General features: G+C 45.9%; 1 protein-coding gene across 1 annotated transcript; it reads left to right on the top strand.

Moving 5' to 3' along the window:
- The first annotated feature begins 31,358 nt into the window (after positions 1–31,358).
- On the top strand, positions 31,359–64,589 carry LOC123396947. The gene is made up of 2 exons (XM_045091702.1): positions 31,359–31,505; positions 61,817–64,589. Exons 1-2 carry the CDS (start codon positions 31,359–31,361, stop codon positions 62,390–62,392), a joined length of 723 nt encoding a protein of 240 aa, XP_044947637.1. The 3' UTR covers positions 62,393–64,589.
- The last annotated feature ends 7,500 nt before the right edge of the window (positions 64,590–72,089 follow it).

The raw sequence follows: 72,089 nt of genomic DNA, 5'->3' as shown, positions 1-72,089 counted from the left end.
CTGTGCTGCTTGCTGATGCTGCTGCTGATGCTTGCCATGCCAGCTGCTGTAGCTGTTGCATTGCTTGCTGCTGATGCTTGTTGCTATCGCCGTTGCTAGTTGCTAGGCTTGTTGTTAGATGCTTGCTTGCCATGCTGCTAAGCGAGTTGTTGTAGTCGTTGTCGGCCGCTGCCCGCTAGATGTTGTTGTGTCTCCTGCGTCGCCGCATAGACCATCCCTGCCTACCGTGGTTCGTCGAGAAGTTCGCCGAGAACCACGACATCCTCGACGAACCCCGAACATCTTCGGAAACGTGTTCGACTACCGACGAGAAGACCCGTCTACCGACGCCGTAGACCGTGAACCACGACACCGAGCGAACGACTACCGTCGACGAGACCCGAGTACCACTACTTCCACGACGACCACGACTTCCACGACGTCCGCTACGAACCGATCCGCTCCGTTATGCACGCTTCAAAGGTATACCGATGGAACGTTGTTGTGAACCGAACGAATGCGATGTATGAGTTGAATGTATGTTTGTGTCGTATGTTGCCCGTTGCACGTGTACCTCTTTTGTTGTGCCTCGACACATGGGAACCCAGTAACTGGGATCCCCCCATCTTTATTTATCGTTCCCGCACGCGCTGCCTATTCGTTGCACGATATCTCGACGAGTATCGTGGTAGGAACGTTGCCGTGGCATTGTTTCCGTTTTTCCGCCATGGTTCCCTCTCGCTCGCCGTGGCGACACATGTTTCTTTCTCTTCTTGCCGTGGTGTTGATGAACTCGCATGCATGTCGCATTCAAGGCATAAGATCGTGTGGTGCATGCCTCTGGTAACGTAGCTCGTTCTAAGTTCCGCGTGTTAACGACTAGGATGTCATGTAGGATCATCGCTCACCCCTTGCCATGTTAACTACAATTTAATATTGCCGAGTAAATAATCGGGAGTGAATTAAATAATTAAACATGGAGTTTCGTCGATATGCAAACCGTTGCATATCGAGCTTCACTTAATGTGTAGTGTTTGCATGAGGTGAATTGCCATGCCATCCCTTGCATTTTGAACTGATCATGCATCATAGTAGGTTGTGCATCATGTTGTGCATCGTGTGGTGAATATTTGTGTTGATGTTTGTTCCGGTTTGCCTGTCTCGATAGAGTTCCGCAAGCGTGTCGGAATGTGAGGACCCGTTCGACTACGTTGGTTCGCCGACTTCACGGAGTTGTTCTTCTTCCAAGCGAGATCTCAGGCAAGATGACCATTTCCCCAGATACCATTACTATCATCGCCATGCTAGTTTATCGCTTCTATCGTTTATGTCTCGTTGCCTACCACTTGTTAAATATCAGCCTCTCAACAATGCCATGATTACCTTCAACCTGTTCGACCTAGCAAACAACTGATTGGCTATGTTACTGCTTTCTTAACCATGTTGTAGCGTTGCAAGTTGCAGGTGTAGTTGCTTCCATGTGATAACATGGGTTCCTTGTTATATCACCCTATTAAATGCTATTTAATTTAATGCACCTATATACTTGGTAAAAGGTGGAAGGCTAGGCCTATCTAGTCTGGTGTTTTGTTCCACCTTTGCCCCCTTAGTTTTCGGCAACCGGTGTTAGGTTCCATAAATGAGCGCTCCTAACACGATCGGGGTTGTTATGGGGACCCCCTTGATAATTCGTTTTAGATTAAAGCTGGTCTGGCAAGGCCCAACTTTGGTACTACATTTGCCTAATAACTAATGAACTGCATAGGGAGTAATTAACCCGAGGAAATTTAATCAACCCCCGGGCCAGTGCTCCTCATGAGTGTTGGTCCAACCCAGAGCACTGTGCGGGGCCAACCTAGGGCAACTTGGGTGATTTCTATCAGGCCACCGTACGCGTCGCTTATCAGTCGTGTCCTGAGAACGAGGTACGCGACTCCTATCGGGATCGTCGACACGTCGGGTGGCCTTGCTGGATTAGTTTTACCTTTGACGAAATATCTTGTGCATCGGGATTCCGGTGATGCTTTGGGTAATCTCAGAGTTGAGGTTTTCAACTAGGGAATCCGACGAGATCGCGAGCTTCGTGATTGAGGATTTCTATGCGGCTTGTGGTAATTTGTGATGGACTAGTTGGAGCACCCCTGCAGGGTTAAATCTTTTCGGAAAGCCATGCCCGCGGTTATGTGGCAACGTGGAAACTTTGTTTAACACTAGTTCTAGATAACTTGAAGTTAACTTAACTAAAACATGCCAACTGTGTGCGTAACGTGACTGTCTCTTTCGTGAGTTCTTTCTCCGATCGAGGACACGGTGGGGTTATGTCTGATGTAGGTAGGTGTTCAGCATCATTCATTTAATCATCAGTAGTTCACGTCCGCTATGCGTAGATCTTCTCCCTCCATATTCATGTACTCGTAAGTTTAGCCACCAAATATATGCTTAGCCGCTGCTGCAGCCTCACCACTTACCATACCTCACCCATTAAGCTTTGGTAGTCTTGATATCTTTGGAAATGAGATTGCTGAGTCCCCTGTGGCTCACAGATTACTACAACACCAGTTGCAGGTACAGGTAAAGGTTATATGACGCGAGCGCGTTGATTGTTCATTTGGAGTTGCTTCTTCTTCTTCTTCTTCTTCATCGATCTAGGATGGGTTCTAGGCCGGCAGCATAGGATAGCAAGGATGGGCGTCGTTCTTCTTTTCTCGTTTGTTTTCGTCCGTAGTCAGACCCTGCTCTTCTTCATGATGATTATGTACTGTACTGATGTGACTCTGATGTAGCTTGTGGCGAGTGTAAGCCAATTCTATATATATATATATATATATATATATATATATATATATATATATATCTTCTTTTCAGTACATGTACTTTTAACGATATCCATTCTTGCGACATGACGAGATGCGCTTCTATCCCTGACGAGGCCTTCGTGCCAAATTGAGGATAGGGTCGCATCTTGGGCGTGACACGATCGTCCCGTACAAACCCCCGCAGGTTCAGTCTGACAATCTTTTTGTTGGGGCTGCCAGGGTTTTTTATGGGCCTCCTCTGCCGCGGGTACTATCCTGGTCCCGAACTTTTGATGCTTTCATGGGAGTTGCCACCTCCATGCATGTCCCTCACCAGCTGCAGATGCCAATGGTGACGCCCATTATGATCCCCAAGAGATCCTGGGCGGTGGCTTTTGATAGTGCTCCCAGAGAGCTGCCGCCACCAGAGCCAGCATGCACCCCACTCTCTTTGGACGAGGTAATCCCAGTCAGCCCCTCTTCGTCTGCAAAGGACTCCTTCTCCTTTCAATCTCCTACTCCAACGAAGAAAGGGACCCGTAAGAAGGCCACTCCTGTCGTGGACTCCTCTGTTCGTCGATGTACCCGCGGCTCCGTCAAGCGGGATGGCTTCAAACCGGTTTTGCAGGAGCTACCGGGCATGTCCCCAAGAAGAGGAAGCCCAATGCCAAGCCAATGCCTTCTCCAGCGCAGGAGTCTGCTGATGTGCAAATTCCTCCTGCCACTCCTATTCTGGTGATTCAGGCTGTCGGGCAGACGCTTGGCATCGCCCCTGAGAAGTTGACTGTGGATCGTCTTATGGAAGATCCAGCTGATCCCACGCCATCATCTGCAGATGTTTAGTCTTCTTATATTAATTTGTTGCTGTACTGGCTCCATGTACTGTCAGAATATTGTTTGCTCTGTCTTTTGGTTAACTGAACCTCGGTTGCAAGGGCTCTTACATACCCCTGCTTTTGCTCTATATATATCGTCCAATGGATAGTCGTTCTACGAGAAGTTGGCGTGTGCTATGTTGGAATGTGCGTGGCCTAAATTCGGACCATAGACAACGTGCGGTTCCTAACAAGATTGATGAGAGCCTAGCTGCCGTGGTGTGCTTGCAAGAAACCAAAATGCAGTCTATTGATTTTCAAACAGTCACGTGTTTCTGTCCTAAACGTTTTGACCAGTTTGGTTACTCCCCCTCCAGGGGAGCATCTGGGGGGCTTATCACACTCTGAAACTCATCCATTCTTACTGGTCTGTTAGTGGAATGCACACCTTATGGATTAATCATATCCTTCACCTCAAATCATACTGGAGAATCCTGGACTTTGGTGAATGTCTATGGTCCTTGTGAGGGTGAAGCTAGAGATCTCTTTGTTAGCTAGCTATATAATCTTCATATACCTACTGAGGCTAATTGGTTGCTTCTTGGAGACTTTAATTTCATTAGATCACCTGACAACAGAAACCTCTGTGGGGCTGATGTAAATGATATGTTCATCTTCAATGAAATTATTGGTCATCTGGGCTTACTGGAATTACCTATTAAGGGCAGATCTTTCACTTGGTCCAATATGCTAGATTCCCCTCTTCTTGAGCAACTTGACTAGTTCTTCACATCTGCCAGCTGGATCTCTTCATATCCTCTTACACAAGTGCTCCCCCTTGCAAAGACAGCTTCTGATCATGTTCCATGTGTGGTCACCGTCAACACTTCCATCCCTAAGTGTATCCTCTTTCGTTTTGAAAACTACTGGGTTGAAATGTAAGGTTTCATGGAGTGTGTTCCACAGTCCTAGGTCATTCCTTCTAAGAAGGCCCATATTACTGCTGTCATTATGGATAAGATGAAACATCTCAGGCAGGCTCTGAAAAGATGGCAGACAAACTTATCCCAGCTGAAAATTTTCATCTCCAGGTGCAATCAAGCTGTGTTATGTTTGGATGAGCTTGAGGAATTAAGGCCCCTTTTTAGACCTGAAGCTAACTTCAGGAGCATTATTAAGTTGCACCTGGAGCACCTATTGCATCTTCAGTGCTTATACTGGAAGAAGAGAGCCACTATCAGATTTGTTAAAGTTGGTGAGGAAAACACCAAATTCTGTCATGCTATGACAACTGAGAGATATAGGAGGAACTCCATTGCCTCTCTCAAGCTAAATGATGGATCCATCATATCTGACCATGATCAAATTGCTACATGCTTTTGGGCATCCTTTAAGGATAGAATGGGAACTTCCCTTGGAATTAACATGGCCTTTGATTTACAATCTCTGCTTCAGAAGGTGGAGGGTCTGGATGTTCTCAAGCAACCTTTTTCTAAGTCTGAAATGGACAAGACTGTTCAGGAAATGCCCATTGACAAAGCTCCTGGACCTGATGGTTCAATGGCCTTTTCTTTAAGAAATGTTGGTCCATTATTTCTCCTGATTTTTATCAACTTGCTGCTGCCTTTCATGCTGGTACTGCTCAACTTGAGAACATGAACTCATCTTATATCACTTTGATTCCCAAGAAGAGATCACCTGAGCAAGTGGGAGACTACAAACTAGTATCCCTCACTGGGATGTGCCTCAAGTTTCTGTCCAAAATGATAGCCAACAGTTTGCAGTTGCAGATCATGAAGTGTATTCACAAGAATCAGTATGGCTTTATCAAGTCTAGAATCATTCAGGATTGTGTTGGGTGGACTCTGGAATACCTGCACCAATGCCATCAATCCAAGAAACCAATAGTTATTCTCAATCTGGATTTTGAAAAGGCTTTTGATTCTGTGGAACATGAGTTCATCTTTCAGATTCTCAAACACAAAGGATTCAATGATAAATGGATACTTTGGGTACAACAGCTCCTAACTTCTGGCTCTTCTTCTGTCCTGGTCAATGGTGTGCCTGGAAAGAAATTTATGTGCAAGAAAGGGGTCAGGCAGGGAGATCCTATGTCCCCACTACTTTTTGCAATTGCTGCTGATTTTTTACAGACCTTGGTTAACCAACTGCCGATGGAGGGACTGATTCAGCTGCCCATCCCTTGTCATGATAAGGATTTTCCTATAATCCAATATGCTGATGATACCCTTATCATCCTCCCTATTGATGAAACTCAACTGTTACAGTTCAAGAAAATGCTCTTGCTTTTCTCCCAATCCACTGGACTACAAGTGAATTATCACAAATCTGCCCTTCTGCCTGTCAACACTTCTCCACAGCAACTCCAAGGCCTAGCAGACTCCATTGGCTGCAAAGTGGGATCTTTGCCCTTCACATACCTTGGCCTTCCAGTTGGGACAATTAAACCAAGAATCATTGATCTCATGCCACTGGCTGACAACATGGAAAGAAGGCTCGGTGCTAGTTCATCTTTCCTGACCCAGGGGGGAAGGTTACAATATTTAAACTCAGCACTGTCATCTGTTCCTATTTTTTCCTATGCAGTGTGGATATCCCACCAGGCATACTGAAGCAGCTTGAAAGAATTCAGAGGCAATGTCACTGGAGGAAAAATGGACAAGATCATGCACCCTCTCTTGCTGCCTGGAAGCTGGTGTGCAGACCCAAAAATAAAGGGAGATTAGGAATTATGAATCTGGCAATCCAGAATGAAGCCCTGCTGCTCAAGAATGTTGATAAATTTCTGAATCATGCTGATATCCCATGGGTTCACTTAATCTGAAACACTTACTATCATAACACAGTACCTCAGGGAACTGCTCATTGTGGTTCTTTTTGGTGGAAGGATATCTGCAAAAGGCTTGACAAGTTCAGATCAGTTACATATGTTCAGCCTAACAAGGGTGACACTTTCTTGTTTTGGTCTGACTGCTGGTTGGTAGGAAACTCTACTAGGCCTCTGGCTGCTAGATTTCAAAGGCTATTCTCCTTTGTTGCTGATCCTTTCTGCACAGATGAGGAAGTTTTTAAAGCTTTTTATGATGAAAGTATGCTCTCCATGTTCCACTTGCCCCTCTCTGATCAAGCTTACCAGGAGCTAGTTTCAGTCAACTCCCTACTTCAAGCCCTGGATATTGATCCCCGGGCCTCTGACAGATGGGTATGGCGAAAGGATGCTAAGCCCTACACAGCCAAGAGATACTATATTCATATTCATAGCACTATTACACCAAACCCCTTGCAAAACTGGATCTGGAGGAGCTGTTGTACAATGAAGATCAAGATGTTTGCCTGGATGCTCATCATGGATAGGCTTAACACCCAAGACATGCTTGAACGGCGTCACTGGAATGTTTTAGACTCCAATCTCTGTGTTCTATGCCATGCCAGTGTTAAAGAAGTCAGAGATCACTTATTTTTCATCTGTCTTTTCAGCACCAGGGTCTGGACCTACCTCCAGATCACATGGCAGGGTCCATCCATGTGGAGCGCTGCTGTAGCTGCTAAGAGAGACTTCCACAACCCCTTCTTTGCTGAGGTGGACTTCACTGCATGTTGGAACATCTGGACTGTCAGAAATGCCAAGGTGTTTAACCAGGAGCAGCCAAGGTTCAGAAAATGGAGATCTGGCTTCATCCATGACATTTCCCTGTTAGCTCATAGGATTAAGGCTAGTTTCAGGGATGATCTCCTTAAATGGATTTCCTTTTTGCCTCCTTGAGGTTTGTACCCATAGCTACCCATCCCCTTTGTACATTCTAACTTCTTCTTGTACATACTACTCTTGTATATGGGAATAAAATAAAAAGGCCGTGGGGGGTTTTCCCTACAGTAGCAGGTCAAAAAAAACATCACCGGCATTACCCGCTCAATCCATATGTGCCAATCGTGACTCTTGAGACCAAATATTTTCAATTTCTAAAGACTCGCTCCCCTCTTTAGATTCACAGCATACCCATCGGGAAACAGCAACAACATTTTCACCCACAAGAGCATTTCCCTCATAGCTGGCCTTTCAAGATTGAACCATGCCTTTGGCTTCGCTATGCTTTGCTTTCCTTTCCGTTGTCGCAAGTTTTGCAATGGTCTATCACATAGAGCCTCCAGGTCGATTCTAGCCTTAGGATTATCTTTTGACTTCCCCTCTATGCCAAACAATGTACCAAAAATGTCCTCTGCAATATTCTTTTTAGTGTGCATCACGTCGATGTTGTGTGGGCAAAAGAGGTCTTTAAAGTAAGGCAGATCCCATAAGCATGACTTGTGAGTCCAGGCGTGTTTCGTATTATACCCTTTGAAGTATCCTGGACGGAAAGGACCAGGCTCGAGATCGTTTAACTGATCAAGGGTCTGTTGGCCTGTCAACGCAGCTGGTGCAGTGTTTTTGACAACTCTACCTTTGATGAAATTATTCTTATCTTTTCTGAACTTATGGTCAGGATCCAGGAATTGTCTATGCATGTCGAAGCAATAAAACTTGCGACCAGCCTACATCCGACGGAACTGAAGAGCTGCCTTGCATGTGGTGCACGGGAACCTTCCATGCACACACCAGCCAGCGAATAGCGCAAACGCCGCATAATCATGCGCCGAGTACATGTACCACACATGCATTTTGAAATTTGTTTTGGTAGCCGCATCGTAGGTCTTGATCCCATTATCCCAAGCTTCTTACAACTCATCCTTAAGCGGCTGCATGTACACATTCATATTCTTCCCCGGATAGTTGGGCCCTGGAATTATCAACGTCAGGAAAATGTTCTTTCTTTTCATAATCTCTCCGGGTGGCAAATTGAGTGGAATGACAAATACATGCCAACAACTGTATTGTGCTGCCGTCATACCATACACATTGAACCCATCCGTGCTGATGGCAACTCGAGGTTGCCTTGGATCTTCCGATTTATCCTTATGTAATGCATCGAAGTGCCTCCATGCAAAACCATCTGAAGTGTGTACCAGCATCTTGTTCCCATCCGCATCTAGTTCGGTTCTTTTTCCCAATTTGTGCCATGTCATTTGTCTGGCCTTCTCTTCGACCATGAAAAGACGTTGAAGTCTTGGTACGATTGGTAGATACCGAAGAACACTAATGGGGATTTTGGTCTGATTCTTCTCACCCATACCGTTGTCTACCACAATATACGTGGAAGAATTGCAAATGGGGCGATAGTTCAAGGCCGCATACTCAAGCCTAAATAAGGCACAGCCATTCTCACAGGCATGTATCTTCTCATAGGGCATCTTAAGTACACGGAGGATTTTCTCTGACTGGTACAGGTTTGCAGGCAGTACATGGCGTTTGGTTAGAAAGCGTCCAAATATCGTCATCATCGTGGCATAGCATTCTCTGCCTAGGTTGAATTGAGCCTTCAGAGCCATTACTTGCGCGACGACATCCAGCTGACAAAGCTCAGTCTGCTTGTGTTTACCCATTTCAAACTTTGTCTGCTTTTTCCAGTTGTCGTAGTTGGGACAGGGGCACCATGTTTTTTGCTGGCCATTTGCAAATGCGGCTCTCACAAACCCCCTGGTTTTTGTTAACCATTCATTGGTCATGTCTTTCTGACTAGGGTGACCAGTGTACATCCAAGGACGATCACTCATCTTGCCTAGCTACCTATGGGCGCACGAGAAATAAATATATAATTCATCATCTATATTCATCCGCTAATCAAGTTTGTCAGTTTTATTACGTCCATGCAACCTACACGCTAATAGGTAAAGATAGGTCCTAATCCCACCCGAGTATGTGTAGATTGGGTTTGTTTTCCCATGCTCTGCTCGAGATCCGATGCAGAATTTCGGCAGCACCTCCTCGCTATTCTCCTGATACATGTCTTGGCAATAAGTAAAGAGGATGTGTACCCGGAGAACAACAGGGAGGCACTGACAAAATTCCGCATCGGATCCGGACCACAGCATACGGGAAAACGAACCCAATCTACACATACTCAGGTTGTCCATGGATAACGTTGGACAATTCTAAAGGATGGCGGTTATAAATATGCAAAGACATGCATATTTATAGATGTCGCCCTTTAGAACGGGAGACGCATACTGGTCACGCATACTCGTGATTGAAGAAACCTGTAGCTAGCAAGTTTAATCGACACGAAGACCGGAATAGAGCAAATTAAGGGGGTAGGAGGAGAAGTCATTTGTGCTCACCAACAAACGCAGGGGCGGAGCTCGTCCAACACACGTGGAGGTCGTCGAACAACTGCACATTGAAATTCACCCGATCAACACAAATATGATGTTTTTATAATTAACATAATCAGAAAATATGTGAACTAACTTATCATTTACAAAACTATGACCCCGTTAGCCTCGGGGGTTAGTGGCATCGGTAGTCAGGTGTCGGTTACGTCGGGGGTCGAGGGTCACTGGCGTCGGGGGTCGGGGGTCTTTTAGGTCAACAAGAGGCCAAAGAGGTGTCGGGGGTCGGGGGTTGGGGTCAGTGGCGTCGGGGGTCGGGGGTAGGGGGTCTGGTGTCGAGGGTCGAGGGTCAGTGGCGTCGGGGGTCGGGGGTGGGGGGTCGAGGGTTAGTGGCGTCGGGGGTCGAGGGTCAGTGGCGTCGGGGGTCGGGGGTCAGTGGTGTCGGGGGTCGGGAGTCAGGGGTCGGGGGTCAGCGGCGTCGGTTGTAGGGGGTCGGGGGTCGGGGGTCGGGTGTCAGTGGCGTCGGGTGTCGGGGGTTGGGGGTCGGTGGCGTCGGACCTCGGGGGTCGGGGGTCGGGGGTTAGTGGCGTCGAGGGTCGGGGGTCGGCCACTACTTATTCTACTTTTTCTTCTTCTCCTTCATCTTCTTCTTCCTCCTTCTACTTATTCTTCCTAGCACTAAACCTAGCACAAAACTAATCTTGCACTAAATCTAACACTAACCTAATCTTATCTAACATTAAACCTAGCACTAAACTACATACATAATCTAATCTAACAATTAAACGGCAAAAAGGAAGAAAAAAACAAGAACGAAAACAAAAAAGAAGAAAAACGCTCACCGGAGGGCGCCGGGGTCGCCCGCACAGGGGAGGTGTGGCTGGGGCGGGGGCCGGGAGGGAGGTGGGAGGGGGGGTGACCGTGAGGGTGGTGGGAGGGGGGCAGCGGCTGGGAGGGAGGTGGGAGGGGGCGGCAACCGGGAGGGAGGTGGGAGGGGGGCGGCGGCCGGGAGGGAGGTGGGAGGGGGGCGGGGGCGGCCGGGAGGGAGGTGGGAGGGGGGCGGCGACCGGGAGGGAGGTGGGAGGGGGGAGGCGACCGGGAGGGAGGTGGGAGGGGGGCAGCGGCCGAGAGGGAGGTGGGTGGGGGGCGGCAGCCGGGAGGGAGGTGGAAGGGGGCTGCTGCTTGTGATACTTGCGTTTGTTTTTCCCTTGAAGAGGAAAGGGTGATGTAGCACAGGAGTAGTAAGTATTTCCCTCAATTTGAGAACCAAGGTATAAATCGAGTAGGAGAATCGCGCCAAGTCCAGAGTACCTGCACAAACACAAAAGTGCTTGCACCCAACGCTATAAAGGGGTTGTTAATCCCTTCAAGATTGATTGCCAAGTGAGATCTGAAAGTGGAAAGCAAAACATGGTAAAAGTGTAAGGCTGAAAAAAGGATGTGAAGTAGACCCGGGGGCCATAGTGTTCACTAGAGGCTTCTCTCAACATAGCAAATAATACGGTGGGTGAACAAATTACTGTCGAGCAATTGATAGAACCGCGCAAAGTCATGACGATATCTAAGGCAATGATCATACATATAGGCATCACATCCGAGACAAGTAGACCGATACTTTCTGCATCTACTACTATTACTCCACACATCGACCGCTATCCAGCATGCATCTAGTGTATTGAGTTCATGACGAACAGAGTAACGCCTTAAGCAAGATGACATGATGTAGAGGGACAAACTCAAGCCAATGATCAAGACCCCATCTTTTTACCCTTCATGGAAACAACACAATGCGTGCCTCGCTGCCCTTTCTGTCACTGGGAGAGGTCACCGCACGGTATGAACCCAAAACCAACCACTTCTCCCATTGCAAGAATCATAGATCTAGTTGGCCAAACAAAACCCACAACTCGAAGAGAATTACAAGGATATGAAATCATGCATATAAGAAATCAGAGAAGACTCAAATAATATTCATAGATAATCTGATCATGAATCCACAATTCATCGGATCTCGACAAACACACCGCAAAAGAAGGTTACATCGGATAGATCTCCAGGAAGATCATGAAGAACTTTGTATTGAAGATCCAAGAGAGAGAAGAAGCCATATAGCTACTAGCTATGGACCTGAAGGTCTGTGGTGAACTACTCACGCATCATCGGAGAGGCAATGTTGTTGATGAAGAAGCCCTCCGTCTCCGAAACCCCCTCCGGCAAGGCACCGGAAAGGTCCCGAGATGGGTCTCGCGGAAACGGAAGCTTGCGGCGGCGGAAAATTGTTTTCGTGGCTCCCTTTATTTTTTCTGGGATTTTAGGGAATATATAGGCGCAAGACCTCGGGCAGAGGAGGCTCAGGGGCCCCACAAGCCTGGGAGGCGCGCCCCCTGGCCGTGGCTAGGGGGCTTGTGGGGTCCCTCGTGATGTTGGAATTATGCCCTAGAGGCAATAATAAATATAGTTATTATTATAATTCCTGTATCAAGATAATCGTTTATTATCCATGCTATAATTGTATTGAATGAAGACTCATTTACATGTGTGGATACATAGACAAAACACTGTCCCTAGCAAGCCTCTAGTTGGCTAGCCAGTTGATCAAAGATAGTCAGTGTCTTCTGATTATGAACAAGGTACTGTTACTTGATAACTGGATCACGTCATTAGGAGAATCATGTGATGGACTAGACCCAAACTAATAGACGTAGCATGTTGATCGTGTCATTTTGTTGCTACTGTTTTCTGCGTGTCAAGTATTTGTTCCTATGACCATGAGATCATATAACTCACTAACACCGGAGGAATACTTTGTGTGTATCAAACATCGCAACGTAACTGGGTGACTATAAAGATGCTCTACAGGTATCTCCGAAGGTGTTCGTTGAGTTAGTATGGATCGAGACTGGGATTTGTCACTCCGTGTGACGGAGAGGTATCTCGGGGCCCACTCGGTAATACAACATCACACACAAGCCTTGCAAGCAATGTGACTTAGTGTAAGTTGCGGGATCTTGTATTACGGAACGAGTAAAGAGACTTGCCGGTAAACGAGATTGAAATAGGTATACGGATACTGACGATCGAATCTCGGGCAAGTAACATACTGAAGGACAAAGGGAATGACATACGGGATTATATGAATCCTTGGCACTGAGATTCAAATGATAAGATCTTCGTAGAGTATGTAGGATCCAATATGGGCATCCAGGTCCCGCTATTGGATATTGACCGAGGAGTCTCTCGGGCCATGTCTACATAGTTCTCGAACCCGCAGGGTCTGCACACTTAAGGTTCGACGTTGTTTTATGCGTATTTGAGTTATATGGTTGGTTACCGAATGTTGTTCGGAGTCCCGGATGAGATCACGGACGTCACGAGGGTTTCCGGAATGGTCCGGAAATGAAGATTGATATATAGGATGACCTCATTTAATTACTGGAAGGTTTTCGGAGTTACCGGGAATGTACCAGGAATGACGAATGGGTTCCGTGAGTTCACCGGGGGGGCAACCCACCCCGGGGAAGCCCATAGGCATTGGGGGTGGCGCACCAGCCCTTAGTGGGCTGGTGGGACAGCCCAAAAGAGCCCTATGCGCAATAGGAAGAAAAATCAAAGAGAAAAGAAAAAAAAGAGGAGGTGGGAAAAGGGGGAAGGACTCCTCCTTCCAAAACTAGTTGGACTCGGTTTGGAAGGGGAGGGCTGCCCCCCTTGGCTCGGCCGAAGCCCTTAGGGGTCCTTGGACCCCAAGGCAAGGCTCCCCCTCTCCCCCCTATATATACAGAGGTATTAGGGCTGATTTGACACAACTTTGCCATGGCAGCCCGACCACATATCTCCACGGTTTTACCTCTAGATCGCGTTTCTGCGGAGCTCGGGCGGAGCCCTGCTGAGACGAGATCATCACCAACCTCCGGAGCGCCGTCACGCTGCCGGAGGACTCTTCTACCTCTCCGTCTCTCTTGCTGGATCAAGAATGCCGAGATCATCGTCGAGCTGTACGTGTGCTGAACGCGGAGGTGCCGTCCGTTCGGCACTAGATCGTGGGACTGATCGCGGGACGGTTCGTGGGGCGGATCGAGGGACGTGAGGATGTTCCACTACATCAACCGCGTTCACTAACGCTTCTGCAGTACGGTCTACAAGGGTACGTAGATCACACATCCCCTCTCGTAGATGGACATCACCATGATAGGTCTTCGTGTGTGTAGGAAGTTTTTTGTTTCCCATGCGACGTTCCCCAACAGTGGCATCAGAGCTAGGTTCATGCGTAGATGTCTTCTCGAGTAGAACACAAAAGTTTTTGTGGGCAGTGATGTGCGTTTTGCTGCCCTCCTTAGTTTTTCTTGATTCCGCGATATTGTTGGATCGAAGCGGCTCGGACCGACATTACTCGTACGCTTACGAGAGACTGGTTTCATCGCTACGAGTAACTCCGTTGCTCAAAGATGACTGGCGGGTGTCAGTTTCTCTAACTTTAGTTGAATCGGATTTGACCGAGGAGGTCCTTGGATGAGGTTAAATAGCAACTCATATATCTCTGTTGTGGTGTTTGCGTAAGTAAGATGCGATCCTACTAGATACCCATGGTCACCACGTAAAACATGCAACAACAAAATTAGAGGACGTATAACTTGTTTTTGCAGGGTATGCTTGTGATGTGATATGGCCAACGATGTGATGTGATATATTGGATGTATGAGATGATCATGTTGTAATAGATAATATCTACTTGCACGTCGATGGTACGACAACCGGCAGGAGCCATAGGGTTGTCTTTATACTAATGTTTGTGCTTGCAGATGCGTTTACTATTTTGCTAGGATGTAGCTTTAGTAGTAATAGCATGAGTAACACGACAACCCCGATGGCGACACGTTGATGGAGATCATGGTGTGGCGCCGGTGACAAGAAGATCGTGCTGGTGCTTTGGTGATGGAGATCAAGGAGCACGTGATGATGGCCATATCATGTCACTTATGAATTGCATGTGATGTTAATCCTTTTATGCACCTTATTTTGCTTAGAATGACGGTAGCATTATGAGGTGATCTCTCACTAAAATTTCAAGACGAAATTGTGTTCTCCCCGACTGTGCACCGTTGCTACAGTTCGTCGTTTCGAGACACCACGTGATGATCGGGTGTGATAGACTCAACGTTCACATACAACGGGTGCAAAACAGTTGCGCACACGGAACACTCGGGTTAAGCTTGACGAGCCTAGCATGTGCAGACATGGCCTCGGAACACATGAGACCGAAAGGTCGATCATGAATCATATAAATGATATGATTAGCATGGGGATGCTTACCACTGAAACTATGCTCAACTCACGTGATGATCGGACTTGAGCTAATGTAAGTGGATCATGAACCACTCAAATGACTAGAGAGATGTACTTTTTGAGTGGGAGTTTAGCGAGTAATTTGATTAAGTTAAACTCTAATTATCTTGAACATAGTCTAAGTCCACTTTGAATATATTTGTGTTGTAGATCATGGCTCACGCGACAGTCACCCTGAATTTTAATACGTTCCTAGAGAAAGCTAAGTTGAAAGATGATGGAAGCAACTTTGTAGACTGGGCTCGTAATCTTAAGCTAATCTTACAAGCTGGGAAGAAGGATTATGTCCTTAATGCTGCGTTAGGAGATGAACCACCCGCTACGGCTGATCAGGATGTTAAGAACGCTTGGTTAGCACGTAAGGAGGACTACTCAGTAGTTCAATGTGCAGTCTTGTATGTCTTAGAACCGGGACTTCAACGTCGCGTTGAGCGTCATGGAGCATTTGAGATGTTCCAGGAGTTGAAGTTTATCTTTCAGAAGAACGCCCGGATTGAGAGGTATGAGACCTCCGATAAATTCTATGCTTGCAAGATGGAGGAGAACTCGTTTGTCAGTGAACATGTGCTCAAAATGTCTGGGTACTCAAACCGTCTAGCTGAGCTGGGGATTGAACTCCCGCAAGAGGCTATCACCGACAGAATCCTTCAATCACTGCCGCCAAGCTATAAAGGCTTTGTGTTGAACTACAACCTGCAAGGGATGAACAAGTCACCCGGCGAGTTGTTTGCGATGCTGAAAGTCGCAGAGTCTGAACTCCGTAAAGAGCATCAAGTGTTGATGGTGAATAAGACCACTAGTTTCAAGAGAAACGGCAAAGGCAAGAAGGGTAATTCAAAGAAGAGCGGCAAGCCTGTTGCCAATCCGACGAAGAAACCCAAAGCTGGACCTAAGTCTGAAACAGAGTGTTACTATTGCAAGGGTATGGATCACTAGAAGCGCAATTGCCCCAAGTATCTGGCTGATAAGAAGGCGGCGAAAGAAAAATCAGGTATATTTGATATACATGTTATTGATGTGTACTTAACCGGCTCTCATAGTAGTGCCTGTGTATTCGATACCGGTTCTGTTGCTCATATTTGCAACTCGAAACAGGAACTGCGGAATAGACGAAGGCTGGCGAAAGATGAAGTGACGATGTGCGTAGGAAATGGTTCCAAGGTTGATGCAATCGCCGTCGGCAGAGTTTCACTTCAGTTACCATCAGGATTAGTTATGAACTTGAATCATTGTTATTTAGTGCCTGCGTTGAGCATGAACATTATATCTGGATCTTGTTTATTGCGAGACGGTTACTCTTTTAAGTCAGAGAATAATGGTTGTTCTATTTCTATGAGTAACATCTTTTATGGTCATGCACCCAATGTGAGAGGATTGTTCATATTGAATCTTGATAGCGATACACACATACATAACATTGAGACCAAAAGAGTTAGAGTTAACAATGATAGCGCCATATTTTTGTGGCACTGCTGTTAGGTCATATTGGTGTAAAGCGCATGAAGAAACTCCATGCCGATGGACTTTTGGAGTCACTTGACTTTGATTCACTTGACACGTGCGAACCATGCCTCATGGGCAAGATGACTAAAACTCCGTTCTCCGGAACAATGGAGCATGCAAGTGACTTGTTGGAAATCATACATACCGATGTGTGTGGTCCGATGAGCGTAGAGGCACGCGGCGGATATCGTTATTTTCTCACCTTCACTGACGATTTGAGTAGATATGGTTATGTCTACTTAATGAAGCACAAGTCTGAAACATTTGAAAAGTTTAAGTAATTTCAGAGTGAAGTTGAAAATCATCATAACAAGAAGATCAAGTTCCTACGGTCTGATCGTGGGGGTGAATATCTGAGTTTCGAGTTTGGTGCTCACTTAAGACAATGTGGAATTGTTTCACAGTTGACACCGCCTGGAACACCACAGCGTAATGGTGTGTCCGAACGTCATAATCGTACTTTATTAGAGATGGTGCGATCTATGATGTCTCTTACCGATTTGCCCTTATCGTTTTGGGGTTATGCATTAGAAACAACTGCATTCACTTTAAATAGGGCACCATCGAAATCCGTTGAGACGACACCATACGAACTGTGGTATGGCAAAAGGCCAAAGTTGTCGTTTCTTAAAGTTTGGGGATGTGATGCTTATGTCAAAAAGCTTAAGCCTGAAAAGCTGGAACCCAAAGCGGAAAAGTGCATCTTCATAGGTTACCCAAAAGAGACAGTTGGCTACACCTTCTATCTCAAATCCGAGGGCAAAGTGTTTGTTGCTAAAAATGGAGCTTTTCTCGAGAAGGAGTTTTTCTCGAGAGAATTGAGTGGGAGGAAGATAGAACTTGACGAGGTTGTCAAACCTCTCATCCCTCTGGATGGTGGCGCAGGGCAAGGGGAAACCTCTGTCGTTGCGACACCAGTTGAGGAGGAAGTTAATGATGATGATCATGAAACTCCGGTTCAAGTTTCTGTCGAACCACGCAGGTCGACGAGACCACGTGCTGCTCCAGAGTGGTACGGTAATCCCGTCTTATCAATCATGTTGTTGGACAACAATGAACCTGCAAATTATGAAGAAGCAATGGTGGGCCCAGATTCCAACAAATGGCTAGAAGCCATGAAGTCCGAGATAGGATCCATGTATGAGAACAAAGTGTGGACTTTGGAAGTACTACCTGAGGGCCGCAAGGCTATTCAGAACAAATGGATCTTTAAGAGGAAGACGGACACTGACGGCAATGTGACCGTTTATAAAGCTCGACTTGTGGCAAAGGGTTTTTCACAAGTTCAAGGAGTTGACTGCGATGAGACATTCTCACCCGTAGCGATGCTTAAGTCCGTCAGAATCATGTTAGAAATAGCTGCATTTTTCGATTATGAAATCTGGCAGATGGATGTCAAAACGGCGTTCCTTAACGGTTTTCTTAAGGAAGAGTTGTATATGATGCAACCCGAAGGTTTTGTCGATCCTAAGAATGCTAACAAGGTGTGCAAGCTCCAACGATCCATTTATGGACTGGTGCAAGCATCTCGGAGTTGGAACAAACGTTTTGATGAGGTGATCAAAGCATTTGGGTTTATACAAGTGGTTGGAGAATCTTGTATTTACAAGAAAGTGAGTGGGAGCTCTGTGGCGTTTCTAATATTATATGTGGATGACATATTGCTGATTGGAAACTAGAGTTTTTGGAGAGCATAAAGGATTACTTGAATAAAAGTTTCTCTATGAAGGACCTAGGAGAAGCTGCTTACATTCTAGGCATTAAGATCTAGAGGGATAGATCAAAACGCCTGATAGGACTTTCACAAAGCACATACCTTGATAAAGTTTTGAAGAGGTTCAAAATGGAACAGTCCAAGAAAGGGTTCTTGCTAGTTTTACAAGGTACGAGATTGAGTAAGACTCGGTGCCCAGCAACTGATGAGGATAGAAAGCATATGCGCACCGTCCCCTATGCTTTAGCCATAGGTTCTATCATGTATTCAATGCTGTGCACTAGACCGGACGTTAGCCTGGCCATAAGTATGGCAGGTAGGTTCCAGAGTAATCCAGGAGTGGATCACTGGACGGCGGTCAAGAATATCCTGAAGTACCTGAAAAGGACTAAGGAGATGTTTCTCGTGTATGGAGGTGACGAAGAGCTCGCCGTAAAAGGTTACGTCGATGCAAGCTTTAACACAGATCCGGACGACTCTAAGTCGCAAACCGGATACGTATTTATTCTTAATGGGGGTGCGGTAAGCTGGTGCAGTTCCAAGCAAAGCGTCGTAGCAGATTCTACATGTGAAGTGGAGTACATGGCTACCTCGGAGGCGGCTAAGGAGGGTGTCTGGATGAAGCAGTTCATGACGGATCTTGGAGTGGTGCCAAGTGCACTGAATCCAATAACCTTGTTCTGTGACAACACGGGTGCCATTGCCTTAGCAAAGGAACCACGGTTTCACAAGAAGTCCAGACACATCAAACGATGCTTCAACCTCATCCGCGACTACGTCGAAGGGGAGGACGTAAATATATACAAAGTGCACACGGATCTGAATGTAGCAGACCCGCTGACTAAACCTCTTCCACGGGCAAAGCATGATCAACACCAGAACTGTATGGGTGTTAGATTTATTACAATGTAATTCGCATGATGATGTGAGGGCTAGATTATTGACTCTAGTGCAAGTGGGAGACTGTTGGAATTATGCCCTAGAGGAAATAATAAATATAGTTATTATTATAATTCCTGTATCAAGACAATCGTTTATTATCCATGCTATAATTGTATTGAATGAAGACTCATTTACATGTGTGGATACATAGACAAAACACTGTCCCTAGCAAGCCTCTAGTTGGCTAGCCAGTTGATCAAAGATAGTCAGTGTCTTCTGATTATGAACAAGGTGTTGTTACTTGATAACTGGATCACGTCATTAGGAGAATCACGTGATGGACTAGACCCAAACTAATAGACGTAGCATGTTGATCGTGTCATTTTGTTGCTACTGTTTTATGCGTGTCAAGTATTTGTTCCTATGACCATGAGATCATATAACTCACTAACACTGGAGGAATACTTTGTGTCTATCAAACGTCGCAACGTAACTGGGTGACTATAAAGATGCTCTACAGGTATCTCCGAAGGTGTTCGTTGAGTTAGTATGGATCGAGACTGGGATTTGTCACTCCGTGTGACGGAGAGGTATCTCGGGGCCCACTCGGTAATACAACATCACACACAAGCCTTGCAAGCAATGTGACTTAGTGTAAGTTGCGGGATCTTGTATTACGGAACGAGTAAAGAGACTTGCCGGTAAACGAGATTGAAATAGGTATACGGATACTGACGATCGAATCTCGGGCAAGTAACATACCGAAGGACAAAGGGAATGACATACGGGATTATATGAATCCTTGGCACTGAGGTTCAAACGATAAGATCTTTGTAGAATATGTAGGATCCAATATGGGCATCCAGGTCCCGCTATTGGATATTGACCGAGGAGTCTCTCGGGTCATGTCTACATAGTTCTCGAACCCGTAGGGTCTGCACACTTAAGGTTCGACGTTGTTTTATGCGTATTTGAGTTATATGGTTGGTTACCGAATGTTGTTCGGAGTCCCGGATGAGATCACGGACGCCACGAGGGTTTCCGAAATGGTCCGGAAACGAAGATTGATATATAGGATGACCTCATTTGATTACCGGAAGGTTTTCGGAGTTACCGGGAATGTACCGGGAATGACGAATGGGTTCCGGGAGTTCACCGGGGGGGCAACCCACCCCGGGGAAGCCCATAGGCATTGGGGGTGGCGCACCAGCCCTTACTGGGCTGGTGGGACAGCCCAAACGAGCCCTATGCGCAATAGGAAGAAAAATCAAAGAAAAAAAAAGAGGAGGTGGGAAAAGGGGGAAGGACTCCTCCTTCCAAACCTAGTTGGACTCGGTTTGGAAGGGGAGGGCTGCCCCCCTTGGCTCGGCCGAAGCCCTTAGGGGTCCTTGGACCCCAAGGCAGGGCTCCCCCTCTTCCCCCTATATATACGGAGGTATTAGGGCTGATTTGACACAACTTTGCCACGGCAGCCCGACCACATATCTCCACGGTTTTACCTCTAGATCGCGTTTCTGCGGAGCTCGGGCGGAGCCCTGCTGAGACGAGATCATCACCAACCTCTGGAGCGTCGTCACACTGCCGGAGAACTCTTCTACCTCTCCATCTCTCTTGCTGGATCAAGAAGGCCGAGATCATCGTCGAGCTGTACGTGTGCTGAATGCGGAGGTGCCGTCCGTTCGGCACTAGATCGTGGGACTGATCGCGGGACGGTTCGCGGGGCGGATCGAGGGACGTGAGGACGTTCCACTACATCAACCGCGTTCACTAACGCTTCTGCAGTACGGTCTACAAGGGTACGTAGATCACACATCCCCTCTCGTAGATGGACATCACCATGATAGGTCTTCGTGTGCGTAGGAAATTTTTTGTTTCCCATGCGACGTTCCCCAACAGGTGATCCCCTGCCTTGGTTCTCAAGTCTCCCGATCTTCTTTTGTTTCGGAAAAAAATCTTTTCGGAAGTTTTATTCCGTTTGGACTCCGTTTAAAATCCTCCTCTGAAAAGGGTCAAAAACACGGAAAAAACAGGAACTTGCACTCGGCACTGAGTTAATAAGTTAGTCCCTAAAAAGATATAAAAGGATGATCATCACACTTTTATTTACACTTTTATTTACTCAAAGCTCAATGATGAATTTATAGGAAATGCCTTCGTGCAATGATCTAGCGTAGCAATGACATCGAAAAACAGACAAGCCATGAAAACATCGTGCTAGCTATTTTACAATCATGCAAAGCAATATGACAATGATGGCACAAGTCATGAGACGGAACGGTGAAGTTGCATGGCAATATATCTCGGAATGGCTATGAAAATGCCATAGTAGGTAGTAATGGTGGCGGTTTTGAGGAAGGCATATGGTGGGTCTGTAAACCGGCGAAAATTGCGCGGTACTAGAGAGGCTAGCAATGTTGGAAGGTGAAAGTGCATCTATACCACTAGTAGAAACACTGCTTTGGTTCGGGCCTCGACAGCCCATTAGTCCCGGTTCTTCACGAACTAGGACCCATGGGGGGCATTAGACCCGGTTCATGAGCCCAAGGGCCGGACGAGGCCTCGTGGGCATTGGTCTCGGTTCATCTAGACCCATTTGTCCCGGTTCTAGGCACGAACCGGGACCAATGGGCCGCACTCCTGGCCCACATCCATTGGTTCCGGTTCGTGCCTTGAACCGGTATAGAAGGGGGGATTTAGTCCCGGTTTATGCCACGAACCAGGACAAATAATTTGGCTATATATACCCATGGTCGCGGCAGAGCACTCTGTTTTTTTGGCCGGCGAGGGGAGGGCATTTGGGTGCTCTAGCTCACCTCCTATGCACGTGAGGTGTTCGATGAAATGCCCGAGCCACACTAGTTAAGCTTTCTCCTCTCGAAGCTCGACCTCGGAGCTCCATTTTTCCCGAGATTTGTCTAGATTTAGCGGTCCATCACGCCCCGTCCCCATTTACACCGCCGTTGATCGCTCGCGCCGATCTCGTCGCCGGCACCACCGTGGCGAGCCTCTTGTTCTTATCTTCTTTCTGATTTTCTTACTTTAGATAGAGACTTGTCTGATTTTCTTACTTTAGATAGATACTTGTCTGATTTTCTTACTTTTGACACACATATTTATATATAATGCACGCAGATGAACCGGCAATGGATGTATGGTGACAGACACACCTCCGAGTACATTAAGGGCGTGCATAATTTTCTCGAAGTGGCTGTGGCAAACAAGCAGAATGGTTTTATGTGTTGTCCATGCCCTAAATGTGGGAATACGAAGTCTTACTTTGACCGGAAAATCCTTCACACCCACCTGCTTTACAAGGGTTTCATGCCACACTATAATGTTTGGACGAGGCATAGAGAAATAGGGGTTATGATGGAAGATGACGAAGAAGAAGAGGACGATGACAACTATGTGCCCCCTGAATACGGTGATGCTGCAACGGGGGGAGCTGCTGAAGATCAAGAGGAACCAGACGATGTGCCCGATGATGCTGCAACGGGGGAAGCTACTGAAGATCAAGAGGAACCAGACGATGTGCCCGATGATGATGATCTCCGCCGGGTCATTGTTGATGCAAAGACGCAATGCGAAAGTCAAAAGGAGAAGCTGAAGTTCGATCGCATGTTAGATGATCACAAAAAAGGGTTGTACCCCAATTGTGAAGATGGCAACACAAAGCTAGGTGCCGTACTGGAATTGCTACAGTGGAAGGCAGAGAATGCTGTGCCTGACAAAGGATTTGAGAAGCTACTGAAAATATTGAAGAAGAAGCTTCCAAAGGATAACGAATTGCCTGACAGTACGTACGCAGAAAAGAAGGTCGTATGCCCTCTAGGATTGGAGGTGCAGAAGATACATGCATGCCCTAATGACTGCATCCTCTACCGCGGTGCGTACAAGGATTCGAACGCATGCTCGGTATGTGGTGCATTGCGGTATAAGATCAGACGAGATGACCCTGGTGATGTTGATGGGAGCCCCGCAGGAACAGGGTTCCTGCGAAGGTGATGTGGTATGCTCCTATAATACCACGGTTGAAACGACTGTTCAGAAACAAAAAGCATGCCAAGTTGATGCGATGGCACAGTGAGGATCGTAAGAAAGACGGGAAGTTGAGAGCACCCGCTGACGGGTCACAGTGGAGAAAAATCTAGAGAGAGTACTGGGCTGAGTTTGCACGTGACCCAAGGAACATATGGTTTTGTTTAAGCGCGGATGGCATTAATCCTTTTGGGGAGCAGAGCAGCAATCACAGCACCTGGCCCGTGACTCTATGTATGTATAACATTCCTCCTTGGATGTGCATGAAGCGTAAGTTCATTATGATGCCAGTTCTCAGCCAAGGCCCTAAGCAACCCGGCAACGACATTGATGTGTACCTAAGGCCATTAGTTGAAGAACTTTTACAACTGTGGAATGGAAACGGTGTACGTGTGTGGGATGAGCACAGACAGGAGGAATTTGACCTGCACGTGTTGTTGTTTGTAACCATCAACGATTGGCCCGCTCTCAGTAACATTTCAGGACAGACAAACAAGGGATACCACACATGCACGCACTGTTTAGCTGACACCGAAAGTATATACCTGGACAAATGCAGGAAGAATGTGTACCTGGGCCATCGTTGATTTCTTCCGACCAATCATCAATGTCGAAAGAAAGGCAAGAATTTCAAAGGCGAGGCAGATCATCAGAAGAAGCCCGCCATGCGTAACGGTGATCACGTACTTGTTATGGCCAATGATTTAAAAGTAATCTTTGGTAAGGGTCCCGGCGGACTATCTGTTCCGAGTGACGTTGCGGGACACGCACCCATGTGGAAGAAGAAATCTATATTTTGAGACCTACCATACTAGAAAGACCTAGTGGTCCGCTCTTCGATCGACGTGATGCACGTCACGAAGAACCTTTGCGTGAACCTGCTAGGCTTCTTGGGCGTGTATGGGAAGACAAAAGATACAGCTGAGGCACGGGAGGACCTGCAACGTTTGCATGAAAAAGACGGCAGGCCTCCAAAGCAGTATGAAGGTCCTGCCAGCTACGCTCTTACCAAAGAAGAGAAGAAAATCTTCTTTGAATGCCTGCTTAGTATGAAGGTCCCGACTGGCTTCTCTTCGAATATAAAGGGAATAATAAATATGGCAGAGAAAAAGTTCCAGAACCTAAAGTCTCATGACTGCCACGTGATTATGACACAACTGCTTCCGGTTGCATTGAGGGGGCTCCTACCGGAAAACGTCCGATTAGCCATTGTGAAGCTATGTGCATTCCTCAATGCAATCTCCCAGAAGGTAATCGATCCAGAAATCATACCAAGGCTAAGGAGTGATGTGGTGCAATGTCTTGGCAGTTTCGAGCTGGTGTTCCCACCATCCTTCTTCAATATCATGACGCACGTCCTAGTTCATCTAGTTGACGAGATAGTCATTCTGGGCCCCATATTTCTACACAATGTGTACCCCTTTGAGAGGTTCATGGGAGTCCTAAAGAAATATGTCCGTAACCGCGATAGGCCAGAAGGAAGCATCTCCATGGGCCATCAAACAGAGGATGTCATTGGGTTTTGTGTTGACTTCATTCCTGGCCTTAAGAAGATAGGTCTTCCTGAATCGCGGTATGAGGGGAGACTGACTGGAAAAGGCACGCTTGGAGGGGACTCAATAATATGTAGGGACGGATATTCCTGGTCTCAAGCACACTACATAGTACTAATGAACTCTACCTTGGTGACCCCGTATGTCGATGAACACAAGAACAGTCTGCGCTACAAACACCCGAAGCGGTGCGACGACTGGAGTACAAGCGAACACATCTGGACTTTCAACAGTTGGTTGGAAACATGTCTCAGAGGTGAGACTACTGTTTGTGCTGAGATGTACTCGTTGTCCAGGGGACCATCTTCAACTGTATTGACTTACAAAGGATACTAGATAAATGGGCATACATTTTACATGATCGCCCAAGATCAAAAGAGCACCAACCAAAACAGCGGTGTTCGCTTTGATGCAGCAATCGAGAGGGGAATAGACACATATTATGGTTACATAGTGGACATATGGGAACTTGACTACGGACATGATTTTAAGGTCCCTTTGTTTAAGTGCAAATGGATCAATCTGTCAGGAGGCGGGGTACAGGTAGACCCATAGTACGGAATGACAATAGTGGATCGGAACAATCTTGGGTACACTGATGAACCGTTGGTCCTAGGCAATGATGTGGCACAGGTTATCTATGTGAAGGACATGTCTACCAAACCGAGAAAAAGAAAAGATAAGGAAGCGAATACATCATACGATGAGCCAAAGCGCCACATAGTTCTTTCAGGAAAAAGGGACATCTTGGGAGTGGAGGGCAAGACAGACATGTCCGAAGATTATGAAAAGTTTCATGAAATTCCTCCCTTCAAAGTCAAGGCTGACCCAAGCATCCTGATAACTGATGAAGATTATCCATGGTTACGGCGCAATAAGGAAAGGACACAAGCGAAGAAAAAGTGAAGACTTTCTCCACAACTATTATGACGATACCATGCCAACTTTCAACCTTTTCGTAGTTCATTTGAAATGCATGTTGTAACAGACAAGTTTCCATATGAAATCCTGATACTTCGACAGAGATTGTCCGTTTTGTACACGAAGGGCATCCAGTTTTGCCGTAACCCTCTCAACTTTCTTGCATATGCTATGTGGATGAAATGATGATACCATGCCAAATTCCAACCTTTTTAGAGTTCATTTGAAATTCTTTTCAATTTCAGGGTCTTATAGCTCAAAATAATCAGTAAATGCATGAAAAAAAACATATGAAGTCAGAAAGGGATGAAAATTAATGATGTAAGTAGAAACCAAATAAAATAAAATAAACTTTAATAAAACAAGAAGTCCGGACTAAAATAATTATCATGAAATAAAATAAATAAGCAATTAGAATTTTGTTACAAACTTTAATAGCAAAAACAATTATCATAAAAGAAAATAAATAAGTATTTAGAATTTTGTTACAAACATTAATAGCAAAAATAATTATCATAAAAGAAAATAAATAAGTAATTAGAAACAAAAAAGAAAGCAAAAAAACTAGAAAAAAACTAAACATAGCACCGCACTGAGCGAGCACAGGGCCTTTGGTCCCAGTTGGTGCCAAAAAACAAATAATTAGTTGTAAGTAGAAACAAAAGAAAAAAATAAAGCAAAAAAAAATAATGGAAAAAATTATAAAAATAGATGCAAATTTATAGAGAAGATTCAACCTAAATTTAAAGTACTAGTTATCTTAACTAGCTAACTAGCACTTTGAATTTAGGTTGAATTTTGTCTTTAAATTCGTATCTATTTTCACTTTTAGGCCCACATGCCTGCTTTAGCGAGGAGCTCGATGTTGCAGCCGCGGCGGAGCTTATAAACAGGTTCGGGAGCCCTTCGCTTGGCGAGGTGGGACTAAACATCCAACCGCACCGCGGCTCTGGCAGGCACATGCCTTTAGTCCTGGTTGGTGGCTCCAACCAGGACTAATGTCCCCTTTAGTCCCGGTTGGAGCCACCAACCGAGACCAAAGGCCTCTGCTTCCCGCCCTTCGGGCTGCTGAAAAGAGACCTTTGGTCCCGGTTGGTGGCTCCAACCGAGACTAATGCCCCCCTTTAGTCGCGGTTGGTGCCACTAACCGGGACCAAAGGTCTCTGTTTCCCGCCCTTTGGGCTGCTGAAAAGAGGCCTTTGGTCCCGGTTGGTGGCACCAACCGGGACCAAAGGCCTTTGCTATATAAGCGAGAACTTGAAATTTTCAGATTGGTATCGCCATTGCCCCCCGCCCGACGACACCGCGAGCTCATCCACGGTGCCGCCAGTCTGCCCCCGTCGCTGTCGCCCGTCGCCCGTCGTTGTCTCCCGTCGCCCTCCGCCCCCCGAGCCCACGCCGTCGCCCGTCGCCGTCGCCCTCCACCCCCCGAGCCCCCGAGCCGTCGCCCGTCACCGTTGCCCTCGCCCTCCGCCCCCACCGCTGTCGCCGTCGCCCTCGCTGCCCACGCCGTCACCCCGGCCGCCCCCGATGTGAGCATTGACCAATTCATATATCTTCCAACAATAACAACTAACCTGATCTCCAATGGAACATACCCATCTTATCCTCATAGTCCCAGCACAAAAATAAGTATGGTTTCTAAGTGAATCCATCCACGTAGTCGATGCTAAACCATACATAAATAAAATTATTTGTTGCACCTCATGATATAGTAAAAAAATTCTACACCGGATTCAGCATTTTAGTTTGCATAAAAGTTCTTATATGTAGGAAAGGAAATTATACCAATAAAACATACCATGAATTCTAGGATAGATCGCAAGGATTTATAGCTCGGTGTAGCACATAAAACAGGGGTTGTTAGCTTAAAGTATGACATCTAAACAAATGATGTAGTACAACATATATGATTACCCAGATGTAGGTTTCACTTTAAACATCATGATGCTCTGGTTACTCATTGTAATTTAAGATCAAGCTCAGCATTCTCTGTCTAGTATTGACTTCTTTTTAGTAAAAGTCTAAAATACAAATTTTGGTCAATGCATTTCCACAGCAAAACTGAATACAATTTAACAGAACAATTAGCCTTGTGGAATCTTAATCTTAAGTTAAAAGATGATACAAGTGTGACATTCAGATTCTCCCATGCTTGTTAAATTTTAACGTATAAGTTAAGAGTATGAAATACTTGTACTTTTTCGGAGAACACATATCAGGTAGTAACCATCACTTTTATCCTAGATATCAAAAGAACCCGAACATGTGCTCGGAAGTTAGTGATACGTCTCCGTCGTATCTACTTTTCCGAACTCTTTTGCCCTTGTTTTGGACTCTATATTGCATGATTTGAATGGAACTAACTCGGACTGACACTGTTTTCAGCAGAATTGTCATGGTGTTGTTTTTGTGCAGAAATAAAATTTCTCGGAACGTCCTGAAAATTTACGGAGATTTTTTCTGGAAGAAAAGAAAAATAGCTGCACAAATATCCACGTGAGGGGGCGTAACAGTGGGCCACAAGCCCACAGGACGCGGCCACCCCCTAGGGTCGCGCCATGCAGGCTTGTGGGGCCCACGTGGCACCACCGCCCCCAATCTCAGTTCTATATCTTTCGTTTCGCCTGGAAAAAAAATCAGAGAGAAGGTTTCATCGCGTTTTGCGATAGGGAGGCGCCGCCACATCCTGTTCTTCATCTGGAGGGCAGATCTGGAGTCCGTTTCGGGCTCCGGAGAGGGGAAATCGTCGCCATCGTCATCATCAACCTTTCTCCATCGACAATTCCATGACGCTCTTCATCGTTCGTGAGTAATCTCATCGTAGGCTTGCTGGACGGTGATGAGTTGGATGAGATCTATCATGTAATCGAGTTAGTTCTTCACGGGGATTGATCCCTAGTATCCACTATGTTCTAGATTGATGTTGCTACTACTTGGCTATGCTTAATGCTTGTCACTAGGGCCCGAGTGCCATGATTTCAGATCTGAACCTATTATGTTGTCGCCAATATATGTGTGTTTTAGATCCTATCTTGCAAGTTGTAGTCACCTACTATGTGTTATGATCCGGCAACCCCGGAGTGACAATAGCTGGAACCACTCTCGGAGATGACCATAGTACGAGGAGTTCATATATTCACCGCGTGTTAATGTGTTGGTCCGGTTCTTTATTAAAAGGAGAACCTTAATATCTCGTAGTTTCCATTAGGACCCCGCTGCCACGGGAGGGATGGACAATAGATGTCATGCAAGTTCTTTTCCCTAAGCACGTATGACTACATACAGAATACATGCCTACATTAGATTGATGAACGGGAGCTAGTCACATAGCTCTCCGTGTTATAGCTGTTACATGATGAATCACATCCGTCACACTCATCCACCACCGATCCACTGCCTACGTGTCTTTTACTACTGGTTCTCGCTACGTTACTTTGCCTAGGCTTGTCCCTTGCTACAAGAGGGATTGGGCTACTTTGCTGCTGCTGTTACTTGTTACTTTGCTGCTGCTACTACTACTGTTCCTTGCTACTCTGTTGTTATTTATTGCAAGACTTTATTGGCGCTAACATCCCGTCAACAGGGCCTTTCTGGCGCCATTGCTGGGAATTGGCAAAGCTTTTTCTGGTGTCGTTGCTATTATACTACCTTGCTACTGATACTTTGCTAGCAGATACTAATCTTTCAGGTGTGGTTGAATTGACAACTCAGCTGCTAATACTTGAGAATATTCTTTAGCTTTCCCTTGTGAGCGAATCAATAAATTTGGGTTGAATACTACCCTCGAAAACTGCTGGGATCCCATACGCTTGTGGGACATCAGTTAGCTCTTAAAAAAGACTTGTACTTACGACTAATATGACTACAACATGCATATGTGCATAGGTAGCCCCATGATCCATAACGTACATAAATAAAAAGGAAGGATGCAAACCTCTTATGAATTATTTACATCAGTGAAGCAAAACCTTAACTTCTGCTGGGACATTTACAAAGAAAAGATATTTTTTGAGGTTGACAGGATCAAATTATTTGCTTCAGGGAGAAAGTTAATAAGTAAAAGGAGAGAAGGCGCATGATAACTTACAGTAGAGCAAATAGAGCATGCCATCCCCACCAAGCCACTTCTTTGCTTGTTTCTGGAGGAAAACAATGTCCACTTGGATTACTATATTTATTGTGTCACACACGTGCCTATAGTATTGAACCGACTATCTCTCGAACCAATCTAGTATGTAATGCCTTGCATTTCATTGGCTAGCAAATCTGATGGTTCTTAGTAACTCTCTTCTAGAATTAATATGGAGGCTCTAATAGTGCCTCTCATACAGCAAGGCGGTGCAATCTGCAGATACACCAAAAAAATAGAGTTCTTTAACTAAAATCATTAACCGTTACTTAATTAGTTCAGACTTGACATCTAGAAAGCAGTAGTCATGCAAATACATGTGGATCTGATAACTCTGTGCCCGTGTCTATGTTAAATATTTCTACTATAAAATTCAATTATACCAACTATGACGGTAATGAAATATTTATATCCATGGATTAACCCCTAATATTCCTCGCTATTTTTGTTAATTCGGTCCTTACGGAAGGTCAAAACAAAAGAAAAATAACATAACATATGTGTCTACACCCAATTACTAATGAGATTATACGAATTTTGGTAGAGTAAATTTTACTATATATAGAAGTAGTTTATTTTTAGCAAGAAAATTAATAGAAGTAGTTTATTTTTTTAGTTTATTTTACGATGCCTATCCCGCATCCTCGTCGTCGACTCGGCGGAGGACACATGCTCGATTAGAGAGGCCATGTCCGGGATTGGGATCCGCCCGGCTGGTATTGGGAGGCGCTACCTTCCGGGGGCGTAGGTTGGTGAGGAGCCAGCCCGTTGTTGACCTGATCCTTGTTTGGTGGCGGTCGCGTGGGCCAGTGACGGTGCCGAGTCTTCCGGACACCACGGAGGTGGTACGTCACCATGTCAGCAAGGAGGACGAGCACGTCCATCGCTACATGGTTGTGTTGGAGGGCAGGTTCGACAATACCTGGCAGGTTCTTCAGGGATCTCACTGGAGCTATGATCCTGTGATGGTTCCTTCTCTTTGGGTGTCCACCGCCCGCGACGATCCCGTCGGGCGCTACGGTTCTAGCTGTATTAGTGATGCTATATGTATGATAGTATTCGAGGAGTATTAGTGCTAATGTTCGACGATGTACGAACACAAGAGATGATGTAGTTTTGCTTATAATTGAATGCATGCTAATTTGAATACTACTTTATTTTACGATTTGGTTTTATTTATTGAATGCTCAAATTGGAAAAGTACTCCTATTTTGAATGCTAAAATTGGAGAGCACTATGTAGAAATCTAGGAGCCCCCTCCATCATCCGCGTCGTCGACTCGTCGTCCCCGTCACCAACCCCCCTCCGACCTCGAGTCAGGGTCTATATTGTTTTATGCTATTTTACCTTAAAGAGGGTATTTAATTAGGTACTACCTAATATTGATGATCATGTTGCTGTAAATGTTGTATGACAATGTTGTAAAGGGTAGCAATTGGTCTCTTGTGCTGCTTTTCAGAAATGGAGTTCTTCACGGTTATACTTGAGGAATCCTCCAGCAGGCAGGTGCTGCCGGACAATTTTGTGAAGTTGCTGGACGGCCATCAGCCACAGAACATGAAGCTAAGGCAGGCCAGCAACGGGCTTCGTAAGCTGTGGGACGTGGAGGTGGTGTTTGACACCGATGGAAGCATGTACCTAGATCGCGGCTAGAAGCAGTTCGTCCGTGCCTACGACCTGCGGCACGGGTACTTCCTTGTCTTCAGGTACGATGGTAACGCCACGTTCGCCGTGAAGGTGTTCGACACGACTATGTGTTGGAGGCGCTACCAGGACGACGACGATGCCAGTACGCTCTGTCTCTTCTTCCTCTCCATTAGGCTATGTCTCACACCCATTTTGAAAAAAACTTTTTTGCATTTGGCAAGGCAATGGGAGCAGGAGCAGCAAGGACTGCGACATGTGCTATGTCTATGGCAGCAGTAGCTCTGGCTACAGCAAAAGTAGCAGCGACTCTGGCTACAGCAAAAGTAGCAGCGACAACGGCCTCGCGATGGTGATCCCACAGCTGGGCGAGAGGGCCATGCCAATTGTGGTAGAGGAGTACATCCCACAGCCTGGCATGGGGCTTTGCCGGTCTAAGCGCATCAGGATGAAGAAGGAGAATGTGAAGAAGCAGGAGTGAAGATCTTAAGAACCTGATGGAGCTTTAATCTTTATAGTGTAAACCTTTTAAGTACGATAGTGTTGAACTGCTACTGCACTTTTAAGTATGATGGTGGTGTGCCTGATGAAATTTTGTGCATGCTCATGGATGAAAGATAAAATTATTTATTTTTGTGCTTGCTCATGGATGCTCCTTGGTTGGTGTATATAACAACCTAAATTAACCCCTAAACCAGCCCCTTTCAAAAAAAACCTCAACTTCAGCCACGTGCTGACGCGTGGATGCCTTTTGGTCCCGGTTGGTGTCACCAACAGGGACTAAAGGCCCCCCTGCCTGGCCTGGCCGCATCGACCACGTGGAGGGCCATCTGTCCCAGTTGATGTAAGAACCGGGACTAAAGGCTGAGGGCATTAGTAACGACCTTTTAGTCCCGGTTCCAAAACCGGGACAGAAGGCCCTTACAAACCGGAACAAAAGGCCCTTTTTCTACTAGTGTACCATGGATTCACATTAGTCATAAAGAACTCACATACTTGTTGTGAATTTTTTTATTAGTAATCGAAACAAAGTGCTAAACGCATACTCCTAGGGGAAGGGTTGGTAGGTGTTGACCATCGTGCGATCCCGACCGCAACACAAAGGATGACAATCAAAAGATCAATTATGCTCCGACTTCCTAACATAACGGTTCACCATACGTGCATGTTACGGGAATCACAAATTTCAACACAAGTATTTCTAGATTCACAACACCCTACTAACATAACTCTTAATATTACCAAATCCACGTCTCAAAACTGATTGAGAGGAATCAAACTTCTCTTTCTACTCAATGCACATGAAGATGGAAGTTTTTGTATCCCCTTTGGGTGCCTATCACCTTTGGTACTACTTTCATAGCACAAACCAAGTACCAAGTCATGCACCGCCGTGCTCTAAAAGATCTAAGTGAAGCACATAGAGCAAAATCAACTAGCTCAAAAGATATAAGTGAAGCACATGTGAGATAAATTGCCTAACTCAAAAGGTATAAGTGAAGGTCAACGAGTATTCTAGTATATTCACGATGAGTGCATGTCTCTCTCAAAAGGTGTGCAGAAGGATGATTGTGACACAACAAAAAAAGACTCCTATCATACAAGACGCTCCAAGCAAAACACCTATCATGTGGTGAATAAAAATATAGCTACAAGTAATGTTACCGATGGATTGAATACTAAAGAGGGGATGCCTTCCCGGGGCATCCCCAAGCTTAGGATTTTTGGTGTCCTTGAATGGGCTTGGGATGCCTTGGGTATCCCCAAGCTTGAGATCTTTCCACTCTTTATCTCGTTGTCCATGAGAGCATCACCCAAAACTTGAAAACTTCACAACACAAAACTTAAACAGAAACTCGTGATATCATTAGCACAAGAAAACAAACTACCACCTTCTTACGTACTGTAGAAAACTTTAATTCTATTTATATTGGTGTTAGATTACTATATTCCAACTTTTCCATGGATTGTACCCCCCCCCCCCCCCGATACTATCCATAGTTTCATCAAAACAAGCAACCAACTCAACAAAAACAGAATCTGCCAAAAATAGACCAGTCTGTAGAAATCTGTATGCTTCGTATACTTCTGGTACCTCAAATTTTTTGAAAACTTACGACTGCTTGGGAAAAAGGCATATAAACCAGAAGCAAAAAGTATCAACTAAAAAGCTCTTTCTGAATCAAAATGAAAAATAATCTCGCGAGCGAAAAGTTTCTGTTTTTTTCCAGGAGGATCAAACAACCATCACTAAGACTAGTCATAAAGGTTTTACTTGGCACAAACACAAAAAGAAACACAAAAGAGACAATCATAACAGAATTATGATGGTGTGGACGCAACAAAACAGAAAGAAAAAAAATAAATTTATTGGGTTGCCTCCCAACAAGCGCAATTGTTTAACGCCCTTAGCTAGGCATAAGGCGATAGAATCACGTTTCCTCGTCTTTGGTGCTCAAGCCATAAGTAGCCCTCATCATGGATTCATAAGGCAATCTTATTTTCTTTCTAGGAAAATGCTCCATGCCCTTCTTTAAAGGAAATTGAAATCTAATATTTCCTTCCTTCATACCGATGATAGCACCAATAGTCCTTAGGAAAGGTCTACCAAGAATGATAGGGCATGTAGGATTGCAATCAATGTCAAGTACAATGAAATCCATGGGTACATAGTTCCTATTTGCAATAATAAGAACATCATTGATCCTTCCCATGGATTTCTTGATAGTAGAATCTGCAAGATGCAAATTAAGAGAACACTCCTCAATCTCATTAAAACCAAGAACATCACATAAAGACTTTGGAATCGCGGAAACACTAGCACCCAAATCACACAAAGAATTACATTCATAGTTTTTGATTTTGATTTTGATAGTAGGTTCCCCCTCATCATGAAGCTTTCTAGGGATAGAAACTTCCAATTCGAGTTTCTCTTCAAGAGATTTCATCATAGCATCGATGATATGATCGGTAAAGGCTTTGTTTTGGCTAAAAGCGTGTGGAGAGTTTACAATGGATTGCATCAAGGAAGTGCATTCAATCAAGGAGCAACAATCATAATTGAATCCCTTGAAATCCAAAGTAGTAGTTTCATTACTACTAAAGGTTTCAATATCTTCTACTCCACTTTCAATGCTTTTAGCATTAAGATAGATGGACTCCAAATCATTGGGGCATTTTTCAACCAAAGTGGATTCATATCCGGCCCCATCATAATTAGGTTTGACACAAGAAAACAAAGATTCAATGGGAGTCACACCAAGCACTTTAAGATCTTCGTGATTCTCATCACGAGAACACACCCTTTTAAGCCATTCATGTCTAGCGCGAATTTGGGCGGTTCTTTCTTTGCTCTAACTCATGGAAACACGCATAGCTTTTAAAGTTTCATCCATATTGATCTTGGGAGGAGCACATCTAACTTTCAAGGCATCAATATCACTAGACATTCTATCAACGTTCCTAGCCAAATCGTCAATTTTGAGTAGTTTTTCCTCTATGGACGCATTGAAAATATTTTGCGAGTTAATAAACTCTTTGATATTACTCTTTAAATCAGAGGGTAATCTATTGTAATTTCCATGAGTATTGTTGTAGGAGTTGCCAAGTTATTAGAGGGGTTACTAGGAAAAGGCCTAGGAACATAGTTTCCTCTATTAGCATTGTTGTTGCCAAAATTATTCCTACCAACAAAATTAATGTCCAAGCTAGCGTTGCTACTCTCAATCAAGGAAGACAAGGGCATGTCATTAGGATCTAAAGGATCACTTCTACTAGCAACCAAATTCATTAACTCATCCATCTTAGCACTCAACGAGTTAATTTCTTCTATAGCGTGTACTTTCTTACTAGTAGGTGACCTTTCAGTGTGCCACTGAGAGTAGTTCGTCATGATATTGTCTAGGAGTTTTTTGGCTTCTCCTAACGTGATTTCCATGAACGTTCCACCGGAGGTGGAGTCCAAGATATTTCTAGAAGCGAAATTCAAGCCAGCGTAGAAGATTTGTATAATCATCCAAAGACTCAAGCTGTCGTGGGTATAAGTCTGACAGTAGATGTGTAGGGTATGAAATGATGGGCAGAGCCTTAGCAATGGCGAGGTTGTATGAGTTCAGGCCCCTCTGCGGTGGAGGTAAAAGCCCTACGTCTCAGTGCTCTTGGGAGCTTAGTGTCGAGTGGAATATAGGATTACAGTAAATGCCAACCCCTGCACCAGTGGGGAAGGGCGGCTTATATAGGGTGCGCTGCCCTTTACAACGGCCCGGTGGACAGGGGTGGAGTAGTGGCGAATAAATGCCTACGTTACAGGTAACGTATGCCTTAAATGCTAATAATGGTGTATGAAAACGTATGACCGTTGTCCTCCTGGGAGGTTACGATGTACAGAGTGGAATTCAGTCGGTACGATAAATATGCTCCGAATGCTCGTCACCGACTGGATGATGGGGGGTCCTTAGTTCAGTCGGTACTGTCTAAGGGCCTTGCCCTCTATGAAGGGTAGTCCTTGGGTAGGACCTATAGGGCAGGCCTAGGACCCTACCCTGGGACTATAACCCCATCATTAGTCCCCGAATGGATCGGGGTTGGAACGACGAAGTGGTGCCTGGAGTACGGATCCGACTGGTATGGATGTGGCTTTGGCATTGTTTGCCTCGACCCATTTTATCCTTTCGACCAGTGATCCGAGTGAATATACGAGTGAAACGAACCGTCAGGGATCGAGTGCCTCCGCGGAATCTTTCGATGTGACCGGTCAAACTGACAGCGGCGGATTTTCTGGTATCTTCAAATTTCGGTTGCCGCGCGCTCAGCGGGGATATCGACATCGTCATCGAGTAGTTTATGCCGCCTCGATTACCGCACCTTTATCTTCTCCACTAACATCGCAGCAGCCGGTGGGGGGATAAGATTACGGGGCCACCTGTTAGTGACCTAGTCGGAACCTTATTTAAGCCTCTCCGGTGGGGGTTTCTTGTTGCGCTGCCCTTGTTACTCGCACTCGCCCCGCTTCTCCCGTAGCTCCCTGCGCGTTCCAAGCCTCCTCCTTCCTCTCCTCCTCTACGGATCTGATGCCTTCTACATGACGAAGGGGCAGACGAGCAAGCTCGAGTCACAGAAGAAGAAGAAGAAGAAGAAGGCGACTCCTGCTCAGCGGCGACAGCGAGCACTATCGGCGAGTTGGATCCAGGGGGATTTCCTCCCCTCCATGGTGACGACGGATGACCTGCTGGAGCTGGTGGAGCAAGGCATGATTGCAAACAAGCCGTGGAGGCTGCCGACGGAGGGCGAGACGGAGCCGGCACCGCAGGAGGGAGATCGCGTCTTCCTGCTCAGCCACGTGTACAGGGGCTTCTCCTTGCCTCCCCACCCCTTCTTTAGAGGTATTATGAATCACTTCGGGGCGCAGCTCCATCATTTTCCTCCCAACGCGATAGCCCATCTCGCCGCATTCGTCACTCTGTGCGAGTGCTTTATTGGATGTCCCCCCATTGGGGGCTCTTTAAGTACATCTTCTCCGCTAGGTCTCAGACTGTCAAAAAGCTTAGCCAGTCGGATGATAAAACCCATCTCCTCCAGCTCTGCGGGGGCTTAGGCTTCCAAAAGAAAACGAAGAGTAGCTACCCCCCTCTCCAGTTGTTTGAGTCAGTTAGGAACTGGCAGTCGACCTGGTTCTACTGTCAGGACATAGCTTGTCCGAATGCTGTGACTGGGTTGCCACCCTTTAGCCTAGACCGTCCGGCTCCTCCCAAGCAACTTGCGCTCTCCAAGTTGGAAAAGATCCAGATCCAGCCTCTGGTCGACGCGCTGATAGCCGTCGTCTGCAAGGGAGTCACCGGCATGGACTTTCTGGAGACCTTTCTGGGTCGGCGCATCCAGCCGCTGCAAGCCCGACACCACGCCATGTGGCACAATGTGGGGCCTAAGGGTTCCACTCGGACTCACCCAGAGTGCGTGACCGGGGAGACGGTGACAGCGTGGGTCCGCGGCATCACAGGCGCATGCGACAACCCCCAAGGAGCCCGACGAGTGAGGCCCTTCCGCGCCGACAACGCTCCTCCGAATGAGGTGAGCGCATCTTGTCGAGTGCTTTCAATCTTCTTAGATTTATTGCTTTTCTTGTGTCGGCGCTTGGTGTCTAACGTTGTCGACTGTATTTTGTGCAGGAGTGGACCAACTGGCATTCTCCCGTCTCGAACGGGAATCCCGCTGAGGAAGAGGAGGGCAGCCAAGAGGGCAGCATGGATAGCGTCGAGTACGTCTCTGACAGTGGGGAGACGGAGGAGGAGTCTGAAGAGGAGGAGAGGGAGGCTGGGGAGCAAAGCTCGCCACCTCCACCATCAGAGCCTCGAACTAAGCGCCGTCACGAACCCGCGGCTCCACCGGCTCCTCCAGCAGTTCCGAGTGCTCCGCCTGCTTCTCCCGTGGCTCCGAGTGCTCCGCCAGCTCCTCTCGTGGCTCCGAGTGCTCGGAGCGTGAAGAGGACCAGGGACGCTGCTGCCGAGCCTACGGACCAACCGTCCAAGGTGGCCAAACCGATTGGGCCCAAGCCTCGGAAAGCTTTGCCTCGGATGAGGATCATTGTTCCAGTTGCCTCAGCGTAAGTGTCTTGTTCTCCCATCTTCTTTCAATATTTGACTGAACTCATGCTTATCGGACGAGTGGATTTTACTCGACAGAGCTGCCACCTCTGCCACCTCTCTGTCGCGCCAGGACGATGATCCCATGGATACGGATAACGCTGCCACATCTCAGCAAGGTACGTTGTGACGACTCCGAGAGTTTGCATTATTGTTTCGTGAGTGTTGTCTTTAATCTTGCCCTTTTTCTGCAACCTCATGTTGTTCAGTCGGGCTTCCTTCGGAGGTGATTCATCTGGAGGAGGAGGACCAAAGGGGATCAGGGCCAACTTTGGCGCCTGTCCTTGAGGTCGTTCCATTTGCTGCTGCTCCTACCATGGACGCGCCGCCGACCGAGCTGATGCCGTCGACTGAGGCGGTGTCCCTCGCGGTGGAACCGACTGGAGCGGGACTTGGGATGCCCAAGGAGACTTCTGTCGTGCCAGGTCCATCGACCATCCAGTACGACGCCCGACACCTCCCGGAAGACCAAGTGGGAGCCGCCAAGGAGGCCATGGTGCAGGTGGAGTTGATGGTGGGTGATGTCAAGGGAGCGTACGACTCCATCGCGTGTTTGTACAAGAGAAGCTTGGAGCTCCGAGACGAGATCCGAGTAAGTGCGCTAGTAAGTGTTTACTTCCCTCTTGTAGCCCACCGGGTGTCCAAGTGATATACTCGGATACAGTAGGATTATTTCGCAGTGGGTTCACTCAGAGTGAATACAGTGGGTGTAGTCCCCGAGACTTCTGTCGAGTGCTTGCACCGGCAGTTGTCTTTATATGTATTTCCCGTTATCTGAGCAGATCCGAGCTGGTCTGCCCGAATATTACCAGTGGGGGCACTTGGAGTGCATCCACTGGATGTAGTTCCCGAGAGTAGTGTTACCCAAGTCGGGTAATAGCATTATCGTAGATTTGCCTGTTCGTCATGTAGCTCAATAGGGCCGGCCTGTTCGAGCTTCATGCCAGTGGGGTCACTCTTAGTGAACCCACTGGGTGTAGTCCCTGAGACCGCTGTCGAGTGCTTGCATCGGCAGGGGTCTGAAGAACTTTGTTTGTTTTCCTGGTTGAATGTGTCTGAGCTTCCCTTTGGGCTGATTTGGCAGAAGACTTGAGAAATGGGATCCGCGTACAATACTCTGAAGGCGGAAAAGGTTCAGCTTACTGCGGAATTGGAGGCAGCTGTGAATGACTTGGCTGGTGTGAAGGGGGCTCTTGCTGACCGAGAGAAGTCTTTGGAGGAGTCCCGAGAGACCAACAAGGCATTGGTGGCCGAAATTGAGAAAATGGGCAAGCAAAGAAGTGAACTGATGGGTCAAATGAAGTTGATGAACCGTCGATGCATTTGGCAGGAGAAGTATGTCAACGACTGGGCAAGGAAGATGATTGCACTGCTCGGTCGTAAGCTTCTTGCCGAGTGCTTCTTGACTTTGTAATTCATTCTGCGCTTACTTTCTGCTCTTATTTTCTTTGCAGATTTTTGTCAGTACGCTGAGGCTGAAGCAGCCGACATTAAACGGTCGGTTGTTCCAAACGTTCCACTCGGTGACGAAGCCAATCGGGACATGCTCCGAGCACATATTCGCCTTGGCAGAGTGGGGCCTTTCATCGGCCGTCTGAGAGAAGTCATCGACCGGATCGACAAGGAGCTGTGGCCCGAAGACGATTCTCGGCAGGAAATAGAAGGGTTGATGACTCGGCTGGAGGACGTCCCGAATAGAGTGCAGGCATGGAAGAAGTCTGCCGCTCGTTGTGGTGCGGACATGGCGCTATCGTTGGTCCGGGTGCACTACAAGGAAGCTCGCGAAGAAAAGCTGAAGGCGTTGCAGGCCGCCAACACCAAGAAGCTTCGATTCGAAGATTTCATGGAGACCTTCCTCGAGACAGCCACTCGTATCACGGACGGGATCGATCTTGAGACCTTTGTGGAGCCTGCCAGTCCTGGTGCCAGTCCTGATGACGCTTGAAAAACTTTACCTCGGTATGCCGAGTGGTATCTGTATCAAACTTGGGCCAGTGCTGTTGGCCGTCACATTCGTGGTTCGGTGTGGGTAAGCTTGATCCACACCGAGCCGACTACGTAGATCCAACGTTGAATTCGAATCGAATATTTTGCTGTTCTTTCACCAAGTTTATTTTCTGACACGATTTGGGCTCGTGGTTTTTGTTTGGTGTTTCTTGGTGAAGCCAATGGCAAACATGTGGAGCATGTAATTGTCAGTTGTCTTCACATCCACATGAACCTCAATGAGGGTCTGCTAAGCCTTCGAGTGGATCTCGAGGATACACTCGAAGGAAGCTTTTTTACTTAGGCAATTCTGGGTCGCAGCTAAGTCCCCGAGTGCGGCTGTTAGCGCACACTCGGAGAGAATTCTTTACTTAGGCGATTCTGGATCGCATTTAAGTCCCCGAGTGTGGCTGTTAGCGCACACTCGGAGAGAATTTTTTACTTAGGCGATTCTGGATCACAGCTAAGTCCCCGAGTGCGGCTGTTAGCGCACACTCGGAGAGAATTTTTTACTTAGGCGATTCTGGATCGTAGCTAAGTCCCCGAGTGCGGCTGTTAGCGCGCACTCGGAGAGATTTTTGGACTTAGGCGATTCTGGGTCGCAGCTAAGTCCCCGAGTGCGGCTTTTAGCACACACTCGGAGAGAATTTTTTACTTAGGCGATTCTGGATCGCAGCTAAGTCCCCGAGTGCGGCTGTTAGCGCGCACTCGGAGAGAAGTTTTGACTTAGGCGATTCTGGGTCGCAGCTAAGTCCCCGAGTGCGGCTGTTAGCGCACACTCGGAGAGAATTTTTTACTTAGGCGATTCTGGATCGCAGCTAAGTCCCCGAGTGCAGCTGTTAGCGCGCACTCGAAGAGAAGTTTTGACTTAGGCGATTCTGGGTCGCAGCTAAGTCCCCGAGTGCGGCTGTTAGCGCACACTCGGAGAGAATTTTTTTACTTAGGCGATTCTGGATCGCAGCTAAGTCCCCGAGTGTGGCTGTTAGCGCGCACTCGGAGAGAATTTTTTACTTAGGCGATTCTGGATCGTAGCTAAGTCCCCGAGTGCGGCTGTTAGCGCGCACTCGGAGAGAATTTTTGACTTAGGCGATTCTGGATCGCAGCTAAGTCCCCGAGTGCGGCTGTTAGCGCACACTCGGAGAGAATTTTTTTACTTAGGCGATTCTGGATCGCAGCTAAGTCCCCGAGTGCGGCTGTTAGCGTGCACTCGGAGAGAATTTTTGACTTAGGCGATTCTGGATCACAGCTAAGTCCCCGAGTGCGGCTGTTAGCGCACACTCGGAGAGAAGATTTTTTTTTAGACCGGAGTCTGCAAACGCGGAAGAATTTTGGACCTGCAAAAAATCAGTCTGCTTTGTATTACTTCAATGATACTTGTTCTTTACATTGCCTCCATCGGCGGCCACGTGTAGAAGCGCTTCAGGAGATCTCCGTTCCATGCTCGTGGCTCGTCCGTTTCCCTGTCGAGGTTGTAGAGTCGATATACTCCGTTGTTCAGCACCTTAGAGATGACGAAGGGTCCTTCCCAGGCAGGAGCCAACTTGTGAGGCCTCTGCTGGTCCACTCTGAGCACCAGGTCACCTGCTTGGAATGTGCGACTCCTGACGTGCCGCGCGTGAAAACGCCGCAGATCTTGTTGATAAATTGTTGAGCGAGTGAGTGCCATCTCGCGCTCTTCTTCTAGTAGATCCACTCCGTCTTGCCTGGCCTGCTCTGCTTCGGCTTCGGAGAAGAGTTCGACTCGTGGAGAGTTGTGAAGCCAGTCACTCGGAAGGACTGCCTCCGCTCCATAAACGAGGAAGAACGGGGATCGCCCTGTAGATCTATTCGGAGTTGTGCGGAGGCCCCACAACACCGAAGGCAGCTCGGTGACCCATGCGCCGGTGGCATGTCCAACTTCTCGCAGGAGTCGAGGCTTCAACCCTTGAAGAATAAGTCCGTTCGCCCGCTCTGCTTGCCCATTGGTTTGAGGGTGCGCCACAGATGCAAAATCCACTCGGATACCTTGGCATGTGCAAAAACCTTTGAATCTGTCCGAGTCAAAGTTTGTGCCATTGTCAGTGATTATGCTGTGCGGTACTCCGAATCTGGAGATGATGTCTCTGACAAATTTGATGGCCGTAAGGGCGTCGAGCTTCTTGATGGGCTTGGCTTCAATCCACTTGGTGAACTTGTTGACTGCCACCAACAGATGAGTGAATCCCCCTTGGCCTGTTCTGAACGGACCGACTGTATCTAATCCCCACACTGCGAACGGACAAACAAGAGGGATTTTCTTCAACGCAGATGTTGGCTTGTGGGACTTGTTCGAATAGAACTGACAGCCTTCGCATCGGTCGACCATATCCTTTGCCATTTCATTCGCCTGCAGCCCGAAGAAGCCAGCTCTGAATGCTTTGGCGACGATTGCTCTTGAGGAGGCATGATGACCGCAAGTTCCCGAGTGAATTTCTTCCAGGATTAACTGTCCCTCCTCAGGGGAGATGCATCGCTGAAGGACTCCAGAAACACTTTCCTTGTACAACTGGCCATCAATGACGGTGAAGGACTTCGACCTGCGGACTATCTGCCTCGCTTGGACTTCGTCCTCTGGTAATTCTTGCCTCAGGATGTATGCAATGAACGGCACAGTCCAATCGGGGATGATAGCAAGAATCTCCATGATCAAATCAACCACAGTGGGGACCTCGACCTCAGTCGGATCTGTTGAGTTCTTCGGTTGTACCGGTTCCTCTGTAAAGGGGTCTTCTTTCACCGAAGGGAGATGTAGGTGCTCGAGACAGACATCACTCGGGACTAGTCTCCGAGTGGATCCGAGTTTTGCCAACTCATCAGGTGCTTGGTTCTTCAGTCGCGGAACATGGTGAAGTTCCAGACCTTCAAAATTCTTCTCGAGCTTCCTTACTGCGTTGCAGTATGCAGTCATGGTGGGGTTCCTGACATCCCACTCCTTCATCACTTGATTAACCACCAAATCTGAATCGCCATAGACCATCAGGCGACGGACGCCGAGTGTGATGGCCATGCGCAATACATAAAGGAGAGCTTCATACTCTACCTCATTGTTGGAGGAATCGACATGTATCTGCAACACATACTTAAGCTTATCACCTTTCGGCGATATGATCACTACGCCAGCGCTGGAGCCATTCAGCATCTTGGACCCGTCGAAGAACATAGTCCAATGAGCCGAGTAGATGTGAGTCGGTTGCTGTTGTTCTACCCATTCTGCTATGAAGTCAGCCAGGGCTTGAGACTTTATAGCCTTCTTGGCTTCAAACTTGATGTCGCAGTATAACATCTCCATAGCCCACTTCACCACTCGGCCTGATGCGTCTCGATTGTGGAGGATTTCCGACAACGGAGCATCAGAAACGACAGACACCGAGTGGTCTTGGAAATAGTGAGACACCTTCTTTGCAGTCATGTAGATCCCATAAATAAGCTTTTGATAATGGGGATACCTCTGCTTGGAAGGAGTCAGGACTTCGGAGACATAATATACTGGCCGCTGAACCTTGTACGCTTTGCCTTCTTCTTCACGTTCGACTGTAAGAACAGTGCTGACGACTTCATTTGTAGCCGCGATGTACAGAAGAAGGGGTTCTTTACTGAGCGGGGCAGTAAGAACCGGCTGGGTGGAAAGCAGGGCTTTGAGGTCGTCGAATGCAATCTGGGCTTCGTCTGTCCACTCGAAAGTATCTGATTTCTTCATGAGTCGGTACAGAGGTAACGCCTTCTCGCCGAGTCGAGCGATAAACCTGCTCAAAGCCGCTAGGCAACCTGTGAGCCTTTGAACATCATGTATTCTACCCGGCCGCTCCATTCGGACGATGGTCCCGATCTCTTCGGGGTTTACATCGATTCCTCGTTCGGAAACAAAGAAACCGGGTAACTTTCCGCTGGGAACACCGAATGAACACTTGGCAGGGTTGAGCTTGATATCGTACCTACGAAGGTTGGCGAATGTTTCTGCCAAGTCAGTCAGCAAGTCGGAACCTTTGCGTGACTTGACTATGATATCGTCCATATATGCCTCCACATTTCGACCGATCTGGTCAAGGAGGCATTTCTGGATCATGCGCATAAAAGTTGCTCCTGCATTCTTCAAACCGAATGGCATAGTGATGTAGCAGAAACACCCGAATGGGGTGATGAAGGCTGTTTTTAATTCATCCGGACCATACAGACGGATCTGATGATAGCCCGAATAGGCATCAAGGAATGATAAACGCTCGCAACCCGCAGTCGAATCGACAATTTGATCAATGCGGGGGAGCGGGAAATGATCTTTCGGGCAGACCTTATTGAGATGCTTGAATTCGATGCACATACGGAGGGACTTGTCCTTCTTGGGCACCATGACAACATTGGCGAGCCACTCGGAGTGGTGTACCTCGCGAATGAAGTTGGCTGCCAAAAGTTTAGCCACCTCCTCTCCGATTGCCTTCCTTTTGTGCGTGGCGGACCGACGTAGGCGTTCTCGAACGGGTCGAGCGGTAGGATCCACATGTAGTCGGTGCTCAGCCAACTCCCTGGGTACACCTGGCATGTCAGCGGGCTTCCATGTGAAAATGTCCCAGTTCTCACGGAGGAATTGGATGAGCTCGGCTTCCTATTTTGGATCAAGGGTGGTGGAGATGTTCGTCGGGGCGGCGGTGTCGTCCGTCGGGTGGATGCTGACTTTCTTCGTGTCGCTCGCCGACTGGAATGCGGACTCCGAAGCTGGCTTCTTCGAACGCATCAAGTCAGCGGGGTCGGCCGTCTTCTTGTACTCATCCAGCTCGAGGATAGCCATCTGCTGATCGGCAATCTGCGACCCCTGCTGCAGACACTCTTCGGCCCACTGCTGATTGCTTGTGATGGTGATCACACCTTTGGGACCCGGCATCTTCAGCTTCAAATACACGTAACATGGACGGTCCATGAAACATGCATACGCCGGACGGCCCAGAATTGCATGGTATGCACTCTGGAAGTCCACCACGTCAAATGTCAGCTTTTCCTTGCGGAAGTTCTTGTCGGAGCCGAAAACGACGTCAAACGCGATCTGGCTGAGTGACTTGGCCTTTCGTCGTGGGACGACTCCATGGAACTACATGCTGCTCTCGCTAAGTTTGGACATCGGAAATGCCCATCCCCTTGAGAGTGTCAGCGTACATGATGTTCAAGCCGCTGCCGCCATCCATGAGGACTTTGCGCAGTCGGACTTCTTCCACCACCAAGTCGACTACCAGAGCCTGCCTCCCCGGGGTGGGCATGTGTGCTGGATGATCCGACTGATCAAAGGTGATCGCAGTCTGAGACCATTTGAGGAACGTGGGGTTGGTCGGGGTGGCCATGTTCACCTCCCTGTTCACCAGCTTCAGTCGACTCTTGCTTTCCACGTTAGCAAAAATCATTAATGTTGCGTGGACTTGGGGGAGCGGATCCTCCTTGTCCTCATCATCCTGCTCGTTGTCCTTTTCACTCGGCTGCCCTTCGCCGAACCCTTGGATCAGGAGGCGACATTGCCGAGTGGTGTGCTTCGGGAATATGGCGTTGCCTTCTTCATCCATCTTCGTGTGGATTGGACATGGCTGATCCAGGATGGAGTTCCCAAACTGCTTCTTCTTGGGGGTATACTGAGCTTTCCCCTTGCCCTTGAACTTGGCATTTGTAACGGTAGCTGCCTCTGCCTGCGGAGTGGACGGAGCTTTCTGCTTTTGCTTCCGATTGCTGTTCCCATCTCCGTCGGCGACTACCTTGTGCTTGCTGCTACGTATGCGGTCCTCTTCTTCGCCATTTACATAGCATGTGGCTATCTCCATCATCTTGCTCATGGAGATGTCGCCTGTCCGACCGAACTTCAGGTACAGATCTCTGTACCGCACGCCTGCCTTGAATGCGCAGACTGCTTGATGCTCTGTGACGTTCTCCACCGTGTGGTAGAGGGTCGTCCAGCGCTGGATGAAATCGCACAGGGGCTCATTCTGCTTCTGGACGCAGTGCTGGAGCTCCACGAGACCACCAGGGCGTTTGCACGTGCCCTCGAAGGTCCTGATGAACACTCGGGACAGATCTGCCCAGCTGTAGATGCTTGATGAAGCCAATTGATTCAGCCACGCTCGTGCCGAGCCGTCGAGCATCAGGGGGAGATGTTTCATGGCGACCTGGTCATCTCCGCCACCGATCTGGACCGCCACTCGGTAATCGTCCAGCCACGTTTCTGGCTTGGATTCTCCTGTGAACTTGCTGATCCCCGTCGCCAGTCGGAAGTTGGGAGGGGATATCAGCTGAACGGATGGCCCGACTGAAGCACTCGGGGCCAGAGACGATGGTCCTGCTTCCACTCGGACGGTCTCTACCGTGACCATCACGGTGAGCTCGACTCCTGTCGACCTTCCTCTGGGTGATGTGGCCTCTTGCGTCGGGCCTTGGATCATACGTGTCACCGACTGAACACCGGTCATCATGATGTCGGGGCCCGTAAGGCCCACCCCGCGGAGGGGTGCGTGAACAACGACGATCTTCGGGATTCGTGGAACGGCTTCCCCCTCTGCGTCGCTGATGAGACTGGGGGCTGTAAACTGACCGATGCGTGTTCGCGTGAAGAGAACTGTTGTGGATCCTGTTGTGCGAATGGGAGACCGCCGAATTCTGCTGCTGCGCTGTGTGCAACAGGGCACGGATCTGCTCGATACCTCTACCAGCCTCTGAATCAGTTGGTTGGAGGGAATCGGCTATCTTGGCAGCGGCAGCCAGGTTGAGGACGGGTGTACGAAACACCTCGACGTTGCTCTGACGAGTGCGTCGACTGGCAGAACGGTGGTGTTGACGGCGAGCGCCGGACGATTCGCCGACCTCGTGCCTGTTCCGGCCAGTCCGGTGGGGACTTTCATGGGAATTTGTCATGAGAACTTCGGCTGCAGGCCCGCGACCCAAGTACTCGGAAGGTAACTGAGTCGGAACTGAGTCCAAGCACTGGGACGGCGGTGCGACCACAACCGACTTGAGGACCGCCACTTGAGAGGATGCGTTCTGGCGCGCCTGGGCATGTTGCACCCAACGCTGGAGCCGCGGACGGCGGGACCGCTTGTTGCGGCGCGTGACGGGGGCGAAGGTCGACACCGGGGCCGACTGCTGGAGAAGAAGGACGCCGCGGGCACCGGCACGGAAGTGCGTAGCCCCGCGACTGGGGAGCGCCTTGACGTCGAGAGACGCATCCTGAAGCCATGTCGAATCATCGACGATGAAGGAGAGTGCGCCGAAGAGGATCTCCTGACCCACGCATAAATCTCCGCCGGACGACATGATGAAAAGATGAAGCTACAAACTCGCCGGAAGTCGCTTAGACGCCTGCCCCACGGTGGGCGCAAACTGTCGTGGGTATAAGTCTGACAGTAGATGTGTAGGGTACGAAAGGATGGGCAGAGCCTTAGCTACGGCGAGGTTGTATGAGTTCAGGCCCCTCTGCGGTGGAGGTAAAAGCCCTACGTCTCGGTGCTCTTGGGAGCTTAGTGTCGAGTGGAATATAGGATTACAGTAAATGCCAACCCCTGCACCAGTGGGGAAGGGCGGCTTATATAGGGTGCGCTGCCCTTTACAACGGCCCGGCGGACAGGGGTGGAGTGGTGGCGAATAAATGCCTACGTTACAGGTAACGTATGCCTTAAATGCTAATAATGGTGTATGAAAACGTATGACCATTGTCCTCCTGGGAGGTTACGATGTACATAGTGGAATTTAGTCGGTACGATAAATATGCTCCGAATGCTCGTCACCGACTGGGTGATGGGGGGTCCTTAGTTCAGTCGGAACTGTCTAAGGGCCTTGCCCACTATGAAGGGTAGTCCTTGGGTAGGACCTATAGGGCAGGCCTATGACCCTACCCTGGGACTATAACCCCATCACAAGCCATGAGCGGGACAATTTCTAATCATTAATTTCATTCTCCCTCAAGATTGTGCAACATGTGCATGATCAAGTTGCTTAAAATTCATAATATCATTACGGAGAGAGATAATCTTAGCCGGCGGAAAATACTTGGATATATAAGCATCTTGGCACTTGTTCCAAGAATCGATACTATTTTTAGGCAAAGACGAAAACCAAGTTTTTGCTCGATCTCGCAACGAGAACGGAAAAAGCTTCAATTTAATCACATCATTATCCACATCTTTCTTCTTTTGCATATCGCAAAGCTCAATGAAGGTATTAAGATGGGATGCGGCGTCTTCACTATGAAGGCCAGAGAATTGCTCTTTCATAACAAGATGCAAAAAAGCATCATTGATTTCATATGATTCCGCACTAGTGGCGGGAGCAATCAGAGTACTAATAAAATCATTATTATTAGTATTCGAGAAGTCACAAAGTTTGGTGTTTTCAGTCATGGTGACTTCAACAAGCAAACAAGAACACAAGCAAACGGAAAACGGACGGAAGAAGGGCGAACAAAAAGGCAAATTGGTGAAGTGGGGGAGAGGAAAACGAGAGGCAACTGGCAAACAAAGTAAATGCAAGAGATGAGTTTGCGACACTTACTTGGATAAGTTATTGGCTTGATCCTCCCCGGCAACGGCGCCAAAAATTCTTCTGCTGCTTGCGATACTTGCGTTAGTTTTTCCCTTGAAGAGGAAAGGGTGATGTAGCACAAGAGCAGTAAGTATTTCCCTCAGTTTGAGAACCAAGGTATCAATCCAGTAGGAGAATTGCGCCAAGTCCAGAGTACCTGCACAAACACAAAAGAGCTTGCACCCAACACTATAAAGGGGTTGTCAATCCCTTCAAGATTGATTGACAAGTGAGATCTGAAAGTGGAAAACAAAACAAAGTAAAAGTGTAAGGCTGAAAATATAATGTGAAGTAGACCCGGGGGCCATTGTGTTCACTAGAGGCTTCTCTCAAGATAGCAAATAATACGGTGCGTGAACAAATTACTGTCGAGCAATTGATAGAACCGCGCAAAGTCGTGACGATATATAAGGCAATGATCATACATATAGGCATCACGTCCGAGACAAGTAGACCGATTCTTTCTGCATCTACTACTATTACTCCACACAGCGACCGCTATCCAGCATGCATCTAGTGTATTGAGTTCATGACGAACAAAGTAACGCCTTAAGCAAGATGACATGATGTAGAGGGATAAACTCAAGCCAATGATGAAAACCCCATCTTTTTACCCTTGATGGCAACAACACGATGCGTGCCTCGCTGCCCCTTCTATCACTGGGAGAGGTCACCGCACGGTATGAACCCAAAACCAAGCTCTTCTCCCATTCCAAGAATCATAGATCAAGTTGGCCACATGTTGGAAATCCCCGACAACGGCTCCAGATAGGTGTTGTTGGTCACGCGATCGTCTCGAAGTAACCAACCAGTGTATGGGATCACAACAGTTTTCGAGGGTAGAGTATTCGACCCAAATTTGTTGATTCGACACGTGGGAAGCCAAAGGATATTCTCAAGTATTAGCAGTTGAGTTGTCAGCTCAACCACACCTGAAAGATTAGTATCTGCAAGCAAAGTATAAGAAGCAAAGTGGTATGATAGCAACGGTGTCCGAAAAGGGTCTGTTGTCGGCAGACTATTCCTGACTGAAGTATCAATGGCGCCAGAAAAGTATTGTAGCAGGTAACAACAAGGTAACAAGTAACAGCAGTAGCAAGGAACAACAATAGTGACAGCAGTAGTGACAGCAGTGGTAACAGCAGTAGCAGCAGTAGTGACAGCAATAGTGACAGCAGTAGCAGCAGAGCAAGTAACAATAGCAGTAGTGGGACAAACTCGTAGGCATTGGATCGGTGATTTCGCTGGATAGCATTCATCATGCGACAGTTATAACACGGAGAGATATGTAAATAGCTCCCGTTCGTCAATGAGATGTAGGCATGTATTCCGTATGTAGTCATACGTGCTTAGGGAAAAGAACTTGCATGACATCTATTGTCCATCCCTCCCATGGCAACGGGGTCCTAATGGAAATTATGGGATATTAAGGTTCTCCTTTTAATAAAGAACCGGACCAACGCATTAACACTTGGTGAATACATGATCTCCTCATACTATGGTCATCACCGAGAGTGGCTCCGGTTATTGTCACTCCGGGGTTGCCGGATCATAACACATAGTAGGTGACTACAACTTGCAAGATCGGATCTAAAACACACATATATTGGTGACAACATAATAATTTCAGATCTGAAATCATGGCACTCGGGCCTTAGTGACAACTGCTGCTGGCTACGCCTATAGGGACTTCCTTGGCAAATATGCCAAGGATCTCCTCGTGGCCTTCTGAGCTTCCATTGGTGTTCACTTGAAGAGGAAAGGGTGATGTAGCACAGTTGCAATAACTATTTCCCTCAGTTTGAGAACCAAGGTATCAATCCAGTAGGAGGATTGCGTAAAGTCCAAAGTACCTACACAAACACAAAGAGCTTGCACCCAACGCTATAAAGGGGTTGTCAATCCCTTCTAGATTGTTTGCAAAGTGAGAACTGAAAGCGGAAAGCAAAGCAAAGTAAAAGTGTAGAGCTAAAATTATGATGATGAATAGACCCGGGGGCCATAGTGTTCACTAGAGGCTTCTCTCAAAATAGCAAGTAAAACGGTGGGTGAACAAATTACTGTCGAGCAATTGATAGAACCGCGCAAAGTCGTGACGATATCTAAGGCAATAATCATACATATAGGCATCACGTCCGAGACAAGTAGACCGATACTTTCTGCATCTACTACTATTACTCCACATCGACCGCTATCCAGCATGCATCTAGTGTATTGAGTTCATGACGAACAGAGTAACGCCTTAAGCAAGATGACATGATGTAGAGGGATAAACTCAAACCAATGATGAAAACCCCATCTTTTTACCCTTGATGGCAACAACACGATGCGTGCCTCGCTACCCCTTCTGTCACTGGGTGAGGTCACCGCATGGTATGAACCCAAAACCAAGCACTTCTCCCATTGCAAGAATCGTAGATCTAGTTGGCCAAACAAAACCCACAACTCGAAGAGAATTACAAGGATATCAAATCATGCATATAAGAGATCAGCAAAGACTCAAATAATATTCATAGATAATCTGATCATAAATCCACAATTCATCGGATCTCGACAAACACCGCCAAAGAGGAATACATAGGATAGATCTCCATGAAGATCATGGAGAACTTTGTATTGAAGATCCAAGAGAGAGAAGAAGCCATCTAGCTACTCGCTATGGACCCGTAGGTCTGAAGCAAACTACTCACGCATCATCGGAGAGGCAATGGTGTTGATGAAGAATCCCTCCGTCTCCGAAACCCCCTCCGGCAGGGAACTAGAAAGGTCGCCAGATGAGATGTCACGGAAACGGAAGCTTGAGGCGGCGGAAAAGTGTTTTCGTGGATGCCCTGATTTTTATGGGATTTTATGGAATTTATAGGTCAAAGACCTAGGGCAGAGGGGGCTCAGGGGGCCCACGAGCCAGGGAGGCGCGGCCTCCCCCCTGGCCGCGCCTAGGGGGCTCATGGGGTCCCTAAGGCTCCCCTGCCTTGGCTCTCAAGTCTCCCGATCTTCTTCTGTTACGGAAAAAATCTTTTCGGGGATTTTATTCCGTTTGGACTCCGTTTCAAAATTAGATCTGAAAAGGGTCAAAAACACGGAAAAAACAGGAACTGGCACTTGGCACTGAATTAATAAGTTAGTCCCGAAAAAGATATAAAAGGCATATAAAACATCCAAAGTTTGACAAGATAATAGCATGAAACCATCAAAAATTATAGATACGTTGGAGACGTATCAAGCATCCCCAACCTTAACTCCTGCTCGTCCTCGAGTAGGGAAGTGATAAAGAATGAATTTTTGATGTTGAATGCTACATGGCATGATTGTCCTTTGTAACTTCTCTTATGTGACATGAATGTTCAGATCCGTAAGATTCAAAACAATAGTTTGCTATTGACGTGAAAACAATAATACTTCAAGAAAACTAGCAAGGTAATCACGAACTTTCAAAATAACAAGGCCAAAGAAAGTTATCCCTACAAAATCATATAGTCTGGCTATGCTCCATCATCCCCCACACAACTAATTTAGATCATGCACAACCCCGGAATTGGCCAAGTAATTGTTTTTGCACTCTTACTTTCTCAAACTTTTTTCAACTCTCACGCAGTACATGAGCGTGAGCCATGGATAAAGCACTATAGGTGGAATAGAGTGTGGTGGTGGTTGTGAGACAAAAAAGGAGAAGATGGTCACATTGACTAGGCATATTCAAAGGCTATGGAGATGCCCATTAATAGATATCAATGTGAATGAGTAGGGATTGCCATACAAAAGATGCACTAGGGCTATGAATATGTCAAAACTCTAAAGGAGAACTAGTGCATCCAACTTGCTTGCTCACGAAGACCTTGGGCAATTTCGAGGAAGCCCATCATTGGAATATACAAGCCAAGTTATATAATGAAAATTCCCACTAGTTATATGGTGGTGACAAAGAGAGGGGCTCTCAATCATGAAGAACATGGTGCTTAATATGAAGAACAAGTGTGGAAAGGAGATAGTAGCATTGTCCCTTCTCTCTTTTTCTCTTTTTTTATTTTGGGCTCTTTGGCCTCTTTTTTTATTTTGTTTGGGCTCTTTGGCCTCTTTTTTTGTTTGGGCTCTTTGGCCTCTTTTTTTTATTTCCTCACATGGGACAATACTCTATAATGATGATCATCACACTTTTATTTACTCAAAGCTCAAAGCTTACAACAAGAATGACTCCGTAGGAAATGCCTCCGTGCAATGATCTAGCGTAGCAATGACATCAAAAAAACGGACAAGCCATGAAAACAACATGCTAGATATCTTATGATCATGCAAAGCACTATGACAATGATGGCACAAGTCATGAGACGGAACGGTGGTGGTTGCATGGCAATATATCTCGGAATGGCTATGAAAATGCCATAGTAGGTAGGTATGGTGGCTATTTTGAGGAAGGCATATGGTGGTTTATGCACCGGCGAAAATTGCGCGGTACTAGAGATGCTAGCAATGGTGTAGAGGTGAAAGTGCGTAAAATCCATGGACTCAACATTAGTTATGAAGAACTCATATACTTGTTGCAAAAGTTTTTATTAGTAATCAAAACAAAGTGCTAAACGCATACTCCTATGGGAAGGGTTGGTAGGTGTAAACCATCGCGCGATCCCAACCGCAACACAAAGGATGACAACCAGTAGATCAATTATGCTCCGACTTCCTAACATAGCGGTTCACCATACGTGCATGTTACGGGAATCACTAAATTCAACACAAGTATTTCTAGATTCACAATACCCTACTAACATAACTTTTAATATTACCAAATCTACGTCTCAAAACTAATTGAGAGGAATCAAACTTCTCTTTCTACTCAATGCACATGAAGATGGAAGTTTTTGTATCCTCATTGGATATCTATCACTTTTGGGACTACTTTTATAGCACAAACCAACTACCAAACCATGCACCGCCGTGCTCTAAAAGATCTAAGTAAAGCACATAGAGCAAAATCAACTAACTCAAAAGATATAAGTGAAGCACATGTGAGTTAAATTTCCTAACTCAAAAGATATAAGTGAAGCACAACGAGTATTCTAGCAAAATCACGATGAGTGCATGTTTCTCTCACAAGGTGTGCAGCAAGGATGATTGTGACACAACAAAAATAAAAGACTCCTATGATACAAGACGCTCCAAGCAAAACACATATCATGTGGTGAATAAAAATATAGCTCCAAGTAACGTTACCGATGGATTGAAGACGAAAGAGGGGATGCCTTCCCGGGGCATCCCCAAGCTTAGGCTTTTTGGTATCCTTGAATTGGCTTGGGATGACTTGGGCATCCCCAAGCTTGAGCTCTTTCCAATCTTCATCTCCTTGTCCATAAGAGCATCACCCAAAACTTGAAAACTTCACAACACAAAACTTAAACAAAAACTCGTGATAACATTAGTATAAGAAAGCAAACCACCACTTCCTTAGGTACTGTATTAAAATTGAATTCTACTTATTTTGATGTTGGGTTACTGTATTTTCACATCTCCATGGCTAGTACCCCCCGATACTATCCATACTTTCATCAAAACAAGCAACCAACTCAACAAAAATAGAAACTGTCAAAAACAGACCAGTGTGTAGAAATCTGTATACTTCGTATACTTATGTACTTCAAATATTCTGAAAAATTAAGACTGCAGGGGTGATTTTTATATCAATCAGCAGCAAAAAGAATCAACTCAAAAGCTCTTTCTGGATAGAAATGAAAAATAATTTCGTGAGCAGAAAGTTTCTGTCTTTTTCCAGCATGATCAAACAACTATCACCCAAGCTATCATAAAGGCTTTGCTTGGCACAAACAGAAAAAGAAACACCAAAAACACAATCATAACAGAATTATGATGGTGTGGATGCAACAAAACAGAAAAGAAAAAGGATAAATTCATTGGGTTGCCTCCCAACAAGCGCTATTGTTTAATACCCTTAGCTAGGCATAAGGTAATGGAATCATGTATAGTCATCTTTGGTGCCCAAACCATAAGTAGCGTGATCATTCATCATCTTAAGATCTTCATCTTTCTTGCTAGATGATTCACCGCTAACCTTAGGAACAAAAACAGACTTGGTAGCCTTATTGTGGGAAGAATTTGGAGTATTTTGCACAGCGGCAAAAGCGGAACCCAAGTTGGTTATAACATCCTCTAGTTTGCCAATTCTAGCTGAATCATTAACTATGGGTTCCTTCTCCTTTAAATTTTTCAAAACCATTCCCACCTTGGATCCATACTGAGTGATTTGATTGTGGATCTTTTTATCCAAACTCTCAATGAGTTCAATCGTAGCAACTTTGTTTTCAATGGTGAAAGGACGTGGATGTCGCCTAGAGGGGGGTGAATAGGCACTTTAAAATAATTAAGGTTTAGGCTTGAACAAATGCGGAATAAAACTAACATTTAATATGTCAAGAACAAAACCTACAAACAACTAGGCTCACCTATGTGCACCAACAACTTATGCTAAGCAAGATAAACAACTAAGTGATAGCAAGATATATTACAATAAACAATATGTCTATCACAAAGTAAAGTGCATAAGTAAAGGGTTCGGGTAAGAGATAACCGAGGCACGGGGAGACGATGATGTATCCCGAAGTTCAGACCCTTGCGGATGCTAATCTCCTTTGGAGCGGTGTGGAGGCACAATGCTCCCCAAGATGCCACTAAGGCCACCGTAATCTCCTCACGCCCTCGCACAATGCAAGATGTCGTGATTCCACTAAGGGACCCTTGAGGGCGGTCACCGAACCCGTACAAATGGCAACCCTTGGGGGCGGTCACCGAACCCGTACACGTGGAAACCCTTGGGGGCGGTTACCGGTACCCGTACAAATTGCTCGAGGCAATCTCCACAACCTAATTGGAGACCCCGACGCTTGCCCGGAGCTTCACACCACAATGATTGAGCTCCGAGACACCACCAAGCTTCTAGGATGCCAAAGCATCCACGAAGAACAATATCTAGGGTACTAAGTACCAAAGGTAGTAAGCTTCTCAACTTCTCACTTCCACGTATCACCGTGGAGAACTCAAACCGATGCAACTAATGCAATGGCAAGAACACACGAAGTGGTCAAGTCCCTCACACTCAAATCCCTCCACAACAACGAAAGCTATGGAGAAATATGAGAGGAAGAACAAGGAGCTCACAAAGAACTCCAAGATCTAGATCCAAGGGGTTCCCCTCACATAGAGGAGAAAGTAATTGGTGGAGATGTGGATCTAGATCTCCTCTCTCTTTTCCCTCAAGAACAAGCAAGAATCATTGGAGGGATTGAGAGTTAGCAAGCTCTATGAATGTCAACAATGGAGGTAGAACAAGAGCTCAACGGATGGATAAGGCCAAGGGGGAAGAAGACCCCCTTTATATAGTGGGGGAAGGAATCAGACCGTTACCCCCACTTACAGCCCGAGCCCAGCGGTACTACCGCTGGCTGCAGCGGTACTACCGCTGGCTGCAGCGGTGCTACCCCTGACCCTCCGGCGGTACTACCGCTGGCTGCAGCGGTGCTACCCCTGACCCTCCGGCGGTACTACCGCTGGCTGCAGCGGTGCTACCGCTGAGCCCATGGTAGCCCAAAGATACTACTGGGCCAACCACCGCCAAGAAAGTCTTCGCAAGAATGTCCGACGCAGTACAACCGCAAAGATGACGGTACTAAAAACTTGGAGCGGTACTACCGCTGGCCAAGGGCGGTACTACCGCTGGGACAGCGGTACTACCGCCAGCTCTAGTGGTACTACCGCTAGGGCCAGCGGTACTACTGCCAACTCTAGCGGTACTACCGCTAGGTCCAGCGGTACTACCGCTCGCCACTGAAACAGCCATAACTTTCGCATACGAGCTCCGAATCGAGCAAACCCAAGCTTGTTGAAATCTTAAGACCATGCAGATATGAAAATACCAATGATATAGAGATGTGAGTCCTCTATGAATGAAGAACCGGCAAAAACTCCAACATCGAAAATGTCATGTGGACTCTGTTTTCGATGAACTCGAGCTTGTCACGAAGATGACCATAAGCTCTAAAACTCACAAAGAGAAACACCAAACAAGAACAAAGAAGTATGATGCAAGGATGCAAATGGTTTGAGCTCTCAACGAACGATACGATTAAGCTACTTACTTGAGAGCCCCCCTTGATAGTACAACAATCTATCCTAAACAGAAAACCTATCAAGGGCAACCCTATACCTTGCACCTCGTCCTCTTGAGCTAGATGATGATGATCTTGGCTTCCTCAAGATGGACCACCTTTCTTGATTGTGTTGGCTTGATGAAGACTAGTTGATTGCTCCCCCATACTCACCATGGGTGAGCCACTCTTCAACATATCTTCACAAGTCCATTGCCACCATAAATGGACGGCAAGCTTCAAGCATGATATCTTTGTGCTGATCCACTTGAACTTGCACATCGCAATCTTGATGACGATCACAACTTGACGTCATACTTCATGGGTTGTATGAGATCTTCCCTTTGACGCAAGCCCATGGAAACACACCTAACCCCCACATAGAACTCTCACGAAGACCATGGGTTAGTACACAAACACGTAATGGACAATGCTTACCATACCATGGGATCACTTGATCCCTCTCGGTACATCTTGTACGCTTTGTGTGTTGATCATCTTGATTTACTCTTTGTCTGAGATCTTGATCAACCATGTGTCTCTATGACCATTCTTTGGATAATACCTTGAATACAATCTTGGTCATCGTATAAACTCCTTGAACCCAACAGATGGACTTCAAGAAGTGCCTATGGACAAATCCTATAAATGTAACTTAAGGCAACCATTAGTCCATAGGAATTGTCATCAATTACCAAAACCACATATGGAGATATATGCTCTAACAAATGGTATCAAGCCTACGCATCACATGTTCCAGAGTTAAGATAGTTCCATTAACCATGAGCGGGGGTGAGCCTACCAAACTTGTAATAGCTCTGTAAGAATCAACGGTATGGCTACCCAAGAAATTTCCGCCTACGATGGTGTCAAGAATATACCTATTCCAAGGAGAAATACCCACATAAAAACTGCGAAGCAGGACGGTAGTGGATTGCTTACGAGTAGATCTACTCTGAGCATTGCAAATCCTATACCAAGCGTCCTTTAAGTTTTCTTCCTCGTTTTGCTTGAAATTGAGAACTTCGTTCTCGGGGGTATCGTTTGGAGTAATGCGTCTAGCCATTGATAGACTATCCCACACACAAACAAGCAAAAAGCAAGCGAGAAAAATGGGCGAAAGAAAAAGGCAAAAGAAAACGGCAAATGAAAACGGCAAATGAGAAGTGGGGGAGAGGAAAACGAGAGGCAACTGACAAACAAAGTAAATGCAAGAGATGAGTTTGTGACACTTACTTGGATAAGATCTTGACTTGATCCTCCCCGGCAATGGCGCCAGAAATCCTTCTGCTGCTGGCTACGCCTATAGGGACTTCCTTGGCAAATATGCCAAGGATCTCCTCGCGGCCTTCTGAGCTTGCGTTGGTGTTCCCTTGAAGAGGAAAGGGTTATGTAGCACAGTCGCAGTAAGTATTTCCCTCAGTTTGAGAACCAAGGTATCAATCCAGTAGGAGCATCACGTCAAGTCCAAAGTACCTGCACAAACACAAAGAGCTTGCACCCAACGCTATAAAGGGGTTGTCAATCCCTTCTAGATTGTCTGCAAAGTGAGAAATGAAAGCGGAAAGCAAAGCAAAGTAAAAGTGTAGAGCTGAAATTATGATGATGAATAGACCCGGGGGCCATAGTGTTCACTAGAGGCTTCTCTCAAAATAGCAAGTAAAACGGTGGGTGAACAAATTACTGCCGAGCAATTGATAGAACCGCGCAAAGTCATGGCGATATCTAAGGCAATGATCATACATATAGACATCACGTCCGACACAAGTAGACCGATACTTTCTACATCTACTACTATTACTCCACACATCGACCGCTTTCCAGCATGCATCTAGTGTATTGAGTTCACGACGAACAGAGTAACGCCTTAAGCAAGATGACATGATGTAGAGGGATCAAACCAATGATGAAAACCCCATCTTTTTACCCTTGATGGCAACAACACGATGCGTGCTTTGCTACCCCTTCTGTCACTGGGTGAGGTCACCGCACGGTATGAACCCAAAACCAAGCACTTCTCCCATTGCAAGAATCATAGATCTAGTTGGCCAAACAAAAACCACAACTCGAAGAGAATTACAAGGATATGAAATCATGCATATAAGAGATCAGCAAAGACTCAAATAATATTCATAGATAATCTGATCATAAATCCACAATTCATCGGATCTCGACAAACACACTGCCAAAGAGGATTACATCGGATAGATCTCCATGAATATCATGGAGAACTTTGTATTGAAGATCCAAGAGAGAGAAGAAGCCATCTAGATACTAGCTATGGACCCGTAGGTCTGAAGTAAACTACTCACGCATCATCGGAGAGGCAATGGTGTTGATGAAGAAGCCCTCCATCTCCGAAACCCCCTCCGGCAGGGCACCGAAAAGGTCTTAGATGAGATCTCGCGGGAACGGAAGCTTGTGGCGGCGGAAAAGTGTTTTCGTGGATGCCTTGATTTTTATGGGATTTTATGGAATTTATAGGCCAAAGACCTAGGGCAGAGGGGGCTCAGGGGGGCCATGAGCGAGGAACCCTGGTCGCGCCTAGGGGGCTCATGGGGTCCCTAAGGCTCCCCTGCCTTGGCTCTCAAGTCTCCCGATCTTCTTCTGTTACGGAAAAAATCTTTTCGGGGATTTTATTCCGTTTGGACTCCGTTTCAAAATTAGATCTGAAAAGGGTCAAAAACACGGAAAAAACAGGAACTGGCACTTGGCACTGAATTAATAAGTTAGTCCCGAAAAAGATATAAAAGGCATATAAAACATCCAAAGTTTGACAAGATAATAGCATGAAACCATAAAAAATTATAGATACGTTGGAGACGTATCAACAAGCATTAAGCATGGCAAAGTAGTAGCAACATCAATCTGAGAACATAGTGGATACTAGGGATCAATCCCCGTCAAAACTAACTCGATTACATGATAGATCTCATCCAACTCATCACCGTCCAACAAGCCTACGAATAGATTACTCACGAACGGTGAAGAGCTTCATGGAATTGGCGATGAAGCAAGGTTGATGATGACGATGGCGACGATCCCCCTCTCCGGAGCCCAAAACGGACTCCAGATCTGCCCTCCAGCGCGAGAACGTGATGTGGCGGCGCCTCCGTATCGTAAAACGCGTTGAACTCTTCTCCTTGATTTTTTTTCCGGGCGAAAGGGAATAAATAGAGCTTGAATTGGGGGCGGCGGAGCCACGTGGGCCCCACGAGTCTGGTTTGCGCGGCCAGGGGGTGGCCGCGCCACCTGGGCTCGTGGCCCACTCGCACACCCCCTCCGGTGGATCTTTGTGCAGGTATTTTCCATATATTCCATAAAAATTCTCCGTAAATTTTCAGGACATTCCGAGAACTTTTATTTCTGCACAAAAACAACACCATGGCAATTCTGCTGAAAATAACATCGGTCTGGGTTAGTTCCATTCAAATCATGCAAATTAGAGTCCAAAACAAGGGCAAAAGAGTTTGGAAAAGTAGATACGACGGAGACGTATCAACTCCCCCAAGCTTAAAACCTTGCTTGTCCTGAAGCAATTCAGTTGACAAACTGAAAGAGAAAGAAAAACTTTGATAAACTCTGTTTGATCTTGTTGTTGCAACTATGTCTAACTCATAACCAAAATTTCAGCAAGATCACAAGTTAACCACATAAGCAAATGACAAGTAGGTCTCACGGTAAACTAATATCAATGGCATAATCAATTGGCGAGCAAATAATAATAAGTTTCACATACCAACACTTCAATCAAAACAAGCATGAAGCAATATGAATAGGTGGTATCTCACTAGCTCTTTCTGAGACCGCAAAACATAAATGCAGAGCACTTCCAAAGATCAAGGGTTGACTAAACATTGTAATTCATGGCAAAGAAGATCCAGTCATAGTCATACTCAATTACAGTCAAAAGCAAAGTATAAAAATGACAGAGGTGCTCTCTAATTGGTGCTTTTATAAGAAGAGGATGACTCAACAGGAACATAAATAGACAGGCCCTTTCACTACAAGAAATATGGTCAATTATGACCAAAATTATTGACAGAGGTTTAATTGGTCATAGATCAATGACCAAAATTCACAAATTGCTTGTGAAGACTGTGGATGGGTCAAAACCCTATCATGTCATGACCATTTAGGGTGAATAGGTCATTATCTAATTGCATAGAATGGTCATAAAGATGTGAATGATGCATACTAGCTTATTTCAAGTCCATCATGACGAAATTATATTATCATAGAAATCTCCTGAGGGTGTCTGGATGACAACTCAATAATTTTATCAAGGTGTGTGTTTAATTGTCAATTTTTTGTCTAGGTGTATGTCTAGTTGTCAATTTTAATAGCCAGACACACGACTATGATGGACAAATTGATAGACGTGTCGCGTGGTTGTCAATGGCATATAATTGATAAAATTCATAAAAATGGGGCCAACAAGACTCAATCAAAGACATGTCACTAGTTCAAGAAGCACCTACGAGTAGGCATTTATCGTGCACATGCTGTAGTAGCGGTTGGAAATCTTTTTAATTATATATGTGTTCTGTTATGGGCCTCCTTTGGGCCAAACCTGAACCAAGTCCATATTTTTATAAATAAAAGAAAAATTATTGGTTGAAGGCCCGCTACTAGAAACAAACCCTAGAAAACAAAAATACCGGGTCAAGTCTACCGCAAGGGGCAGCGGTGGCGCGACTGACCATCACTTGCACCCAGCAGGCAGCGGGTGGTGCCGTGGCCGACCATAAATTACGTCGGGCAGGCAACACGCATCTCAGAAAAATGATATGTGTATTCACTCGATTAGAGGAATTATGTTTCTGTCTATATAATATGTGCAAAGATTTTTAGCTCCAAATCGTCTCCAGTCACACCTAAAATCTTTCCCGCTACTACAAAAACTTTCCCGCTTCACATATGAGGGTATTTTCATCAAGTATTTCAGCCGCACCGCACCATACAGCAGCTCCCGTCCAAACATTTCCCCCAAATCCCCTCGAACCCTAGCCGCCATGTCCCCCCTCGAACCCTAGCCACCCCTGCCTTCCCCTCGAGCGCGAGCAACGGCCGATCCAGACACTGGCGGCGCAACGCGAGCAGCGGCCCGATCGATCCAGCCACCGGCGGCGCGTCCCCTCGAGCGCAAGCAGCGCCCGATCCAGCCACCGGCGGCGCGTCCCCTCGAGCCCGAGCAGCGGCCGATCCAGCCATCGGCGGCGCAACGCGAGCAGTGGGCCATCGATCCAACCACCGGCGGCGCGGTGCGAGCAACAGCCCGATCGATCCAGCCACTGGCGACGCGACGCGAGCAACGGCCCAATCGATCCAGCCATCGGCAGGGCAGCGCGAGCAATGGTTCGGTCAATCCAGCCGCTTGCGTGGTGGGGCGAGCAACAGATGGTCCAACCACCGAGGGGCGGCGCAAGCAGATCTTCCTGCTGTCCATGAGCCTGCTTGCTTGGTTTTCGCCCAGATCATCCATCCATCCATAGTTTCTATCCATACGCACCTCGTCCACTGACTGTTAACCACACATCCATCGCTAGTACATCTCTCGCCTGCTCTGCTGCACGGTGCCCTGATTCCGGTTTCGTTTGATGATGCATATTAGGATGTCGTGGGCTGGGACGGTGGTGTTCTTCCATGTCATGCTCTGATCGTCGTCGTTGCTCCGCTGATCGACATTGCTCTAAGAGGACACGTGATCTCGGTTCAGCGAGCTGGTGTTCTTCCTACTTGTTTAGCTTAAGATTAATTCTTCTTGCTAAGTTCTTCCTAGCTTTTCAGCATCAGCAGTATTGCTAGTGGGAGCAGGAATCATGATGCATCATCTCATCTTCTATTATAGTTGTTGATAAGAAGAAACTCTTTCATTGGTGTTGTCTGTAGTGTTTGTTAGGAAATGAAAAGAAATGTTGGCCTGAATGTTATTGCATGCCGATAGCAAAGCTTGCGATCTGGGTGATCGTTTTGACAGAACTCAATGTCCATGACCATGTTAACAAAGTGGTTTGTTAGTGGTCAAAAGAAAAAGGCGTTTCAGGCACTGCCTTTTTGTTTTGCTTTTCTTTAGATGGAATCACTTTTGGAGATAGAAAATTTCCAAATTAACATCTGTTTTGCATTTTCTGTAAACTTAAATATTTAATCCTCCTCTTACACTTAAATTGCTGCAAATATAATGCACTAAACTGCAAAAGTATTTAATTTTGCAGTGGCTGTAAACTGAACAAATAGTATATTATATGAAGATATGATACATAAGCAATATTTTTCAATAGCTAAAAATATGGAGGCTACAACTTGTGTATTTTGGTATGACAGTGCGCAATTTATGTCGACGACAAGTAGTGAAGTGTGTGTGTCTAGATATTATATGTGCAACTTGAGTGCTTATCTACCTTTCAAAGTATCTACCTTTCAAAGTATTTCAAATTGGATTATAATCCTTATGAGCCTTTATGGTTGCTTCATTAATTCTGATGTTTGTTTTTTCATGGTAGGAAACATGTCAGTCGAACAACTGGAACCGTTCGTAAGTTAAGTTCCATCACAAAACTGGTTCTTGCCCCTATATTTTTGTAGGGCGATTCTGTTATCTCCTAGTACACTGCTACTACACAATAGCCAACAATGTTGAATACTGTTATATTTCTAGAATAAATACAATAGCAAACAATGTTGAATATTGTTATATTTCTACAGAATAGCCAACAATGGCTGATAAATACGAGTATCGTCATATAATTCATGTCTGATATTTCTAGAATATGTAATTGGTAGCCAGCAATGTTGTTTTTAGTTTGACAGACATGGATGATAAGTTCCAGTACAACTTCATGTGATGCAATATTCTTTGCTTTCTGAATTTATTAATAGTCGTTGCCAAACTCATGTGTTTATACAAATCATGTTTGCTACTTTGTTAATAAATCATGCGCTTCTTAATTCTTTTTATGTATGGCTTGCTGTCAAAACACTAAACTTAAGATGTCCTTGATTAATTGAGTGAAGCCATCATTATAGTAGTTGTATAATGTACGAGTTATTCATCTCCTAGTGGAGGAGCATGTAACTTTTGGTCGCATGTGTTGTGTGATTAAAATGATGACTACATTATACTTTGATTTTTTGCTTGGGTTGTAGTCTTCTAGAATTCTGTTCGTTATTATTACTACTGTTATATTGTCTTGAGAGCTATGTTCTCAACCTATCCTATTGATATAAGTGCTTGTTGTCATGTTTGTGCTAAATATTTAATTGAATATTGATAAATATTTAATCGACTACTGATATCCTGTGTCTAGTTGAGTTACTATATTAAGTAGTATTATGTAGCCAGTTTCGTGCGTGCTGTAAATAAGATGTTGCCCCTTTTTTAAATAACATCACTTGTCTTCTTGACTTGTTTTCAAATAAGTATCGTGTGCAATGTGTAGGCTTCATTTTTAGTAAAATCTGTGGCTGAATATATTGATGGCATTGTACATATTTCTTTAAATGCCAGGCTGACATGGAAAGTGTTATGGAACAAGAGGTACCACAACCTGGAGAACCAAATTGTTGCTGTTGTTGCTGACATTCTCACTACAAAATGTCTCTTAGCACATTCCTTCAAAATTTTGGCCTTGAGTCAACCTTCAAATTTTGTAATCCTGTGATGTAATGATACTACTATGTTATTTGAGTTATATTATTATTATCATTATATTCTTCTATTCTTTTGGTTGACTACCAAATTGTCAACAGAAATACTGTTGATTTTCCTTGAATAAGAGCTGGGCCAATTGATGATGAAATGAATAAATAGCATGTACGTTGCCTCAGCCTAAGAATTAACGTTAACAGGTTGATTTGTTGGGCTCTTTCAATGGTTGTGGCCCAAAAGTAAATCTAAAAATTGATTGCGTTAATGGGCTTGATCCATTATTGGGCTCGGCCCATTTAAACAACAGATTTCAACTAGTCCTACATGGCGTCCACATGTCATTTTGACACGTCAGCATGTGCCACATGGGCATTGCCATGTTGGCTGGCCACATCAGATCCTACGTGTTTTAGGCTCATCCGTAATGACCATAATTTTGGTCGTGGATTTTACGACCAAAATTTTGGTCAAGGGCGGCCATGACCAAAATTCCAAAAAAGGTCATCTTTGTTCGTTCTTGACGGCCAACTGTTGACGTTCTGAATTTGGTCAAAAGAAGGTCAATAAACGAAAACAATGACAAATCAACGACCAAAACGGGGAGTCATAATTGACCTTATTTCTTGTAGTGTTTGCAGAGGGAAGCATTGATTTGCAAAGGTCCCAGAGCTCAAGCTTTGAAAACAGAGATGATAATTTTGGGTGGTATGCTTTCATTGTCAACGCAATGACCAAGAGTTCTCAACATCTTCCACGCTACACATGCTATAGGAGGTTCCCAAACAGAAAAGTAAAGTTTTAACTCCCCCACCACCAATCAATCACACTCCACGGCTAGCCGAATCCTCGGATACCGTCCATACCAACATCAATCCAGGGGGAGTCTTGTTTTACAGTTATGTTTTCGATTTGAGCGTGGAACTGGGCATTCCAATTACCGACCCCTTTCTCGTGAATGATAGTGAATAAACACATATCAAGGATAACACGCCTAGCATGGAAGATACTGATAGCCCCCTGTCACCACATGAGCGGTTCGGGCATACAAAACAGATTATTTCTTGAAGATTTAGAGAGTGGCACATGCAAATTTACTTGGAACGGCAGGTAGATACCGCATATAGGTAGGTATGGTGGACTCATATGGAACAACTTTGGGTTTATGGAGGTGGATGCACAAGCAGTATTCCGCTTAGTACAAGTGAAGGCTAGCAAAAGACTGGGAAGCGACCAACTAGAGAGCGACAACAGTCATCAAAATGCATTGAGATTAACTAACATTGAGTGCAAGCATGAGTAGGACATAAATCACCATTAACATGAATATCATAGAGGCTATGTTGATTTTGTTTCAGCTATGCGTGAACATGCGCCAAGTCAAGCCACTTGAAACATTCAAAGGAGAATACCATCCTATCATACTACATCATAGTCATCTAAAAATTCATGTTGGCATTCAAGACAAACCATTATAAGCTCCTAGCTAAGTAAGCATGGCATCTGAAACTATGATCTCTAAGTTGTCATTGCAAACATGGTTCTCTCATAACAAGGCTAAGTCTCGAACGATAAGCTAGTCATATTTACAAAAACAAAATAGATCGAGTTCATACCAGCTTTTCCAGTCTCAGTCACTTCATCATATATCGTCATTATTGCCTTTCACTTGCACGACCGAATCATGTGAACAATAATAAGAGTGCTCGTGCATTGGACTAAGCTGAAATCTGCAGGCAAACACAAAGGAGAAGACAAAGTAATATGGCTCTTTAACAGATAAACAGATATGCATGCGAGAGCCACTAAACATTGTAACCATGGTCTTCTACCTTGACCCAAAGAAAAAGAAAACTATTTACACGGGAAAGCTCCCAACAAGCAAAAGAAGAAAAAGAAAATCTTTTTGGGTTTTCTCATAAGGACACAAAAGAAGAAAACAAGAAAACGAGAATAAACTAGCATGGATGATACAGTGGCAAAGTGTGAACACCGACTAACAAAGTGAAAATGTAAGAAAGAATATAAAGTCGGTGAGAACACGTACTCCCCCAAGCTTAGGCTTTTGGGCTAACTTGGTCTACTCCCAAGGTGGGAAGTAACCAGCTTCGGGATACTCCAGAGTGGACTGCCACTGCTGTGTGAGCTCCTCCGGCTCCCACTGATAAACGAGCGCCTGGTACTCGACTAGTGGCTCGGGCACGGTTGCATGTGGTTGGGCTATGCCCCAATATGCGTAGATATCCGAGGGCAAGATAATGTACCTGCCTGTATAAAGGTTGAACAAAGAAGGAGCAGGCAAAGTAATAGTCTCTCGAGTACCCTGACTAAATACCAGGTTATAAATCATCCTCCTATTTTCGGGACAATCGGAGAACTTTTATTTTCGGGGTACTTTTCTCCGGGACGCTAAAACAGAAAACAGGGAAAACTAAACTAAATATATCATTTTTCTTCTAAGCAACCGAAGGTGAAAGCTTAAAACAGAGGTTTGTGACTCTTTGATTCATCCATATCATGGTCATCGAAGGAAATCTTTCAATGGGGTTGATCAAATCCCCTCGACAAAACTTTTTTGAATCGCAAAAGGAAACGGAGAATTTTCGAATAGTCACTAGTTTACTTCAATGGGGATGTGAATCTCTTCGACAAGCAAATCATACTTCATCTTAACAGGAGTTATAGGGCATTCAAAGCTCCCAATAAGAATCGATGAAGTTTTTTTGATAGCATTGATGCAATGTACTCGACATTGTTTCTTCGGAAAGTGCACCGTATGCTCATTACCGTTGACATGGAAAGTGACATTGCCTTTGTTGCATCTATAACAGCCCCTTCTGTGTTTAAAAATGGTCTTCCGAGGATGACTGCCATGGCATCATCCTTAGGAATATCCAGGATAACAAAGTCCGTCAAGATAGTAACGTTAGCAACCACAACCGACACGTCCTCGCAAATGCCGATAGGGAAAGCAGTTGATTTGTCGGCCATTTGCAGAGAGATTTCGGTAGGTGTCAACTTATCCAGTTCAAGCCTACGATAAAGAGAGAGAGAGGCATAACACTAACACCAGCTCCAAGGTCACATAAGGCAGTTCTTACATAATTTCCTTTAATGGAGCAAGGTATAGTGGGCACTCCGGGATCACCAAGTTTCTTAGGAGTTCCACCCTTGAAAGTGTAATTGGCAAGCATGGTGGAAATCTCAAGATCCGGTATCTTCCGTTTATTGGTCACAATATATTTCATGTACTTGGCATACGGAGACATTTTGAGCATATCAGTCAACCGCATCTGTAGAAAGATGGGTCTAATCATTTCAACAAAGCGCTCAAAATCCTCATCATCCTTTTTCTTGGATGGCTTAGGAGGAAAGGGCATAGGTCTCTGAACCCATGGCTCCCTTTCTTTACCATGCTTCCCAGCAGTGAAGTCGTTCTTATCGTATTGTTTAGTCTTTGGTTGTGGGTTATCAAGGTCAACCGTAGGTTCAATCTCCACATCCTTATCATTTCTAGGTTGAGCATCATTATCTATATTGTCACCAGGCTCATGTTCATCACCAGATTGTGTTTCTGCATCACACTCAGAAACATCATTTGGATTCTCAGGTGTAACAATGACCGGTGAACTAGTGTGTAGGTTTATATCATCCTTATTCTTCTTACTAGGATGACTAGGTGTATCAGCATTGACTTCTTGAGAATCTTGCTCAATTCTCTTAGGATGGACTTCAGGATACAAAGGTTCTGAGTCATTCTGCCTCCTCTAGTAACAACTCTGACAGCATTGTCATTTAATTCATTGAGCAAGTCTTTCTAAGCCTTAAGCACTTGTTCTACCTGAGTAGTAACCTTAGAGGCATGTTTACTCAGAAGCTTAAGATCATTGACATTTCTGTCCACACAAGCACTTAAATGGCTAAGCATACGAGCACTCTGTTCCAATTGTATGCTAACATAATCATTGAAACTTTGTTGTTTGGCAACAAAGTTATCAAATTCATCAAAGCCTAGGCTAGCAGGTTTATCAAAAGGAATATCACTCTCGTTGAATCTACGTAGAGAATTCACTTCTACTACCTGTATCGGGTTATCAAGACCATGGATCTCCTCGATAGGTGGTAGATTTTTGACATCTTCAGATCTAATACCCTTCTCTTGCATATATTTCTTGGCTTCTTGCATATCTTCGGGGCTGAGGAATAGAATACCTCTTTTCTTTGGAGTTGGCTTAGGAGGTGGTTCGGGAATAGTCCAAGCATTATCATTGATCAAGATGTTATGCAGTAGAGTCTCAGCTTGTTCTACAGTTCGTTCCCTAAAAACACAACCGGCACAACTATCTAGGTGGTCTCTAGAAGCATCGGTAAGTCCATTATAGAAGATATCAAGTATCTCATTCTTCTCAAGAGGGTGATCTGGCAAAGCATTCAGCAGCTGGATAATCCTCCCCCAAGCTTGTGGGAGACTCTCTTCTTTGATTTGAGCAAAGTTGTATATTTCCTGCAAGGCAGCTTGCTTCTTATGGGCAGGGAAATATTTCTCACAGAAGTAATAGACCATATCCTGGGGACTACGCACACATCGAGGAGCAAGAGAAGTGAACAAGGCTTTAGCATCATCCTTTAGAGAGAAAGGAAACAACTTAAGGATATAGTAGTGGCGGATCTTTTCCTCACTAGTGAAAAGGGTGGCTATATCGTGCAATTTGGTAAGATGGGCTACAACCGTTTCAGACTCATAACCGTGGAAAGTATCAGATTCGACTAGAGGGATTAACTCAGGGTCGACAGAGAATTCATAATCCTTATCGGTGATAAAGATAGGCGAAGTGGATAACTTCGGGTCTTATTTCATCCTAGCGTTCAGAGATTTTTCTTTCCACTTGAGAAGTAATTTCCCAACATCATAGGCATCCTTACACGCAAGAAAATCCTCAGCTATCTCTCCATCCATAACATAACCCTCAGGTATATCAGGCAATTCATATCTAGGAGAGCTAGATCTAACAGGAGTAAAAGCAGGTTCTATCTCAATAGTATCGACAGTTTCAGAAGCATTACAAGCATTGGCAATAACTCTAGCAATATGAGCGTCAAGGAATGCACCTAGTGGCATATTAGGCAAAGTAGTATCTCTAGCAGTATTAAGCATAGCATCATCAGGCAAAGCAGCATCACTAGTATCATGGGGCAAAGCAGTATCATAAGCATCCTCAAGCAAGGCAGCATCATAAGCATCATGGATAGCTGTATCAGGCATAGCATCATGGATAGCATAAGTAGCATCATCAAGCACATGCGACATATCAAGATTTCTAGCATAAAGGAGCATCTCTAGCGGTATCAAGCATAGCATCATCAGGAAAAATAGCATCTCTAGCGTCATCAGGCAAAGCAGTATCAAGCATAGCATCTCTAGCAGTATGAGGCATATCATCTCTAGCAGTATCAAGCATAGTATCAACCATAGAATCTCTAGCAGTATCAAGCATAGTATCAAGCATAGCATCTCTAGTAGTAGTATCACAAACATCATCAAGCACAGGCGACATATCAAGATTTCTAGCAGGAGGTGATGTCGCAAACTTACTCATAACTGAAGGTGAATCAAGTGCAGAGCTAGATGGCAGTTACTTACCTGTCCTCGTAGTTCAGGGCAAGACTTTGGTTCTTGGATCTCTCATATTCTTCATAGTGATCAGCAGATATAGATCCCAAGTGACTCAGAGAATATAGCTATGCTTCCCCAGCAAGGGCGCCAGAAAAATTCTGTTGGCAATCCCCGGCAACGGCTCCAGATAGGTGTTGTTGGTCACGCGATCGTCTCGAAGTAACCCACCAGTGTATGGGATTCGACCCAAATTTGTTGATTCGACACGTGGGAAGCCAAAGGATATTCTCAAGTATTAGCAGTTGAGTTGTCAGCTCAACCACACCTGAAAGATTAGTATCTGCAAGCAAAGTATAAGCAGCAAAGTGGTATGATAGCAACGGTGTCAGAAAAGGGTCTGTTGACGGCAGACTATTCCTGACTGAAGTATCAATGGCGCCAGAAAAGTATTGCAGCAGGTAATCGCAAGGTAACAAGTAACAGCAGTAGCAAGGAACATCAATAGTGATAGCAGTAGTGACAGCAGTGGTAACAGAAGTAGCAGCAGTAGTGACAGCAATAGTGACAACAGTAGCAGCAGAGCAAGTAACAATAGCAGCAGTGGGACAAACTCGTAGGAATTGGATCGGTGTTGTCGCTGGATGGCATTCATCATGCAACAATTATAACACGGAGAGATATGTAACTAGCTCCTGTTCGTCAATGTGATGTAGGCATGTATTCCGTATGTAGTCATACGAGCTTAGGGAAAAGAACTTGCATGACATCTATGGTCCATCCCTCACGTGGCAGCGGGGTCCTAATGGAATCTACGGGATATTAAGGTTCTCCTTTTAATAAAGAACCGGACCAACGCATTAACACTTCGTGAATACATGAACTCCTCATACTATGTCATCACCGGGAGTGGTTCCGGTTATTGTCACTCCGGGGTTGCCGGATCATAACACATAGTAGGTGACTACAACTTGCAAGATCGGATCTAAAACACACATATATTGGTGACAACATAATAATTTCAGATCTGAAATCATGGCACTCGGGCCCTAGTGACAAGCATTAAGCATGGCAAAGTAGTAGCAACATCAATCTCAGAACATAGTGGATACTAGGGATCAATCCCCGTCAAAACTAACTCGATTACATGATAAATATCATCCAACTCATCACCGTCCAGCAAGCCTATGAATAGATTACTCACGAACGGAGAACAAATTCATGGAATTGACGATGAAGGAAGGTTGATGATGACGATGGCGACGATCTCCCCTCTCCGGAGCCCAAAACGGACTCCAGATCTGCCCTCCAGGGCAAGAACGGGATGTGGCTGCGCCTCCGTATCATAAAACGTGATGAACTCTTCTCCTTGATTTGTTTCGGGCGGAAGGGAATAAATAGAGCTGGAATTGGGGGCGGCGGAGCCACGTGGCCCCCACGAGTCTGGTAGGCGTGGCCGCGCCTCCTGGGCTCGTGGCCCACTGGCACACCCCCTCCGGTGGATCTTTGCGCAGGTATTTTTCATATATTCCATAAAAATTCTCCGTAAATTTGCAGGACATTCCGAGAACTTTTATTTCTGCACAAAAACAACACCATGGCAATTGTGCTGAAAACAGCGTCAGTCCGGGTTAGTTCCATTCAAATCATTCAAATTAGAGTCCAAAACAAGGGCAAAAGAGTTTGGAAAAGTAGATACGACGGAGAAGTATCACCAGACAAAACCCAAAACTCGAAGAGAATTACAAGGATACGAGATCATGCATATAAGAAATCAGAGGTGACTCAAATAATATTCATAGATAATCTTATCATAAATCCACAATTCATCGGGTCTCGACAAACACACCGCAAAAGAAGGTTACATCGGATAGATCTCCATGAAGATCATGGAGAACTTTGTATTGAAGATCCAAGAGAGAGAAGAAGCCATCTAGCTACTAGCTATGGACCCGAAGGTCT

The sequence above is a fragment of the Hordeum vulgare genome, chromosome 5H (genome assembly GCF_904849725.1).
Source record: "Hordeum vulgare subsp. vulgare chromosome 5H, MorexV3_pseudomolecules_assembly, whole genome shotgun sequence".
In the NCBI taxonomy this organism is placed as follows: domain Eukaryota; kingdom Viridiplantae; phylum Streptophyta; class Magnoliopsida; order Poales; family Poaceae; genus Hordeum; species Hordeum vulgare.
The sequence above is the reverse complement of the archived record's forward strand: the minus strand, read 5'-3'. Positions and strand labels throughout refer to the sequence as shown.

Coding starts and splice junctions, on each gene's coding strand:
- LOC123396947 (XM_045091702.1), top strand. CDS start 31,359: ATGGAGTTCTTCACGGTTATACTTGAGGAATCCTCCAGCAGGCAGGTG. Junction 31,506..61,816: donor GTAAGCTGTGGGACGTGGAG/GTGGTGTTTGAC, acceptor CAAGTATTTCAG/CCGCACCGCACCATACAGCA.